The 71,135-nt window shown below is 40.3% G+C and overlaps 5 protein-coding genes across 15 annotated transcripts in view; 2 read left to right on the forward strand and 3 right to left on the reverse strand.

Annotated features, from left to right (window-relative positions):
- The first annotated feature begins 7,487 nt into the window (after positions 1 to 7,487).
- brpf3a (bromodomain and PHD finger containing, 3a) lies at positions 7,488 to 22,417 on the forward strand. Of its 5 annotated transcripts, none has more exons than XM_061939272.2 (13): positions 7,488 to 7,816; positions 10,484 to 12,003; positions 12,075 to 12,231; positions 12,312 to 12,443; positions 12,514 to 12,642; positions 12,718 to 13,030; positions 13,109 to 13,414; positions 16,651 to 17,160; positions 17,227 to 17,266; positions 17,343 to 17,431; positions 19,198 to 19,295; positions 19,358 to 19,500; positions 21,434 to 22,417. In XM_061939272.2, exons 2-13 carry the CDS (start codon positions 10,505 to 10,507, stop codon positions 21,615 to 21,617), a joined length of 3,600 nt encoding a protein of 1,199 aa, XP_061795256.2. In that variant the 5' UTR covers positions 7,488 to 7,816; positions 10,484 to 10,504; the 3' UTR covers positions 21,618 to 22,417. The 5 variants fall into 5 exon arrangements, with proteins under 5 accessions (XP_061795256.2, XP_061795288.2, XP_061795281.2 ...); XM_061939304.2 differs by having other exon boundaries at positions 16,651 to 17,151; XM_061939297.2 differs by having other exon boundaries at positions 12,315 to 12,443.
- A 3,691-nt stretch (positions 22,418 to 26,108) lies between these two features.
- Positions 26,109 to 43,479, reverse strand: mon1bb (MON1 secretory trafficking family member Bb). The gene is made up of 6 exons (XM_061939326.2): positions 43,341 to 43,479; positions 39,455 to 39,549; positions 38,812 to 39,381; positions 35,059 to 35,851; positions 32,591 to 32,738; positions 26,109 to 28,087 (listed from the first exon to the last, which is right to left on the reverse strand). The coding sequence occupies exons 2-6, from the start codon at positions 39,531 to 39,533 to the stop codon at positions 27,857 to 27,859; spliced, it is 1,821 nt and encodes a 606-aa protein (XP_061795310.1). The 5' UTR covers positions 39,534 to 39,549; positions 43,341 to 43,479; the 3' UTR covers positions 26,109 to 27,856.
- A 4,721-nt stretch (positions 43,480 to 48,200) lies between these two features.
- Positions 48,201 to 48,955, forward strand: tcta (T cell leukemia translocation altered). Of its 2 annotated transcripts, none has more exons than XM_061939372.2 (3): positions 48,201 to 48,574; positions 48,660 to 48,711; positions 48,768 to 48,955. In XM_061939372.2, the coding sequence occupies exons 1-3, from the start codon at positions 48,364 to 48,366 to the stop codon at positions 48,916 to 48,918; spliced, it is 414 nt and encodes a 137-aa protein (XP_061795356.2). In that variant the 5' UTR covers positions 48,201 to 48,363; the 3' UTR covers positions 48,919 to 48,955. The 2 variants fall into 2 exon arrangements, with proteins under 2 accessions (XP_061795356.2, XP_061795364.1); XM_061939380.2 differs by having other exon boundaries at positions 48,204 to 48,574; positions 48,787 to 48,955.
- Positions 48,956 to 54,303: 5,348 nt separating this feature from the next.
- On the reverse strand, positions 54,304 to 68,981 carry glyctk (glycerate kinase). 6 transcript variants are annotated; one of them, XM_061939361.2, is made up of 8 exons: positions 68,725 to 68,981; positions 65,517 to 65,588; positions 64,062 to 64,097; positions 63,909 to 63,983; positions 63,353 to 63,634; positions 61,039 to 61,190; positions 60,799 to 60,974; positions 54,304 to 55,381 (listed from the first exon to the last, which is right to left on the reverse strand). In XM_061939361.2, exons 5-8 carry the CDS (start codon positions 63,628 to 63,630, stop codon positions 54,530 to 54,532), a joined length of 1,458 nt encoding a protein of 485 aa, XP_061795345.1. In that variant the 5' UTR covers positions 63,631 to 63,634; positions 63,909 to 63,983; positions 64,062 to 64,097; positions 65,517 to 65,588; positions 68,725 to 68,981; the 3' UTR covers positions 54,304 to 54,529. The 6 variants fall into 6 exon arrangements, with proteins under 6 accessions (XP_061795345.1, XP_061795329.1, XP_061795338.1 ...); XM_061939345.2 differs by having other exon boundaries at positions 63,353 to 63,713; XM_061939354.2 differs by lacking the exon at positions 68,725 to 68,981 and adding an exon at positions 68,636 to 68,677 and having other exon boundaries at positions 63,353 to 63,713.
- An 834-nt stretch (positions 68,982 to 69,815) lies between these two features.
- LOC133576326 (PRELI domain containing protein 3B-like) overlaps positions 69,816 to 71,135 on the reverse strand; it is an 11,709-nt gene continuing 10,389 nt past the window's right edge. Inside the window, exon 6 of the mRNA XM_061929478.2 lies at positions 69,816 to 70,648. Within this exon, the coding sequence (XP_061785462.1) occupies positions 70,526 to 70,648 (123 nt within the window). The 3' untranslated portion in view covers positions 69,816 to 70,525. The remainder of the gene's footprint in view (positions 70,649 to 71,135) is intronic.

Here is a 71,135-nt window from a genome sequence, read left to right on the forward strand (position 1 = left end):
TCTAAAGACTTGCTCGCCATAACTACACAAAAGGGGCTTTTCAGATATTGTCGACTCCCTTTCGGGATCACATCAGCCCCTGCACTTTTCCAACGTGCCATGAATCAGATCCCACATGGCCTCCCTGGTGTACAGTGCTATTTGGACGATATTCTGTGCACAGGAAGTACGGACCAAGAACATCTGGACAATTTGGATGCTGCTCTTCAAAGGCTGAAAGAGTATGGGCTCAGGGTTCGCAAAAACAAGTGCAAATTTTTTCAACTGTCTGTTGAATATTTGGGACATGTAATTGATGCCCGAGGGTTGCACACTGCGCCGTCAAAGGTTCGAGCGATAGTGGATGCCCCGCCGCCAGAGAATGTTAGCCATTCTTGGGCTTACTGAATTATTATGGCCGTTTTATACCGAATTTGTCATCAAGGCTCAAGCTGCTGCATGACCTACTTTATCAAGGAAAGAAGTGGAATTGGAGTGATGCCTGTCAAGAGGTTTTTCAGAAAACAAAGGAGACATTAGTGACGTCAGGGGTACGACCCATTTCGATCCATCACTCCCCATTCAGTTGGCCTGCGATGCAACCCCGTATGGAGTGGGGGCGGTCATTTCACATTCAATGCCAAACTGGGTAGAGAGGCCTATCAATCAATCAATCAATGTTTATTTATATAGCCCTAAATCACAAGTGTCTCAAAGGGCTGCACAAGCCACAACGACATCCTCGGTACAAAGCCCACATAAGGGCAAGAAAAAACTCACCCCAGTGGGACGTCGATGTGAATGACTATGAGAAACCTTGGAGAGGACCGCATATGTGGGTAACCCCCCCCCTCTCGGGGAGACCGAATGCAATGGATGTCGAGTGGGTCTGACATAATATTGTGAGAGTCCAGTCCATAGTGGATCCAACATAATAATAAGAGTCCAGTCCATAGTGGGGCCAGCAGGACACCATCCCGAGCGGAGACGGGTCAGCAGCGCAGAGATGTTCCCAGCCGATGCACAGGCGAGCGGTCCACCCCGGGTCCCGACTCTGGACAGCCAGCACTTCATCCATGGCCACCGGACCTGTGCCCCCCCCCCCTCCACAAGGAAGAGGGGAGCAGAGGAGAAAAGAAAAGAAACGGCAGATCAACTGGTCTAAAAGGGGGGCTATTTAAAGGCTAGAGTATACAAATGAGTTTTAAGATGGGACTTAAATGCTTCTACTGAGGTAGCATCTCTAATTGTTACCGGGAGGGCATTCCATAGTACTGGAGCCCGAATAGAAAACGCTCTATAGCCCGCAGACTTTTTTTGGGCTCTGGGAATCACTAATAAGCCGGAGTTCTTTGAACGAAGATTTCTTGCCGGGACATATGGTACAATACAATCGACAAGATAGGACGGAGCTAGACCGTGTAGTATTTTATACGTAAGTAGTAAAACCTTAAAGTCACATCTTAAGTGCACAGGAAGCCAGTGCAGGTGAGCCAGTATAGGCGTAATATGATCAAACTTTCTTGTTCTTGTCAAAAGTCTAGCAGCCGCATTTTGTACCAATTGTAGTCTTTTAATGCTAGACATAGGGAGACCCGAAAATAATACGTTACAGTAGTCGAGACGAGACGTAACGAACGCATGAATAATGATCTCAGCGTCGCTAGTGGATAAAATAGAACGAATTTTAGCGATATTACGGAGATGAAAGAAGGCCGTTTTAGTAACACTCTTAATGTGTGATTCAAAGGAGAGAGTTGGGTCGAAGATAATACCCAGATTCTTTACTGATTCGCCTTGTGTAATTGTTTGGTTGTCAAATGTTAAGGTGGTATTATTAAATAAATGTCTGTGTTTAGCAGGACCGATAATCAGCATTTCCGTTTTCTTGGTGTTGAGTTGCAAGAAGTTAGCGGACATCCATTGTTTAATTTCATTAAGACACGCCTCCAGCTGACTACAATCCGGCGTGTTGGTCAGCTTTAGGGGCATGCAGAGTTGGGTGTCATCAGCATAACAATGAAAGCTAACACCGTATTTGCGTATGATGTCGCCTAGCGGCAGCATGTAAATACTAAAGAGTGCAGGGCCAAGAACCGAACACTGAGGAACTCCGCACGTTACCTTAACATAGTCCGAGGTCACATTATTATGGGAGACGCACTGCATCCTGTCAGTAAGATAAGAGTTAAACCACGACAAAGCTAAGTCTGACATACCAATACGTGTTTTGATACGCTCTAATAAAATATTATGATCGACGGTATCGAAAGCAGCGCTAAGATCAAGAAGCAGCAACATAGATGACGCATCAGAATCCATCGTTAGCAGTAGATCATTAGTCATTTTTGCGAGGGCTGTCTCCGTAGAGTGATTTGCCCTGAAACCGGATTGAAAAGGTTCACAGAGATTGTTAGACACTAAGTGTTCATTTAGCTGCTGTGCGACAATTTTTTCGAGGATTTTCGAAATAAAGGGAAGGTGGGACACCGGTCGGTAGTTTACCATGAGGTCAGGATCGAGGTTAGGTCTTTTGAGCAGAGGATGAATAACCGCTTTCTTGAATGTTAGGGGAACAGTGCCAGAGGAAAGTGATGTTTATAATATTTAGCACTGATGGACCTAATAATACAAAAAGCTCCTTGATAAGTTTCCCAGGAAGTGGGTCAAGTAAACATGTTTGTTTTATCCCACTTACACGCCGTAATAGTTCCTCTAATGTTATTTCATCAAAAAGAGAGAGACTATTTTGTATTGCAGTATCCGTCGTAGATACAGTTGTATCTGTGTTAATAGAACTCAGTTGTAGCTGGGATGCGTTGTCTTTAATCTCCTTTCTAATGAGTTCAATTTTCTTATTAAAGAAATTCTTTATAGTTATTTATAGTATTTATAGCATTTGCATCACGGACCTTGAACAAAGCAGAGACTAACTATGCTCAGATAGAGCGGGAGGCGTTGAGCATCGTCTATGGGGTTCGCAAGTTCCATCAGTACCTGTATGGGAGACAATTTACATTGCTGACAGACAGGCCCGGCCCTAACCAATCTGGCGCCCTAGGCAAGATTTTAGGTGGCGCCCCCCCACATCGGCAGTGAAGTGTATATACTCACAAGAAACCGAATAGCTTTGTCTTTGACCTTTTTTTTTTTTACTTACAACTACCGGTATACCTAATATATAAAGGTGTGGACAAGTGACTATTACCTGCAGGGCAAACATTAGCTAACCAGAAGGCAATAACAATGTAAACAAAAAACACCTGCTTAAAAGATCTAATACAAATGTCCCTGAGGAATGTAAGGTGAGTACTGTAATTACCTAACGTTACATTATTATTTTCCATAACAATTTAGCCCCCTCCACAATATTAACCCGACGTTAAAACAGAACTAGCTATTTATTGATTAGCAATTGCCGAATCATGTAACATTAGCTTAATGCTAAAAAGCCAGGTTACTATCACATTCTGTAACAGACAAATAATTTCATGTAGGCTAACGTTACCTACCTGCTAACTCTGTCTTTTCTCGTTTCTACTCCTCTTCTTTTCTCTTTTTTCTTCCCTGGGCACCTGACAGTTTTGGCCGTTTTGACATCTTGTGTTGATTTTTTGATGTGGTGACGTCCAAAAAGAGTCATGATACGGGAAGGGAGGGGGCGCACCGTGAGGGGGGAGAGGGAGGGGGGGAGGGGGGCGTAATGTTGTAACAAATAATATTTCTATTAAATAGGCTTTACTTTGCATTTTAATTAACGTGGGATTATTTTTTGTATTTAGAAATACCAACTTTTTTTCTCTTTTTTTTTTTCTCCAACATTTGTGGCACTGGCGTGGCGCCCCCTGATGGACGGCGCCCTTAGTATTTGCCTATACGGCCTATGCCACGGGCCGGCCCTGCTGACAGATCACCGACCCCTGACGACCATCCTGGGGTCGCACACTGGGTTACCCTCACTTGCCGCGAGTCGCATGCAGCGGTGGGCGTTGCTCTTGTCAGCACACTCGTATGACATCAAGTATCGCAAGGCTGACCTGCACGGCAACGCCGATGCCCTGTCCAGGTTGCCTCTTCCTATCACCAGGCCTGAGCCGCGGGCAGCAGAAATCTTTTATTTCAGTCAGGTGGATGGTGCGCCAGTTTCTGCTGCTCATGTGAGGAGGGCCTCTCGCACTGACCCTGTCCTGTCTGCGGTGATGGACATGGTGATGGGGGGTAGATCAGGTAGCGATGCCTCCAGTATTCAACCTTATCTCTCCAGGAGAGCAGAACTGTCGGTGCAATCTGGTTGCTTACTGTGGGGGAGGAGGGTGGTTATCCCGCCATCATTGCGTAAATCCGTTCTGCAACAGCTCCATGCAGGTCACAGTGGAATAGTTCGAATGAAGGACATAGCAAGGAGTTACTTCTGGTGGCCAGGAGTGGACAGAGAGATAGAGACTACCGCCAAATCCTGTTCCTCATGCCAAGAAGTTAGGAAGGCACCCCAACTAGCTCCTCTACATCCCTGGGAGTTTGCCGAAGAACCATGGCAACGGGTGCACATTGATTTTGCAGGACCTGTAGAGGGTTGTATGCTCCTTGTGTGTGTGGACGCCCACAGTAAGTGGCCGGAAGTGGCCATAATGAAAACCACTACCACTGCAAAGACTATTGAGAGGCTAGGGGAGATTTTCAGCCGGTTCGGTTCTCCTCTTCAGTTGGTCTCAGATAACGGGCCACAACTGGTGTCACAAGAAATGACTACCTTCCTTGAAGCAAATGGCGTACAACACATTCGATCCAAACCATTTCACCCTGCGACAAACGGTCTGGCTGAAAGGTTTGTGCAGACCATGAAGAAAGCTTTGAAGACATCTCAAGAGCAGGGATCATTTCACCAGAGATTGCATAGATTCCTGTTGAGCTATAGGAATACTCCCCATGCCACTACTAAAGTTTCCCCCGCTTCTCTGATGTTCAAAAGAAACCTTTGAACAAACTTTGACTTTCTGAAGCAGACAACGGTGAAGGATATTGTTCAGCATCAACAGAAGAAACAGATTCAACAAAGAATGCAGAAGGCTAAAGAAAGAGTCTTCTCTCCGGATGAGCCAGTGTTAGCAAGGAACTACAGTACTGGCCCCCGATGGGTTCCTGCAACCATAGTCAAGCGATCTGGTCCTGTCTCTTACACCGTTAGTACTGCTGCTGGACTGGTATGGAAAAGACACGTCGATCAACTTCTTCAGGCAACAGCATCGACCCCCAACCAGCCGTCGGTGGATACTCCGAACGAGTCAGAGTTCAGCGCACCCCATCTCCTGCTGCCACCACTCCAAAGAACAATGGAATATACTGGTGAGACTTCTGCTTCCGACTCTTCACTACGAGATCCTGTGATGGATGTTCCAACACGCACGGCTGTTTTTTCTAAGGGGGAAGGAGATGTTATGTTTTGGACATCGCAACTTGCCGTAGTTGTAAGCAATGCATGATGGGAATCCGGATGTTGTGTCGTTGTATTGAAGTGCCGGCTGAAATAAAGACACGCTAAGAAATAGCTCCGTGCCCGTCTACTTTATGAGTCGTAGACAAACTTACAAATAACGGAGACATACATAACACTAGACCAGGGGTCGGCAACCCACGGCTCTAGAGCCGCATGCGGCTCTTTAGCGCCGCCCTAGTGGCTCTCTGGAGCTTTTTCAAAAAATGTATAAAAAATGGAAAAAGATGAGGGGAAAAAAATATTTTTTTGTTTTAATATGGTTTTTGTAGGAGGACAAACATGACACAAACCTCCCTAATTGTTACCAAGCACACTGTTTGTATTAAACATGCTTCACTGATTCGAGTATTTGGCGAGCGCCGTTTTGTCCTACTAATTTTGGCGGTCCTTGAACTCACCGTAGTTTGTTTACATGTATAACTTTCTCCGACTTTCTAGGACGTGTTTTATGCCACTTCTTTTTCTGTCTCATTTTGTCCACCAAACTTTTAAGGTTGTGCATGAAAGGTGAGTTTTGTTGATGTTATTGACTTGTGTGGAGTGCTAATCAGACATATTTGGTCACTGCATGACTGCAAGCTAATCGATGCTAACAGGCTATTTAGGCTAGCTATATGTACATATTGCATCATTATGCCTCATTTGTAGCTATATTTGAGGTCATTTAGTTTCATTTAAGTCCTCTTAATTCCATGACACACTATCTGTATGTAATATGGCTTTTAATTTTTTGCGGCTCCAGACAGATTTGTTTTTGTATTTTTGGTCCATTATGGCTCTTTCAACATTTTGGGTTGCCGACCCCTGCACTAGACGTATAAGATTTCATCGGATTTAGCGATTAGGAGTGACAGATTGTTTGGTAAACGTATAGCATGTTCTATATATTGTAGTTATTTGAATGACTCTTACCATAATATGTTACGTTAACATACCAGGCACGTTCTCAGATGGTTATTTATGCGTCATATAACGTACACTTATTCAGCCTGTTGTTCACTATTCTTTATTTATTTTAAATTGCCTTTCAAATGTCTATTCTTGATGTTGGGTTTTATCAAATAAATTTCCCCAAAAAATGTGCGACTTATATATGTTTTTTTCCTTCTTTGTTATGCATTTTCGTCCGGTGTGACTTAAACTCCGTAGCGACTTATAGTCCGAAAAATACGGTAAGTCATTTGCAATTGTGATAAATTCCTTTTAGCTAATAGGATAATTTGTCAGCAAACACTAAAATCAAACACAAAGTCCTTCCATTTCGAATAATTGGATAAAGTGAAGCACTCTGGCAATAATTTAGAAATTTGAATACGTCGCATTAACTTCCATTTTCTACCACTTTTTCCTCTCGGGGTATCACATTAACTTATATGTAAGTAATACTATGTCTATGAAATACTTAAAAGCATTAGCGTATGTAAAGTATGATTCGGGAATACACCAAAATCATCGATTGGAGTTTCAATTGTATTTCCCGTTTGCAACCTCAATTCAGATTTACGGAATTTAATTAGCATTTGGCAGATATTAATTTATTTCAGGAATTTCGAACACGCTTGGTCATTAGTATGTATATTTTGTTTTTTTATATGCTTCAGTTATTAAAGTTAGTTTTTCAGCTCTCATTGATATTTTGGTCCATAATTAATACTCTTATATTCATACTGCAATCATAGTATTTATAAGCCCCAAATATTACACAGCACAGAATCAAAGCTATACATTGAATTATTTGAATACATTATTGGCTTATTTGTTTTATCTTACGATCACTTTTCCCTCAGAATAACAGGTGTTTCCAGAGTTTATTATAGAGTCTATAGAAGGCCAAAAGGCGCGCAAACACATTCCGTTGTTTTTCTCACCACTTCCCTGTTAGAAACTACACACCGAGTGCGATGAATCAGCTGTATCAAACCGGCCAATCGGATCGTGATGCGCTTGGCCCGCGATGCGAAGCCCCGCGCTCTGATTGGCTGCGGACGTTTTTTCCAAAAAGGGGCGTATTTTTCGAGCCATCTTGACCGAATATTTAGCCATATTCGAGGTACATTAATTCGATATCTTCGCGGTAAAGCTGCCGTTTGAGTATGCACTGGCACAGTTAGAAAGGTTTTTGTCCCGGCCATGTGAACGGTCGGCTTTGTCGAAACAACAACGGTTTACCGCAGCGTAGAGGATGACGCCGTCGCTCCCCAAAATGACCGGCTAAGCTAAGCTAAGCTAACGGGCTACCATGTCCGCCTCGGTTCGAGTCCGTCACTTTGCTTGACATTTTAGTGGTGTTTTTTTTAATTCCCTGCTGTTTGCCACTCGCACCGGTAAAGACCACTTCTCAAGGTAAAACAACACGTTCAGCGTTGTAAGTCTAATACGGCGACGAGCCATTTTGTTGTATTACTTGCGTTTGTGTGTGGTTGTTTGTGCCCTCCTATTATCACAGTAATAGATAGCCTTATTGGTGTCATCATGTTTTACCGCGAATGACTGCTGCTACAAACAGTAGATGCAGCAGTGTCCTGTAATTAAATGTATACATACATGTAAATACTGTATGTCAGCATGGTGCATTATGTGTTTTTGCTGCTGTTGGCATATATAATTGTGTCGCCGTGTGTTGTGCGCTCAAAATGGCTGACGGACGTAGATACTCGGCTTGGTATTTAGCGCTCCTCAACCAAACTATGCACAGCAACAAGAGAATAGGGAAATGTGATTGGACGTCGACAAACGTGACAGCTACTCTGACTCCTGATTGGACCAAAAAAGAGACACTGACGGAGGAGGCGTGTCAATACAGACATACACATGCCAGCCGTAACATTATGTACACACCTAAAGTGTCGAAATAGCACTGTATAAACCACTGTTTTTCAACCTTTTCTGAGCCAAGGCACATTTTTTTCATTGAAATCATCTCGAGGCACACCACCAGCAGAAAACATTTAAAATGAAACTCAGCAGCCGATATTGACAGTAAAAAGTCGTTCTCGCAATTGTTTGATATGAATTCAACCCATAACCAAGCGTGCATCACTATAGGTCTTATCTCAAAGTAGGTGTACTGTCACGACCTGTCACATCACGCAGTAACTTATTTGGAGTTTTTTTGGTGTTTTCCTGTGTGTAGTGTTTTAGTTCTTGTCTTGCGCTCCTATTTTGTTGTTGATTGTCATGTCATGTACGGATGTACTTTGTGGACGCCGTCTGCTGCTCCGCACGCTGTAAGCCCTTGCTGTCGTCCAGCATTCTTACTTTGCAGCCAATTCAGTTTTAGCTTCGTTTTGCATAGCCATCCTTAAGCTTCAATGCCTTTCCTTGTCTTTAAGCATTAGATACCTTTTTACCTGCACGCTGCCTCCCGCTGTCGTCTGCATATTGTTAAAAAAAAGTTAAAGTACCCATGATTGTCACACACACACTAGGTGTGGCGAAATTATTCTCTGCATTTGACCCATCACCCTTGATCACCCCCTGGGAGGTGAGGAGAGCAGTGAGCAGCAGCGGTGGCCGCCCCCGGGAATCATTTTTTGTGATTTAACCCCCAATTCTAACCCTTCATGCTGAGTGCCAAGCAATTTAAGTGGACCCCGACTTAAACAAGTTGAAAAACTTAATTTGGGTGTTACCATTTAGTGGTCAATTGTACGGAATATGTACTTCACTGTGCAATCTACTAATAAAAGTCTCAATCAATCAAAAAAGGGAGGTAATGGGTCCCATTTTTATAATCTTTGGTATGACTCGGCCGGGGTTTAAACTCACGACCTACCGATCTCAGGGCGGACACTCTGATCACGACAAACCATGTTCCCGACATCTACAAAGCAATTAGCTACCTGCCGCCACCTACTGATATGTAAGAGTATTACACTGTTACTCTGCAGATCTCTAGACAGCACAGACACTCAACAACGGCACATTTGCGGATTATAATTACTGGTTTGCAAAAAATATTTTAACCCAATTAGGTAAAATTTCATAATCTCCCACGGCACACCAGACAATATCTCGCGGTACACTAGTGTGCCGCGGCACACGGGTTGAAAAACACTGGTATAAACAACACGGTTGTATGAAGAGTATGCCTCTATAAAGATAAAAAAAAATTCCTATACTGTGCTTGCGTTATGTTCAAATTATTCAAATTTCCCTTGAGTTTAAACATGAATTGCAGCAATGTTGTTTATTATTATCCTGACAAGACAATGCAATTTCTGTTAAGCTGACATGTACAGAAAAGTGGGAAATTTTGGAATAAAAATGTGTTCAGTACAGATGTCTTTGATGAACTGAATAGAGCTGAATAGTTTAATGTTGGAATGAGTAGAATGAGTTTAGAAATGTGGAAGTAAAAAGACTCAAGTTCAACAGGAATGTTTGTTATGGAAACTGGGCCATTAAGGAAAGTTTGGAAAAATGGAAAACTGTTTTGACGATGGAATAGTTTGAATCGGTTGACAAGTGTGGAAACCAATTTCTCTGGGGATAAGCGGTAGAACATGGATGGATGGATGGATCATTAACATTTGTCTAAGTAGTAACAATTCTCAAGTTCAAAGAGAATTTATGCTATAAAAAATGTGGAATTACAGGAAAGTGGACATTTTTGGAACGCCGGAATATGAAATCAGAATGATGTGGCTAATTAGTGTATGGTATCTCTTATAATATCCATTTGAACAAGCTCCGACTGGAGGCAGAGCGGGTTGTCCAGTAACCACAGATTTTCAACCATCCCACTCACTGCTGTTATGTTTTTGGGTAGAACACTTCGCCTACATTGCCTTCCGGATCCCTCACACAGGGAAGCTTCACTGACCAAGATTCTGAACCACAACGGGCCAGATAGGGTTTCTAGGCACAACACGGTTGCTGGCCTGCTGCTCCTCAGGAACAATGGGTTAAATGCAGAGACCAAATTTTTCTGTACATTGTACACGTGATGATAAAGATCATCTTCTGCTTCTTAAAATTCCCAATTTCTTCTTCCTTTGCATCTGCAAGGTAGCTGGTGTCACCCCCCTGATGCAGAAGGAGAGAAAGTGGGAATGTAAGGCAGCTGGAAGAGGACTCAACATGGGTCGCGGACGAGGCAGAGGTCGGGGCCGGGGTCGAGGCTCAGCGGGCGGGTTGCGCTCATCGTCGCCCTACAGACTGCAGCTCTCTCCATCCAGGGAGACGCTGACGTACGCCCAGGCGCAGAAGATAGTGGAGGTGGACCTGGAAGGCAGGCTTCACCGAATCAACATCACAGATCTTCTGCCGGTGATCACGGAGGACGAGATGATGGCGCAGGACATCGCCGAGTGCAACAGCAACAAGGAGAACAGTGTCCAGACTCTGAGTAAAGTTCGCTTCTTCGGTAAACCCCCCAACAGCAAAGGAAGGAGGAGCGGTAAAAATGTGTCGCAGCAAAATAAACTATCTGGATCCCTGCAGCAAACTGGATCTACGAATTCCCTCCAGATTCAAAGTCCGCTCCCGGAGCCCACCTTTCGCGCGCTGGGTTCGGCTTCCCTTGCAGAGGCGCTTCCACTGCCTACATCCTACTACCGCTTTATCGAGAAATCCAGGGAGGAGCTGGAAAGCGTGGCCGAGTACGACATGGACGAAGAAGACCTAGCCTGGCTGGAGATGGTAAACCAAAAGAGAGTGTCCGACGGCCACGCCTCAGTGTCAGCAGACACTTTTGAGCTGTTGATTGACCGCCTGGAAAGGGAGTCCATCTTGGAGTCCCGCAGCCAGGCGTTGGCCCAGTGCGCCGTAGACGAGGACGCTTTCTGCTGTGTGTGCCTCGATGACGAATGTCTGAACAGCAATGTCATCCTCTTCTGCGACATCTGCAACTTGGCGGTGCACCAGGAGTGCTACGGAGTGCCGTACGTACCTGAGGGCCAGTGGCTGTGCCGCTGCTGCCTGCAGTCCCCCTCCCGCCCTGTAGACTGTGTGCTGTGTCCCAACCAAGGAGGTGCCTTCAAGCAGACCAGCGACGGACGCTGGGCCCACGTTGTGTGCGCCATTTGGATCCCGGAGGTGTGTTTTGCCAACACAGTGTTCCTGGAGCCCGTCGAAGGGGTCAAAAACATCCCTCCTGCTCGCTGGAAGCTCACCTGCTACCTGTGCAAACAGAAAGGCAGGGGCGCGTCCATCCAGTGCCACAAAGCCAACTGCTACCGGGCTTTTCATGTCACTTGCGCTCAGAAGGCTGGCCTGTACATGAAGATAGACCCAGTCCGGGAGACTGGCGTCAACGGTACCACATTCTCTGTAAAGAAGACCGCTTTCTGCGAGCATCACTCCCCAGTGGGGTCACGGCGGGATGGGTCCGGAGACGAGTCAGTAGAAGGGAGGCTGGTCGGGGGCAGAGGTAACAGGGGGCAGAGGTCGTATACTCAGAGCTCCCCCACACCGCCAGAAAAGAAAGGGTCCAAGGGTCAGAAGAAGAAGGCTACTAAGGGGAGCAGAGGGTCCACACGTCGCTCCAATGTGCCTGTGCTGCTTGTACCTCAAATACCATCGCACAGGTGAGACCACAACAAACATCCTCTTTGTATTTGCTCAAAGGAAATACGGACTGAATGCATCTTGTCTGCAGGCTGAACAAAATCTGCACAGGAGTGGAGGTCCAACGGAAAAATCAGTTCATGCAGCGGCTTCATAACTACTGGCTACTGAAACGTCAGTCGAGAAACGGGGTGCCTTTGATACGCCGACTTCACTCACACCTGCAGGCCCACAGGACGACAGAACAGGTATGTCATCCACCATTTTGCTGCATGTTTAAAGACAGCTTAGGTTTTAACTAAGTATTTGTGTGCTTTTTCATGTCCAGAAGGAGCCAGATGAGAAGCTAAGTGCCGCCAGAGAAGAACTGCGCTACTGGCAAAAGTTGAGGCAAGACCTGGAGAGAGCCAGACTTCTGGTGGAACTCATCCGCAAGAGAGAGCGGCTAAAGAGAGAACAGGTTTGTCGTGCATGACAAAGTCTTCCTAAAGTTAAGCTCTAAGGCCGATGGATTTCCTTCCACACCTCAGATGAAAATTCAACAGGCCGCTTTGGAGCTCAAGCTGACGCCGGCGTTGGTGCTCCTTCGATCCACCTTGGACCAGCTGCAGGAGAAGGACACAGCCAAAATCTTCTCTCAGCCTGTCAATTTATCAGAGGTTGGTTGAAACCTTTCAAGACTTTTTGTCCAATTCCAGGCAGCTGAAGTTGTCCTTTTTTAATGATCCACTGAGGTCCCAGACTACCTGGAGTTCATATCCCAGCCCATGGACCTGTCCACCATGCGGGCCAAGTTGGAGGGACATGCCTACTGCTCCATCGCGGACCTGGAGAAGGACTTTGACCTTATGATCTCCAACTGCCTCAAGTACAACTCGAAAGACACGATGTTTCATCAAACAGCCTTACAACTACGGGAAGTGGGCGGGGCTGTTCTCCGCCACGCTCTTAGGCAGTCTCACACCATCGGACTTGACCCGAGCACTGGCATGCACCTACCAGAGTCTCCAAACAAGCATGGCTTCTACCAGTGCACGTGGGATGACGGTAAGTGGGCATGGCTTGTTGTTGAACTCACAATTTGTTGGCATCACACGGTCAATCACATATTCTCTGTTTTTCTAGTCGACTCCCTCTTGGATCCTGACAACAGACTTCACCTGAGCACCGACGAGCAGCTCAAGGCCTTGCTGGAAAAACTGGATGTGGTGACGTCCATGCGGACTAGCGGGGGACGAACCAAGCGCATTCGATTACTGCGGCGAGAAATCAACGCTCTGAGACAGAAGGTGAACCCACCGCCACAGCAAAACCCTCAGACGGTTAACGCCAATGACAAGCAGGTTAAAGAGGAGGAGGAAGAGGAAGAAGCAGCCAAAGAAAAGAAAAAGGAAAACAAGAAAGCTGTGGATAAAGGAGTTGTCACAGCAGGTAATCTATGATTGTTTGCAAAAAGTACTAAACATTAACATGTCTTTTAATTCTCAGTGACTAGAATGTTTGTTAATGAAAAATAAAATCAGGAATATGCAGGGAGTGTGTAACTATAAAAGTGCATCATTTGGTGCCGATAAAAACAATTAATTATGTAAAATATTATATTATGATTTTTTTACGATATATAAACACTTCCTTGTTGTCTACATAACATGTAATGGTGGTTCTTTGGTCAAAATGTTGCATAGATTATGTTTCACAGACCATCTTCAAGCTGCTTTCTGACAGTCTATTCAGGATCCGCCGTTTTGTTTCCTATTTACGTGGCTCCACTTCGATCGCGTCTTCTTCTCGCAGGCCGTGTTGTAGTTTTTAGCGCATCCATATGGAGCCTAATTACATATATAAGTTAGAACTAGTGTGAGATGATTATGGCAAAAATAATAATCACAATTATTTTGATTGATATAGTAATCATGATTATTTACACGATTATTTATTAATTTGAAAACATGAGTATTTATTGTACCACCAAAAGTCAACTTTAAAAAATATGGTTTAAAAAACGGATATAAATTAGTAACGAATAAACCCAAACAGTCAAGTAGTACTAATAACAATACATTTAAATAACAATGGCAATATAAAAAAACAAAAATATAGTTTTTACGTTTTATTTTTAGTTCCATTATTTACATTTTACACTTATTTTAACACTATAGTGTGTGCTTTTTGTGTCAAAAATATTTTATAAAATTCTTGTTAATTAAATGCAAAATGTCTCACATTTATTGGTGCAATACATCTTTGGACAATTTTGACCAGTGTTTTAGGTTAAAGTATGATAATTGTGTAAATGTATCAATAAGTGATGCTTGTTAAAGGTGTTTTTGAAAAATGTAATTTGTTAGCGCAGTCAGAACGGATGTGGTGCACCGCGCTATTGTTGTGAAGGGGGGGGGGGGGGGGGGGTGCTGCTGTTCTCAGCTTGGCGTGTGGAGGTGACTTGAGGCTGTTTGAAAAAAAAAAAGAGAGAGCGCCTCTCAAGTTGCTCTTACATCGTTGATGTCATTCACAACAACACAAGCAGATAAAATATGTGGTGGGTGTATGGATTGTTCTGGCTAGTTTTAGCTTCGTAGTTTAGTCGCTGTTTCAAGTGAACACCTTGACATTGTTAAGGACGGGGGGGGTTGCGTGTTTAGGGGATGAATGAGTGGTCCCGGACACAATATTTTCACAAACAAATGGTCCTTTTTCTCACAATGACAGCATTTCACTTACATTTAAGTCAATTTCCGTGATATTCTGCTGATAAGTAGCAACAATTGTAAGAACCGAAACTTCTAGTAGACATGCTTTTTTTTCAATTATTCGCTTCTCATCTTTTCCACCTTTACAAGCTCTGGAATTTCTATGCACGTTGCGCAGCCCATAAGTCTTTTTTTCGATTATTAGATTTTCATGGTTGTGAGAAGCCATAATAAAAAAACAAAATTCCATTCATTGTCCAGCCCTAGTTAGGACTATACGCTACTTTTTATTAGAAATAGCAACAGCGTAGAGAAAGGGAAGGAACTTATTGACTACAGTGTCGGAGTACAATGGCGGACTCGGGCAAAGCTCTTTTAGTAAAACTTGACCATAAATGGAGCTATCCACTGACATCACCGATTGGAAAAACATCGCAAATTCCAAACAGCATGTTTGGAGGAAGTTTAAAGGAAAGCAAGATTATTTTATAAACATCGCCGGCATGTCTCCATGGTTTGATTTCCCATTTTCAGAACTTATGCAGGTGCCAAATACACAAAAATAAGTACCAATATGTAAGAAAAGTTGGTTTTGCATAATAGGTCCCCTTTAGGAAAATGTGCTGTGGGTTGTTATAAGGCTAGTAATCAGGTTAGTGCAAAGATGAGTGAGGAGACTCCAACTGGTGTGCTTGTTGAAAAATTTTACATAGAAAAAAACTGTCACCAGGTTTTGAGAAATTAAACTGAGCATTAAAGTAAAAGATTCAAAACATGTTTTCGAATGACATTTTGACAAGAAAATTGCATGTGTTAAATATCGGGGCTTTCTTTTAAAGTTAATTGAAATTACGCAAGCAAGAAATTTACTATGAATAATCAACATTAAGTGTTTAGTCTTATTTAAAATTATATTAACATTAATTAAATGGTAGAACCACTTCCTGAGTGTTGTGAACTCCTGTTTCCATGCCAGTTAAGTTGCGCTATAGCAGTGTGGATCCAAACCTTTGTTAAACCAAGATTATAATCTGTTTTAAAAGATTGAATCGTACAAAAACCAAAGCAATTTTTCTCAGAAGAAGTAACGTAAATCCAGTTAATCCATCCATTCCAGACACCCAAAAATATGAACATATTTCCATTCATTTTCTACCACTTCTCCCTTTTCAGAGTTGCAGGGGTGCTGGCGTCTATACCAGCTGCATAAATAAAAAAAGTTTTACATGTAAGAAACAATGTAAAATACATATAAATGAAGAATAAATGAACATTTAATATCACGGTCTTTTTGGCAAAGACGGTGATGAGTAGAGAGGGAAAATGAGAAGGTAGAGCCACACATACACTACGCCAACTTTTGTATGTTATTATGAGTTATTTCTTAAATGTAATAGTTTTTCTCACTTTCTTTATCAAAGTGCTTACACGCAAACATTTTTGCCCCATTGTGACTTAATTTGTAGTTGTACTCAATGAAAAAATGCGCATTGGCGGCGTCACCAACACGTGGGATTATTTGTTTGGGCCCTGGATTCTGTGGAATAATGTACGGGCAAACATGATATTTTTTTCTGGCCCTATGATAACTGATATACAAAAACTGGGGCAAACATTTGGCAAAAATTTTAGTCAAACTAAACATATAAAACGTGGGTCATAGCAAAACCGAGGTACCACTAACTGTGGAAGCAGATGAAATTTGGTGATCTGTCACGGCACAATGGTTGGGAATCACAGTGCTATTGTGTGAATAACCCTTCGATTCCTGAACCGCTGCAAACACGAAGGGTGCACGTTTGTAAAACCCCGCACCCCACTTTTACTTTTATTTTCCTCCTCTGCTTGGACATGAATAATTAATTCCCCAAAAATTAATTTATGTTTTTCACCATCAATAATTCTAATTAGCATTCAGGATTCTATCAATTGTCATTCTAGTTTATTAGTGAAGCTAAACATTCTTTCCTCATCTAGATGACTCACCACCTGTATTAGAACCCACGTGTCCAATGTCATCACCGCTGCCGGGCGACGCCCCACTCGAACCTCCCATCCTGGGGATTGCAACAGCTGGTCGGAGGTCACCGGGACGCTCCTACAAGCGTCATAGGCCGTCCCGCAGCGGCAGCAAAAGCCAGGGCGAGGAGGAAGCCGAACTCGGCGAGACGCCGTCGTCCCAACCGGAGGCTGTTCACGAGGTAACGCCGCTGGGAACGCCGCCGGCTCAGCCCGTGGTTGGGGTGGGCCGGCGTACGTCCATCCTGTTCAAGAAAGCCAAAAACGGGGTGAGAGTGGCAAAAAAGAAATCTCCGCCACGACAGAACGGCAAGGATCAAAGCAACGGTTTGGACGGCTTCACCACCTTGCCTCCATCTTCCAACGCTTCGCCGACTCCTCCCTCGCCCTTCTCGCACCACCTCAGGTCCAGAGGTCACACCTCTGAGATTGAAGGGGACAAACAGCCGGCGCCTTCTGGTGAGGAAGGTGAGCAGCAAACATCTTAAGATGAAACATGGACAAAAGCAAATGTATCCTTGTTATTCTCTTTAGAGCTGACAAATGGGAACTCCGAGGAGGAGCAACAAGTGAAGTGAGTGGAGCTCACTTACCTACTTGTCTGTGTTAGCATGGACGTACACCACACTCTCTGCTTTGTCACCTTGCAGCTGCACGCCATCGCCTCCCAAACGCAGTAGAGGTAAACCTGCTCTGGCCAAGGATCCCAACAATGACAACGCAGAACTCTCGGAATCTGGTTGGTATTCCTTTTTTAAAAGCTTTGTCATGCGGTGACCTTATGCCTTTCGTCCACTCGCAAATCTGGAGCTTGTGAAATTACTTTTTTTCAGCTTGTAGATTGACTGGAAGGGTTATTTATATATTCAGCGGCGTCGTATATTTGGATTAATATTGACTGTTTTTTTCTGTAATTAGTTCTTTGAAATTACATTCTTTCATCTTCTAGATCAGGGGTCGGCAACCCAAAATGTTGAAAGAGCCATATTGGACCAAAAATACAAAAAATAATCTGGAGCCGCAAAAAATTAAAAGCCATATTACATACAGATAGTGTGTCATGAGATATAAATTGAATTAAGAGGACTTAAAGGAAACTAAATGACCTCAAATATAGCTACAAATGAGGCATTATGATGCAATATGTACATATAGCTAGCCTAAATAGCATGTTAGCATCGATTAGCTTGCAGTCATGCAGTGACCAAATATGTCTGATTAGCACTCCACGCAAGTCAATAACATCAACAAAACTCACCTTTCATGCACAACCTTAAGTTTGGTGGACAAAATGAGACAGAAAAAGAAGTGGCATAAAACACGTCCTAGAAAGTTATACATGTAAACAAACTACGGTGAGTTCAAGGACCGCCAAAATTAGTAGGACAAAACGGCACTCGCCAAATACTCGAATCAGTGAAGCATGTTTAATATAAACAGTGTGCTTTATAACAATTAGGGAGGTTTGTGTCATGTTTGTTCTCCTACAGAAACCATATTAAAACAAAAAATAGATTGTTTTCCCCTCATCTTTTTCCATTTTTCATACATTTCTGAAAAAGCTCCAGAGAGCCACTAGGGCGGCGCTAAAGAGCCGCATCTAGAGTCGTGGGTTGCCGACCCCTGTTCTAGATTGACTGGAAGGGTCATATATTCAGTGTTGTCGTATATTTGGGTTAATATTGACTGTTTTTTTCTGTAATTAGTTTTTTGAGTTGACATTCTTTCATCTTCCAGTTCGGTTGGAAGGGTCTTGCATTCATTATTAGGGCTGTCAAACGATTAAAATATTTAACCGAGATTAATCGCATTGTTCATAGTTAACTCGAAATTGCCGCGATTAATCCCATATCTATATAATTTTTCATCATTAAGTGTACCATGAACAGATTTTTAAAGTTTTTAAAACTATGACTGAACAATTTGTATGCTTTAATGACATGTTTATTAAACATTATGCGTTTTGTAAACAGCTTAACACAAAATTGACATAAACACGCTTTTAATGACAATACAGAAATTAAGTGCAAGCAGGCACTAGCTCCAGTGATGACGGCTAACGGCGATCGTCAATGAAAATGGTCCTGTCTTGTCGGGAGAACGACTTGCCATGGATTTAGACCTGGGCTTTCCAATGATGTACCATTTTCTTTGTACATTGCTGCTTGCTATTTTTTTCCCGCGTGTGGCTGTGAACACAGATACATTTTACCACGATATGGAATGGACTTGGGGTCAGACAGGATGTGTGCATGTTAATCGCGCGTCAAAAAAATTAGCGCCGTTAAAGTCAATTAAAGTTACTGTGTTATCCTGTTAACTTTTACAATTCAATTATAATTGACAGTACGAGTACAAGTAGTCGTATTACCAGCACCATCAGTGCCTGCAAAGGTGTTTTTATGTGCACATAAATGACGTTGTCGTTTTACCAAAACAATAGATAGACAGAAAGCTATCTTGTTCCGTGTTTGAACGGTCTATGTTGGACTGTGTTGTTTACAGCGATGCCGACACTTCTGTGTTTGGATGCTGAGACAGAACTGGGGCCCTTGGACCTGGTTTGGGCCAAATGCAGAGGATACCCCTCATATCCAGCCATGGTAAGAAGGTAAAGGATAAGGGTTCAATGGATTCCAGCTGACATTTATTGACCTCGGTACAGATTGTCGACCCAGAGATGCCCCAGGAAGGACTCCTTCTCAATGGCATCCCCATCCCAGTGCCTCCTGTGGAAGTGCTCAAACTACGAACTGAGGTGGACGAAAAGCTCTTCCTGGTGCTCTTCTTTGACACCAAACGGACTTGGTAAGCTCTAGGGGCAGTATGTCCATGTTCATGTCATAAAAATTGACCCTTCTGTGAGGGAGATGATAGATTGTTGTCGCGTTTGGTGTCCATAAACACATTACTATATATATATATATATATACACATACATACATTTATATATACATATATATAGGTGTATATATATATATATACACAGACATATATATATATATATATATATATATATATATACATACATATATATATATATATACACAAATATTTATATATATAGAGACATACATATATAAATATATATATATATATATATATTTATATACACATACATATATATATATATGTGTGTGTGTGTGTATATATATGTATGTGTATACATATATGTATGTGTGTGTATAATATATATGTATATACACACACACACACACATATTAGGGATGTAACGGTGAACGATATAATGATAAACCGCGGTAAAATTCCGGACGTTTAGTAATGCTGTTTAATTTTTTAATTATCGAAAAAACGTCATTTATTAATGCATTTTAGGCGACATTGCTCACTTCCTGAAAACGCACCAGCAGCCGCGCCTCTGAAGAGGGCGCATGCGCACCAGCCCTGCTTGCGATGGCGGAAAACAACACACTGACTTCGCTCTTGAGATTTTTCCCACGTAGTAAACGGACAAAATCTAAAGTGTGGACATATTTTGTATTGTAAAGCACGCTGAAGGTAAAATAATTGAGGACAGTCAGCCGCTCACCAGAAAATGCAGGAAAAAAGTCCCTGCGAAGGGAGGCAACACTTCAAACATGATGAGCCAACTCCAGAACCAGCAGTCACGACTACACGTCGAGTACTAGGTAAGTCAACTTGTAGCTGAATGCATGATGGAAAGTGTTTGAATATGTCAGTGTTTGTCTGTCAAACGTTCTTATAGTCACACTTAATTGTTACATAAATGTACTTGTTATTGGGTGGTGAGAGAGAGTAGTGTGTGCACACGACACATACTGTAGAAGAGCAAAATTGACTTTTCGTGTTGTTAATGACCGCTGCTACTTAACATTACTTTTAAAACTTAGTGTTAAAAACAAATCCTAGCAGAAACACTGCAACGTTTTGTTTCTAGAAGAGGAACATTAGGGTGAGTGTGTCAGTCAGATGATTATTATAATAATTAGCATCTAATATAATAATACATTTGCTTTTCCCTTATTTGCAGAGTGGGCGTGCAGCAGGCTAGTTGGATGCCACAGCTACAGTACATCATCTACCAGCATCACACATACAATACCTGATGTCTTCCAGAAGCAGCTGCTTATGCTCCCTCCTCAAAAATGGCAAAATACTTTACTGCAGTGCGGTCATATTTCATTGCCAAACTTTCAAATAGTTGAGAGGTGTTCTCTGATATGTGTAAGACTACACCTCTCATATATGAACACTATTATTGTATAATAGGACAAAAAGTGCAGTTTCATTACATCTGATGGTCATCATGTGCCATCTTCAACATCTTTACATTTATTTTTGTTTATTTGTTATTTACTCTCTGCCGTATTACTTTGTTAATAATGCTTATGTTGCTTTCATGTGCACATTTAATTTATACTTGAGGTACACATACCAGTTATCTACTATAATGTTTCCTATACAGAGTACATAATTTTGAATATATTATTTGTTTTTTAAATAAAACCTAGTTAAAAAATTTCAGTATAAGTACTTTTTGAAGATATTTAAAAATACCGCTATAATAATAACCGTGATAATTTTGGTCATAATAACCGTGATAACAAATTTTCATACCGTGACATCCCTAATATATATACATATATATGTATGTGTGTGTGTGTGTGTGTGTGTGTGTGTGTGTGTGTGTGTGTGTGTGTGTGTGTGTGTATGTGTAAACTACTAGAACATCATTAAAAAGCTCATATTTGACTTCCAGGCAGTGGCTACCTCGGGACAAACTGCTGTCGATGGGGATGGATGACACGGTGGACAAGCTACGCCTGATGGAAGGGAAGAAGCCAAGTGTTCGCAAGTCTGTGCACATGGCTTACGACCGCGCCATGATGCATTTAAACCGCATCAGAGGCAACCTGAACTTCACTCCTTCCAACTTTATATGACTTTTTATTGGCAGGTACATGAATGGGAACCTCTCTAGTAAAATTACACGTTCAGTAGAAAAAATGAGCGGGAAAGTGGGTTTTTTTTGTACTGTGTTCATGTCAAACCGTTCTTATTTGACTTTTGGCCAAAGTCAAGGAAGCTGAAGGGTGTAAATGTGGATTGCTAAAGAGATCGTCTTGATCTAAAGTATTGGGATTACTCACTTCATCGCTGGACTCACTCAGTTTTTACTGAATATTGCTTTTGTTTAGTTTCATGTTGTGGTCCAGCCATGATGGGAGTGGGACTTGTAGTCTTGCTTTTCTTTTTTCCATATTGTGAAACAAAGTACTCTGATAGTGCAAGTGTCAAGCTGGTGTTTGTGCAAACAAAAGCTACTGCGTCTTTCTTTTGTTTTGTTTTGCAGCATCGACATCAAAAAGCACAAACGTTCACTGGCAGGAGTATGTTGAGAGAGCTCATCGTCGTTATAAAAAGGTGCATGTGTAAAGTTTTGTACATATGTAAATGTTTGTTTATACTGGCTAACAGGAAGTAATTTAAGGAATGCTAATTTAGAATCTTAATTTATAAAACAAAATGTGGCAGTTGAGTTATTTTAAATATATATATATATATATAATATGTTCGAAGCTTCGTAGCTATTTGTAACAGTGTCTTCTTTATAATTAAAAAGAAAATCAAGTCATGTGGCACAATACCTAAGCTGATCTTGTACGCAAGATCTAATAAAAATAATATCGGGCCAAGACGATATTTTCTCACGCAAGAATAAATGCTGTTTGAGACAACTGAATCTCTATGTCTGTTTTCTTGGTTGTGGTTATACAGTATATCTACATTAGTACATTTGAAGAAAGAAGTAAAGGAAAAACAATCATGATAGTGAAACATCTATCTGGGATATCAACCTGGAAAAAACTACCGTACATTAACTCATGACTGCATTTAAAAATCATATTATAAAAAAAATTTAATAAAAAAACAACTCCCTCATGATGAGACGAAAGAACATCTGATTTTCTGTTAAGTAGACAAACCACATTAAGATTGTACGTTTGTTTGGGAAAAGGGAGTGCATACAAGCACACGGAGGCCATAAAGCTGAACTATTTTAATCAGAAATTGTTCTGGGGCCACATTTTCAAAAAGCTAACTTCTACCTTCATTATTCTTATTTTCTATATAATATGTATTTACACACACATATAATGGTACCTCGGTTTATGTTATTAATCTGTTCCAAAGGGTCCGTTCAAAACCAAAACCATTTTTCTAATAATACATATTGTAATTCCAATTAATCCACCTTTAACTCAACAAAATATTTTATAGGGATAAAAATGTTTTACCTGCAGAAAACAATGCAAAATGCATATGAATAATGAATATACTGGATAAATGAACATTTAACATCACATTTACCTTTATCAGAGACTCTACTTGGGGAAGAGAAACAGCTGGTAAGCACCAAATGATCCTTGAACACAAACAGAACAGCTCAACACGAGCAACTGACCTGAGAGAGAAGATCATGAAATCCTGGGGGGACTTGGCAACCTCCTGTTTGCCATGGCTAAAGACAGAATTAGAGTACTATCACAAACCCTAATGGGCGATGTCAACACAGCATTGCCAAGTATGAGGTAATTAAGTTGGTCAACTTTGACATTCAACTTATACCCGGAGATGGCGAGAAAGACACGAAAAGACGTGTGTGTGCGCCCATCTTATTTTTTATTTCTTTTTTTTCCCTGCGTGAAGATTATTACTATTCATCTAAACAGGAAGATATGAACATCCCATTGAGAGCAGACATTGTCCAGTAAATGATTGTTTTATTATGTCCGTAGTTTGCATGTGTTGTTTAGCACGGTTTCTTAAACTAGTAGCTCATCCTCCATATATTCAGACTCAAAAATATAAGGTACTGGATCATCATTTGTCCCAAAGTAATAGTTGTGTTGTTGAAGGGAAAAGCCAAAGTTGTGATGCATCTGTGAAATTAATACTCCACTAATCAATGGATAAATCATATTGGCAGATTAGTCCGTGCTTTGTTTTGTTTGTCTGCCGCTTCTAAAGAGGGTTCACTCTGCATCGGTCTTAGCACCTTTTAGGCGCTTTTGATCTTTGAGTGAACCCTATTGTCAGTCATCCACTCTCTTCGGCTCTGCGGGAGGAGGCGTGGCCGTTAGCATACTCACACACACACACAAGCTTCGCCTTGTACCGTAAACGACCCCATAGGTCAATGCTAATCATGAATAGGCAGCTTGGAGGTCAGTAACAGCCAAATACCGACAGAGGGTGAGGCCCATCCTCAAGAATAGCAAAAATAAGATCCAGGCCATTAACACCTGTACCCCACCTGTAATCAGATAAACTGCTGGCATAGTACCGTGACCACTGACATCAATACAAGATAGCTGCTTACGGTGCATGTAGGGTTCCACCCCAATTCCAGCATCCTGAGGCTATACACACTATTCAGGAGGAATCAATAGGCCTCCAGGAACACAGGAAGAAGATGCCCCAGAGAGATGACCTGATAAGTGAATGCCTCAGGCTACAGAAGCCCAGTAAGGAGGAGGAGCCTCATGGAAAGACAAGACCCTGCATGGCATGTACCACCTACAATTTGAAGAAAAGTCTGGACTAAAAGATGGCACAGAGGCACAAATCGTGGCAGCACAAGAACAGGCTTTAAACACAAAATCAATAGAAGCTGTGTCCTATCACCACAGACAAGAAGCCCTAGAGACAGTGCAGGATGTAGGATGCTGGCAGGCATGGCATACAACAAAGTAGCAGGCATAGTGTACTGGAACATATGGACCAAATACGGACTGGAGGTCCCAGCTAAGTAAAGACGACAGGCACCACCCAAAAGTAGTTGAGAATAACCAGGCCGTGATCCCGTGGGACTGTCTGATCCATACTGACGAACTGGTGATGGCTAACCAGCCTGACATAGTGGTGGTGGTGGTAAATCAACATCAGAAAACAACAGCGATGATTGCTGTAGCGCAGAACCCTCAAGCTGCCAGGCCCAGCTTGAAAGATACACACTATATTGTCAAAAGTATTTGGCCACCTGCCTTGACTCACATATGAACTTGAAGTGCCATCCCATTCCTAACCCATAGGGTTCAATATGATGTCGGTCCACCTTTTGCAGCTATTACAGCTTCAACTCTTCTGGGAAGGCTGTCCACAAGGTTGCGGAGTGTGTTTATAGGAATTTTCGACCATTCTTCCAAAAGTGCATTGGTGAGGTCACACACTGATGTTGGTCGAGAAGGCCTGGCTCTCAGTCTCCGTTCTAATTCATCCCAAAGGTGTTCTATCGGGTTCAGGTCAGGACTCTGTGCAGGCCAGTCAAGTTCATCCACACCAGACTCGTCATCCATGTCTTTATGGACCTTGCTTTGTGCACTGGTGCACAGTCATGTTGGAAGAGGAAAGGGCCCGCTCCAAACTTTTCCCACAAGGTTGGGAGCGTGGAATTGTCCAAAATGTTTTGGTATCCTAGAGCATTCAAAGTTCCTTTCCCTGGAACTAAGTGGCCAAGCACAACTCCGGAAAAACAACCCCACACCATAATTCCTCCTCCACCAAATTTCACCCTCAGCACAATGCAGTCCGAAATGTAGCGTTCTCCTGGCAACCTCCAAACCCAGACTTGTCCATCAGCTTGCCAGATGGAAAAGCGTGATTCATCACTCCAGAGAATACGTCTCCACTGCTTTAGAGTCCAGTGGCGACGTGCTTTACACCACTACATCCGACGCTTTGCATTGGACTTGGTGATGTATGGCTTAGATGCAGCTACACGGCCATGGAAACCCATTCCATGAAGCTCTCTGCGTACTGTACGTGGGCTAATTGGAAGGTCATATAAAGTTTGGAGCTCTGTAGAAACTGACCGTGCAGAAAGTCGGCGACCTCTTTGCAGTATGCGCTTCAGCATCCGCTGACCCCTCTGTCAGTTTACGTGGTCTACCACTTGGTAGCTGAGTTGCTGTTGTTCCCAAAATCTTCCATTTTCTTATAGTAAGGCAGACAGTTGACTTTGGAATATTTAGGAGCGACGAAATTTCATGACTGGATTTGTTGCACAGGTGGCATCCTATGACAGTTCCACGCTGGAAATCACTGAGCTCCTGAGAGCGGCCCATTCTTTCACAAATGTTTGTAGAAACAGTATCCATGCCTAAGTGCTTGATTTTATACACCTGTGGCCGGGCCAAGTGATTAGGACACCTGATTCTGATCATTTTGATGGGTGGCCACTTAAGTATCCCCCAAGTAGAAAGCTCTGTCAGACCATGAAAACTCAAGTTGTAGGTTGACGCTAATCAAAGATCATCTGTATGACATGAACACACTGGTGTTTTAAAGACTTTGTGCAAAAAGAAGATTAGGAGTCCTTAACAATAGTAGCAAATGGAAAAAAAAAAGGTCATAACATTATACCTGTTGTACAAGAATAAGTGCATTCACGGAACAGTATTTGTGCATTTATTTCTTAATACTATTAGACATTTAATACTCTTTTAAGACTTTAAAGTGACAACCACAGACAGAATGAGCCTGCTGTCTTTCTTACAAAACCGGACTTAGAAAAGGATCCTGAATTCTCTACAGAAAGAAACAAACTATCGGTACAGTACAACGTTTTAAGACAGGGATTCAGTTGGCTTCCATACTTACCTACATTTAGTCATTTTGAGTGCATTCATACAACAACTACAGCAAATCTCAGGGCATTCAAATCGATCTCAACTGGACTGTTTGGTTTGTCTTAGAAGACCTTTCGCCTCTCATCCAAGTAGGCATCAGTCCAGTTGCGATCGATTGAATGCCCTGAGATTACAATGACCTGGATGAATGACAATATCCATAGACAAATACTTTCAGTACACAGTTGCTGCAGCCGTGGATCCTAACCGCCTTCAGTCAATGCCATTTTGGCTACGTAGCGAAAGGAGAAGGACCAACTCCAGTGTTTGCAATTCACCATTAAAAGGAGAGAATAACAATTTACGCATTTCTGGTAAGTGCACAACGTTAGTCATTTATTTAGGTCAGCATTACACTGTCAAAATTGCCGTCCTCTAAAACTAAGTATGCAGTGAGTGTACATACTTGTGCTTCATATACTGTATATTGAAGTGTAAGTAGGAAAGTGTGCCAATTGTAACACAGCCATGACGCCTTAATTCTGGAATTTTCTAAATTGTACACTTCCATACTTATTTCAATATGTAAGGTATACTGCATACTCTTGAGGGTGCCAATGTTGACAGTCTTCTGTTTCTTCGGTTCTTTTTAATGGTAAATTGAAATAACTCACATCAGCCCCCTTCCTTTTCCGCTACATGGCCAAAGTAACGTTGACTGGGGGCGGTTAGGTTAGTCTCCATCACTGCACACTCACTTTTGCCATACTACTCAGTATGAACGCAGGTATGCACTCAAAACGCTAAGAGCAAACATGGAAGTGGGCCGATTGATACACCGGCTGTGTTCCAAATCGCACACTTCAATATGTATCCTATGTAAAATGTGTACGTAGTTCCTGAGGGCGCCAATGTTGACAGTGTAGTGCTGTCCCGGATACATTACAGTGTTTGCGCACTTACCAGAAATGTTGTCGATATTTATCCCCTTTTTAATTGTGAATTTCAACCACTGGAGTTAGTCCCTCCACTTCCGCTACATAGTCAAGCGTGGTTAGTTCTATCGAGTTGAGTGCAACACCTTTATTCTGACGCCGCAGCTACAGTATGCACTCAAAATATTCAGTCCAAGTATGGAAGTGCGTGAATGGAAACAGCCTTGTGGAATGAGAACACTTAAAAATGGCGGCAGACAGTTGGGTTGTAACGGGAAAAGGTTTCCTATGTTTTTTTTACCTGTTGTTGCATTTATGGCTAAAAAAATACATTTGATGAATTATTACGACTGTTGCTGCTTTCGGCCTGCTCTTTTTCTCACCACATTAGGTTTGCATAATCGTGGTAAAGAAGTCTCACCTGATACATTCATAGTCCATGAGATGTCGAACAATAAAACCACGTAAAAACACTTAAATAGTTCTGTCATCACTTTCTAACAGCTCAAATTAAAACTCTCCTACCTCTGCTCGCTTTGCGTGGAAAGCGCTTCCTTTTCAATTAAATAGTGTGGGTAAAGGTAGTGTTTGATTCCCGCTGATCTCCCGACAGTCTCATAGGAGAGACAGGAAGCCGTTATTATCTGTAGAGTCCTGCTGGTCCGACTTGGCCGCCCGCGAGCTTTTGCTGGGATTGGGCGTGGTCGAATACTTGGGCGGGTACCTGATGAAGAGGCGGTCCTCCTCCTTCTTGATCCACCTGAGGAGCTTGGTGATGACCGTGATAGCGCAGGCCTTGGTCACTAGGGGACTGAAGCAGGTGTACAGCTCGAATTTGCTTGTCACCTGCAGGGCAGAAATGGGCAAGTGCATTTAAAGTACCCACACAGCTTTAAACCCCCCCGTGATGGATCATTGTCGTTTCCGTGGCAACCATCCGTCATCTACTTTAGTTGCCTGTAATGGCAGTCACCTCTTTAGTTAGTCACAGCACCAGTCAAAAGTTTGGGGACAGGTTTACGTCATTTACAGCTCCAAACTTTTGACTAGAGCTGTATGTTTTGGTTGTTTTCAAAGGAAGGTATGTTTGTTCTGCAAGTAAAGTTCACGATCACCTCACCAAACAAGTGGACAGACTGCTTGAGAAATGGGTCTGGGTTCACTTGCAAGTAAAAGGCTCCTAATTTTGCTGCTGACGTATTCGATTATATATTGCGTTATATTGTGCGTAAATTCAGTTGTGTTAGTTTGTCGAAACTATTATTAATCTACTTGCTAATTTACTGTTAATATCTAGTTACTTTTTGTTGTAACATGGCTCTATCTACACTACTGTTCAAATGTGATGAACATGGGAGACTTTACTGTTTGGATACTTTACATTTTGGGTGATACTACAAAATTTGGGTATCGATATAATACCAAGTAGCTACAGGGTCAGTATTGGTCATATTGTACCAATGCTGATACCGATATATACAATTTTCAAGCTCATTGAATGATTCCATTTTTGATCACAATTATAATCAGGCAAAAACACAGGATGTCAGTGTAACAATATCAATTAGGTATTTAAACTATTTCCTACAATTGTCTCTGATTTCAATAATGTGTTTTTGCCCTGAAAGTCCTTCTGTGTTCAGGGATTTATTTTCAAAATTTGTAAAAAACAAAAACAAAAAATTTGGTGATGATAAAAAATATCAATCTAATCAATGTAGTATTGATACTATACTATATTTGGTATCGTTACTATCGATATTTGTATTTCTATACCCAGCTTTGTTTGCATTTAATAGTTCTAACTTAGCGGTGGTTATAACATTATTATAGCATAATCATAGCATTATTATCAAATCAAATCAACTTTATTTACAAAGCACATTTAAGTTTTACCACAGGGGTAGCCAAAGTGCTGTACAATAGGCAGGTTAAAAGATAACACAAAAAAAACGAGCAAACACAACAAACAGAGCACGATAAAAAAAACAATAATAATAATAACAATGTATAAATAACAGTATGTTAAGTTTTTGCTTGCAAACACAATAAAATTTGATTTTTTTTTTATATTTAGTGATAGCCTATTAACAAGAATATATTATAGCTCGTTCTCGTCATTCAGTGATATACGATACTACCATTTTTTTAATTTTAATTTATTTATTCGCACAATGTAAACAGTACTAAAGGTAACATTGTGAAAATACATAGAGACAAGAAATGAGTACCGGTAATGAGAAATACGTAATAAGAAGTAAGTGCAGGTGAGAAAAGAAACCCAAAAAGTGCTTAGGCAAGGTTCTTATCTAAAGCAAACAAACAAAATGAAACATAGTTTATAAAAAATAAGACAACAACAAGTAGTCTACCTTGTGTGGATTTAGTCGAGGTGTGTGTGTGTGTGTGTGTGTGTGTGTGTGTGTGTGTGTGTGTGTGTGTGTGTGTGTGTGTGAGGAAGTACAAGGTAGGAACAAATGGAGAATGTTGATTCATCAGGCTTGCCCTTAATCTATGTTTGAAGTTACTGAGTGAAGATGAGGAGTTTGCAATACATAGGTGACTATTCCAGAGTAAAAACACCCCTGTGTTTAATGGAAAACTGGCTAAGAGTGATACGGCCAAAGATAGGACGGAGATTATCAGTTTGTCTGGTATTATGATCGTGACCTTGCGAATTGGTCTTAAAATAATATTTGAAAAGGTGTAGGAAGTGTATTAGGGAGGTGAGTACATTTATAGATAAAAGAAAAGGACTGAACTGTGTTGATATCATAAATAGATGGTGCATTTAGTTTCCTAAACAGAGGAGCAGATGGAGCCAAATAGTTAGAGGAGGTAGCTATTCTTACAAATGTATTTTGCATAATGAATAATGTGTGTAAATTTGATGGATATGTACTAGCCTAGACAATATTGCAATAGATAAGATATGGATAAATTAAACCTTCCGCCCGATTGTAGCTGGGATAGGCTCCAGCGCCCCCCCGCGACCCCGAAGGGAATAAGCGGTAGCAAATGGATGGATGGATAAACTGTAATAAAGAGTTAAGAGGCATGCCTGATGAACCAAACCCCTGATTCTTCTGATGATACCAAGCGATCTTGACACCTCGTTGGTTACTGAACCTATGTGTTCTGTCCATGACAATTTTTCATCGACAAGGATACCTAGAAATTTGGTACATGAAACTTGACTAATTTCGATTACTCCAATAGAAATCTTAGCACTCTGTTCACAGCATACTTGCCAACCCTCCGGATTTTCCGGGAGACTCCCGAAATTCAGCGATTCTCCCGAAAACCTCCCGGGACAAATTTTCTCCCGAAACGTGTCGACAGCCTGTTTTCACGTCCGCTTTCCCACAATATAAACAGCCTGCCTGCCCAATCACGTTATAACTGTAGAATGATCGAGGGCGAGTTCTTAGTTTCTTATGTGGGTTTATTGTTAGGCAGTTTCATTAACGTCCTCCCAGCGCGGCAACAACACACAACAACAGCAGTCACGTTTTCGTCTACCGTAAACAGCAATGTTGTGACACTCTTAAACAAGGCAATACTGCCATCTACTGTACATGCATATGCGACATTAACATCTAGGGCTTTTAGAGAGTGCAGTGCACAACTGCGCACACAACAAGGAGACGAAGCAGAATGCATCATCAGAGAGGGTGTTCAGCATGGTTAGAAAAATAGTGACAGAGAATAGAACAAGGATGGACAATTCAACCCTTAACTCAACAATGAGTGAATGAGTGTTATGTGTGTGTATTATTTATATATATATATATATATATATATATATATATATAGCTAGAATTCACTGTAAGTCAAGTATTTCATATATATATATATATATGATTGGTGAATTCTAGCTGTAAATATACTCCTCCCCTCTTAACCACGCCCCCCACCCCCCCCCACCTCCTGAAATCGGAGGTCTCAAGGTTGGCAAGTATGGTTCACAGTATGTTTAGTTTTTGCTTGCAAACACAATAAAATTTGATTTTTTTTATATTTCGTGATAGCCTATTAACAAGAAACCTTTCAGATAGCACGGCTCACCAAGAAGGTGAGGATTGCTGATTTAGAAGCAGCTTTGCACTGTGGATGGACATTAGCTGCTAGCTCCCTAGCCAGGGCGGTACATTGCGTTGAGGACACGATTTGCTTGCCGCTGCCAAGTATGCAAAACACAGCTAGAATGTGTTATCAACATGCATTATCATGATATATTGATATCATTAAAATCTCTATCCTCAGCCAAATGTGTATAATTTATATTGTCTACATCGCACAACTTTATGTGAAATATATATACAGTAAATGATGAATGAAATGGATTCATCAACATTTACCATCATCTTGTTGGCAAAGACGATGGTGAGTGTAGAGGGAGAAGATGAGGAGAGTACCACTCAGACGGCACCTTTGTACTTAGCTACAAGTTATTTTGTTTAACTCAATAGTGTTTCTCACCTTCTTTGTTAAAGTGCTCACACATTTTGCAGTCCTGATTTAAAGAAAGCTAATAAATGTATCCATTTCATTTGTCATTCCTATGTATTTTGCATCGTTTTCTTCATATAAAATGGTTATTATTCTGTACAGTATATGTATGTGTGTGTCAATATTTTTGGGTGTCTGGAAGAAATTAATTGGAGTTACATTATTTGTTCGGAAAAAAAGTTGTATTATTCGATGTTTTTTTTCTGACCTTTACAGTACCGGTAATAATTTTTAACACACTTTCTCATGTTCTTCAATGAGACGACATGTCTAAAGTAGTGCTGCAACAACTAATCGATTATAAAAATAGTTGGCGATTAATTTAGTCATCGATTCGTTGGATCTATGCTATGCGCATGCGCAGAGGCTACTTTTTTATTTTTATAAACCTTTATTTATAAACTGCAACATTTACAAACAGCTGAGAAACAATAATCAAAATAAGTATGGTGCCAGTATGCTGTTTTTTTTATCAATAAAATACTGGAAAGGATAGAAATGTAGTTTGTCTCTTTTATCCGATTATTAATCGATTAATCGAAGTAATAATCGACAGATTAATCGAGTAGCCTGCACTCCACGGAGCACTCACTGTTACTGAAGTTACAGTACAGTGTTTTGTGTTTTCATAGTGGTTAACTTCTTCACACCTATATGATGATTAAAATTTGTTTTTTTTTACACTTGTTGAACAATTGGACATTTTAAAATGTTTTTAAAACACTGCTTGCACACTTAAGAAAATGTTTTTACGACAGCTACAACTTGACCCGAGAGCAGATGAATTATTTTGCCCTTACATCCGCGGGAAATTGTGCCTGTTTCACAGATACGTACCCATGCTAGCAGAGTTTCCCTCTCGGCTACGTGGTAGATGAGCTTGAGGGGTCTCGAGGTGCTGTGGATGCGGCTGTGCATGTAACGATAAAGGTCCAGCAGTCTCATTTTCTCCTCCTCGCTGCTGTATGGGGCCTCCATCTCTGGGCTGACGACGTCAACAAAACATTCATTGTGAGAAGAAATGTAAATAAGCAGTGATTCCCAACCACTGTGTTGCATTGTTCCAGGTGTGCCAATGGGAATTGTCACTTAATTTGGGAGAAGATGATTATTGATTTACTAAAAATTGTGTATGCCAGTTATGTACAGTGACAGGCAGAACAATGGCATGTTCTTCCACTAGATGGCAGAAGGTAGATAATTAACCTGTGTATCCACCTGTTGCCATTCATACAGGAGAATAAGTCAGGGCACTCTTGTTGGTGTTTTACATTAGAGATCTACCCATATGTTTTTTTCAAGGCCGATACCAATAATTAGTAGTCAAGGAGACCGACAATCGATATTTGGAGTTCATATTCATTTGCAGTAAAAGTTATTTAAACATGAATAGTATACGTCAGTAAACAGCTTGACAAGGCTTTAATCATTTTTAGGAAAAGTCGGACCAGTAGCGACATGTTTTACGCGGCGCCAATGTTGTGGTTAATTTAGCACCAAAACACAGCAGGGGATTTCACAAACACTTTTATTACGTGTGTCTAAGAGGAGTATCTCCTGGGAAATTTGGTAAAAATATAGAATTTCTGTGCATCACAATAACTCTCCATCTACTCAATTTTATAGCAGTTTATGGATTTAACACATTGTAAGGTTTCCTCATTAGGAACCCTGAAATACTGTGCACATTTAAATTAAAACAATTCTGGGCTCTTTCACGTAGCTCATAGTTGAGACATTTTTCAAGCTGGCTGACATAATTTCTTCTTTTATGTTACAGAAAGTATGAGAATGTGTGAGCTGCTCCCTGCGCTTCTTTACAAGATATTTACACAACGTTTAGATTTTTGTCACAGATATCTTTTCTGTCATCTTCATGTCCATCTATCTATATCGCGTTATTTGATTGAATCACGGAACATGAAACTCTGCGCTCTCCTTTAATGAGATAGATAGAGGCTTGTCAAGCGACTCCATCTCTGCAGTAGCGAAAACAAACAAACGTCAAAAATGTTTGGTTTTGACAGGCAAGCCGAGGAGAAATACTGTAGGCGACCAGCACTGCAGGTGGGAGAGAAAGGGGGTGAGGTCGTGTGAGCTGTGCAGTGATAGCAGCTGAGCACACCGGAGAAGAATTCTGACAATAACTCAAATAAATGCCCTGGCAGATATGAAAACATATTTGGGGAGAATTATTGACAATTGGAGTCATTTTTCTTCTTAAGTGAATTTTTTTGTAAATATATATATATGTACCGTATATATATATATATATATATATATATATATATATATATATATATATATATATATATATATATATATATATATATATATAAACACACACACACACACACACACACACACACACACACACACACACACACACACACACACACACACACACACACACACACACACACACACACACACACACACACACACACACACACACACACACACACAGTAGATTGTCACTGAAGGCATCAAAACTATGAATGAACACATGTGTAGTTATGTACTTAACAAAAAAAGGTGAAATAACTGAAAACATGTTTTATATTCTAGTTTCTTCAAAATAGCCACCCTTTGCTCTGATTACTGCTTTGCACACTCTTGGCATTCTCTCGATAAGCTTCAAGCACACCTGTGAAGTGAAAACCATTTCAGGTGACTACCTCTTGAAGCTCATCGAGAGAATGCCAAGAGTGTGCAAAACAGTAATTGGAGCAAAGGGTGGCTATTTTGAAGAAACTAGAATACAAAACATGTTTTCAGTTATTTCACCTTTTTTTGTTAAGTACATAACTCCACATGTGTTCATTCATAGTTTTGATGCCTTCAGTGACAAGTAAATAGTCATGAAAATAAAGAAAACGCATTGAATGAGAAGGTGTGTCCTGTACTGTGTGTGTGTGTATGTGTATGTGTATATATATATATATATATATATATATTATATATATATATATATACACATATATGTATACATATATATATACACACACACATACATACATACATATATATATATATATTTTTTTTTTTTTGAATACTAAATACTCGTATCATATGTGTATATATTGTATCTGCTGATGAAATTTGGTTTAAAATGTTAAAAAATAAAAATATAAAAATGCAGATACCGATATATGTCAAAATGCCAAATATCGACGCTAGAAGCCGGTCTCTCTCTATTTTACATGAGATGTTTCTAATGTAAAACATCTGACTTGGCTCATTAAAAGTTTGGGAAAGACTGCTATAAAACCTTAACATAAGACTTTATGGACAAGAAGACAAACCTGGTGAACTGTGTGAGCTGGCGGTGGTTGTCGGGAACGTCGAAGGGCTTGTACATGAAATGCCTGAGGTCAGAGACGCCCACCTGGCTAACGCTGTACGACTGCGCCTTGGCGATGAGGCTGAGCGAGTTCTGAGCCACCATGGCCTCCTCGATCTTCCTCTTGCACTCAGCCACAGCGTAGAAGGCCTCCTTGTCCGTGGAGAGCAGCAGCAAGCACACAGTGCACTCGGGGGGGTCCAGGTAGGAGATGTACGCGTAGAAATAACAGTCAGGGTTGAAGAGCGGCAGGCAGATGGGAGTCCAGATCTCGCCGGCCTGGAAGGCGGACGAGGCACCGATGAGGTTGAGCAGCAGATGGACGTCGGCAGGCTCCAAGCGGGCATCCTCGATGACGGTCTTCTCTTGCACGATGGTGAGCAGCTGGTTCTTGGCGATGAGAATGGAGAAGACCAGGTTGGGGGTGATGGCCTTCTGCAGGATCTGACTGAGCGAATCCCTGAGAGAGGAGGCAAGGGGCAGGCAGTGCACGGCTGCCAAGAGGAAGCTGGGGTCCGAGTCCACCAAGTTGAGGAGGCCATCCAGGATCTTCTCTGAGCCCGCAAGCAACCGCCGCAGGTCGTAGTTCTTCTTGTGCTCGAAGATGCGCGAGATGCTGGCCTGCGTGAGCATGCTGATGATCTGGTAGTAGACGTAGAGTAGCTCGCCGCGCAGCTGCTGCTCTGACTGGCGGCTGCTGGAGACGCAAACCAGCACCAGAGGGCCTTTCTGGAGGAACACCACGGTGTTCTCCTCTGAGGAAGACACCACCAAGGACAAACATGAACAACAGCATCAAATATGATGCTCGGTTTTGATTGACACAAAAACTGAGTGCACCGTCACATTTTAGCAAGCCTCATTATTACAGTATCTTATGTCAAAGGACAATACAATAAAAAAATAAACGTGGATATTAGGGGTGTAACGGTACGTGTATTTGTATTGAACCGTTTCGGTACGGGATTTTCGGTTCGGTTCGAAGGTGTACCGAACGAGTACACGTGCGAGTAGCAAACGGGCTAGGACAACATGCCAGAGCTGGAAGACCCTCCTGCATCGTTAAGATCTCCCGTTTGGGAACACTTTGGATGCGCGATACAACAATGGAGGACGGAGGTTTCACCTTTCACTCTACCCGGCAGTGGGTCTCCCCAGCTCCGGACTCCAGGGTAAATTACGAGTCCGGCGATTAGTTGCAAATCGTGGCTTTATTGAGGTCTTGCACACAGCCAATCCAACAAAACACTAGCCACTCCCCGCACTCACGCTACCACTCACTCACCTCGCTCGCCCACACACTCACCTCACATGCTGTCACATATTAAAGGGCCAAACACACACACACACGCTACTCTCATGACACATGCTAACCCATTTGAAACATCACCACCGCATTCAAGCAGCCTCTCCTCAGGCAGGGCTAAAGCAATAAATGTTTTTATAGCAGCAGATTTAAGTCCATATTGCATTAAAAACTAGATTTTGACCCACTTTTATGGTGGAAGAACAATAAGCCCATATATCCTCTTACTGCCAAGTTAGCCAGGCTGGGGGGGGGAGAAAAGTTAATCTGAGGCCAGTGACGTGCAGTCACTAGAGGCAGGTGAGGCGGGGCCTCACCTGCCATCATGGTAAGAAAAAAAATGTAAAAAGAAGAAAAAAAATTTAAATTGTTATATGTATCCAGTGATTATACTATAAAGTTATTTTCCATTTAACTTCACCAGTTTTAGATTATTTTTATTCAAAATCGCTGAATTTTCACATTTTCCGTTCAAATACTGAGAAGAGACGGTGCGGTGAACAGCAGCCAGTTGAGGCACGTCACTTAGTGCCGCAACATGGATTGCGCAATGACTCGGCTAACTGCTGGCCTGCTGTGCAGTGAGACTGTATTGCTATATGAACTATATTATACATTTCCATAGTTTAGTTAGCTGAGGTATATAATGTACAGTGTATTTTGTCAACAACTGTATGTGTGAAAAGTATTTATTGTGCTGAGCAATCATAAAACGGCTGCAAAAGACGCACTGGCTGAGGCTGGCGTCCTGCACCCCCGCCGTAGAATTGTTATATCAACTAAAGCCCACACTTAAACTTTCCACGTGCAAGATTGAATCTATTTTAAAAAATTATTTCATAAGAAGCCAAAAAGTGCAAAAACAATAATGTTGGTGTTGGAGGAGTTGTGAATGACTGCAGGGCCACAACATTAAGTACACCTGCAGACGGCAGGTGTATCGAATTCACAACTCCTCCAACACGAACATTATTGTTTTTGCACTTTTTGGCTTCTTATTAAATAACTTTTGTAACCTATTTTCATGGGCTTTCCTCTTTGTGATGTTAAGTTCATGTTATGCGCTGTTATACAGTATATGCCTTGAGCTCTTATTTTGAAGGCGCTAAGAGCGGAAGTGATGTCACGTTGCGGAGGTTTTTGAAAGAAGGTAAATAAAGTGGTCCTCGTGTAAACTGGAGCCTCCGTGTTTGTTATTTTGTAGTTTCATACAGTATAGGCGACATTTATAAACCCTCGGTTACACTTTTTTAAATAGATTCAATCTTGCACGTGGAAAGTTTAAGTGAGGGCTTTAGTTGCGGCGCATGGACTTAATTTCTAAGTAAAGGTAAGACCATAACGTTTTTTTATTAAATGTGCTTTTTTGTGTGCTACAGTTTGTATGTGTAAAGTTAAAGTTAAGTTAAAGTACCAATGATTGTCACACACGCACTAGGTGTAATGAAATTTGTCCTCTGCATTTGACCCATCCCCTTGATCACCCCCTGGGAGGTGAGGGGAGCAGTGGGCAGCAGCGGCGCCGCGCCTGGGAATCATTTTTGGTGATTTAACCCCCAATTCCAACCCTTGATGCTGAGTGCCAAGCAGGGAAGAATGCTGGTATGAGCTTTTAAACATAACCCGTTAACTGCTGCCAATCAAATGGTGAATAAGATACTCTTTAGGCTTCATATGTTTGTAAATCTGACTGTGATGAAGTCAGTGCCTCACCAGCCATCAACCTCACCGCACGTCACTGTCTGAGGCTGAGTTGACTTGAAACTGTTTAATGTTACACTTTTTATATGTAGAAGAAAAGTTTTGTCATTTTATTTAATCTGAGCAACAACTTGAGGCGGTTTAATGTTAATTAACGTGGACCCCGACTTAAACAAGTTGAACAACTTATTGGGGTGTTACCATTTAGTGGTCAATTGTACAGAATATGTACTGTAATGTACAATCTACTAATAAAAGTCTCAATCAATCAATCAATCAAAAAAAGCACTTTATATGTAGAAAGGTTTTGTTAAGAAACCATTTTGAGCCTTATCTTATTTAGTTTTTATTTTATATATGTTGACCACATTAACCCTGGCAATGGACCCTGTGTGTACCGGTATATGTATGTTATGACATTGTTTACAAATTTGGTAAATAAATAACCCAAAAGTTTATATTTTGTTGTTTTCTTACTGTACCGAAAATGAACCGAACCGAGACCTCTAAACCGAGGTACGTACCGAACCGAAATTTTTGTGTACCGTTACACCCCTAGTGGATATATATACACTCATACCTTAGAGTGGTCAGTAGGATTGGGCAACATGGACAAAAAATCTTGCGATATTATATTGTAGCCTTCTGGGATTACAATACATATCACAATATAATAATAATAGAATAAAGTGTGAGGAGTGTACTCACCTGAATAGACTGAGCGTATGATATTATCTCCACTTTGAACAAAGGACACCAGCGCCATCATGACCCCCATCGTAGACGACAGAGCCTCTTCGCTGCCGTATCGAGAATAGATGGGCTTGCCCGCCTCACTCAGCACAAACACATGCTTCCTGTGCTGCCGCCAGCTGTCGGCCGTCACGTCCTCATCACGGTGGGACACGTAGGCCGGAGACTCCTGAGTGCCCACCTCTATCAATGGAGACGACCGTCCCTTGACGCCCAAACCCTGCTCTTCCAGCTTGGCCTTGGCCAGCATGGTGACGACAAACTCTCCTGAGTCGCTCTGGTCGTTTTGAGCGCCATCGGTGGTTATTCCATCCACTTCCAAAGTGGAGACGTCGCTCTGAGACCCCTCGTTTTCTAAATTTGTCGCCAGATTAGGAAGAGACGAGTCCAGAGCGGGTTCTTCTGCTGGAACATCTGACAAGAGCGAATCTGTGGGCTCCTCTTTTTTCACAGCATTTCTTGCCATGAGGTCAGGAAACATGTGATTCCCCAAAAGTGAAAGTGAGGTCGCTAGCGTGTCGGCCGCTAAAATAAAAAAAAGATTCATGTGATGAGCAAAAAAATATGAAATTATAGCTTTTATTAACATTCATCTTACCTTGTATGTTGACTTCTAAGTGTGGATGACATATCTTAACTCCTTCTTTCTCTCCTTCATGATGATTGTCTCTATCCATGATATCATCCCAGTAACTAAAAGGCAAAATAACAACTTACAAGACAGACTCTTGACAGCTGAGTAGTTATCTGACTGTAAGGCATAGTCACACTAAACATCCCAAGACTCTTAATAAATGAATAGCAGCAATTCTACTAGTGTGGCGTCACATGATGACATGGAAAAGCTGCTGGAGAGGAATTACTACATGGAGCAGGCTGGAATTGCTCTCACTACAGGTATGCACTCTAGATCACTGTTTTTCAACCACTGTGCCGCGGCACACTGGTGTACCGTGAGATATTGTCTGGTCTGCCCTGGGAGATTATGTAATTTCACCTAATTGGGTTAAAAAAATAGTTTTGCAAACCAGTAATTATAATCCGCAAATGTGCCGTTGTTGAGTGCCTGTGCTGTCGAGAGATCGGCAGAGTAACCGTGTAATACTCTTCCATATCAGTAGGTGGCAGCAGTTAGCTAATTGCTTTGTAGATGTCGGGAACGGCGTCAATGGTTTGCAGGTAAAAAGGTTTCTAACGCTTAAACCAAAAATAAACAAAAGGCGAGTACCGCTAAGAAAAGGCATTGAAGCTTAGGGATGGCTAAACAAAACGAAGCTAAAACTGAACTGGCTGCGAAGTAAACAAAAACAGAATGCTGGACGACAGCAAAGACTTACAGCATGTGGAGCAGACGGCGTCCACAAAGTACATCCGTAAATGACATGACAATGAACACCAAAATAGGAGCGCAAGACAAGAACTAAAACACTACACACAGGAAAACACCAAAAAACTCAAAATAAGTCACGGCGTGATGTGACAGGTGGTGACAGTACACCTACTTTGAGACAAGAGCTATAGTGATGCATGCTTGGTTATGGTTATGGTTTTTTTAATGTTTTCTGCTGGTGATGTGCCTCCGGATTTTTTCAATGCAAAAAATGTGCCTTGGCTCAGAAAAGGTTGAAAAACACTGCTCTAGATCAGTGTTTGTCAACCACTGTGCCACGGCACATTAGTGTGCCGTGGGAGATTATGTCCATCCATCCATCCATTTTCTACCGCTTGTCCCTCTCGGGGTCGTGGAGGGTCGCTGGCGCCTATCTCAGCTTCATTCGGGCAGAAGGTGGGGTACACCCTGGACAAGTCTCCACCTCATCGCAAGGCCAACACAGATAGACAGACAACATTCACATCCACACACTAGGGCCAATTTAGTGTTGCCAATCAACCTATCCCCAGGTGCATGTCTTTGGAGGTGGGAGGAAGCCAGAGTACCCGGAGGGAACCCACGCTGTCACGGGGAGAACATGCAAACTCCACACAGAAAGATCCCAAGAGCAGGATCGAACCCAGGACCTTCATATTGTGTTTCACTTAATTGGGTTAAAGATATTTTTTGCAAACCAGTAGTTATAATCCGCAAATGTGCCGTTGTTGAGTGTCTGTGCTGTCTAGAGCTTGGCAGAGTAACCGTGTAATAACTTTCCATATCAGTAGGTGGCAGCAGGTAGCTAATTGCTTTGTAGATGTTTGTGGTGATGGGCAGCACAGTGGTAGAGGGGTTAGTGCATCTGCCTCACAATACAATGGTCATGAGTTCAATACCGGGCTCAGGATCTTTCTGTGTGGAGTTTGCATGCTCTCCCCGTGACTGTGTGGGTTCCTACAGGGTACTCAGGGTTCTTCCCACCTCCAAAGACATGCACCTGGGGATAGGTTGATTGGCAACACTAAATTGGCCCTAGTGTGTGAATGTGAGTGTGAATGTTGTCTGTCTATATGTGTTGGCCTTGTGATGAGGTGACGACTTGACCAGGGTGTACCCCGCCTACCGCCCGAATGCAGCTGAGATAGGCTCCAGCGACCCCCCGCGACCCCAAAAGGGACAAGCGGTAGAAAATGGATGGATGGATGGATGGATGTTTGTGGTGATCACAATATGCAGACCACAACGGGAGGCAGTGTGCAGGTAAAAGAGTATCTTATGCTTAAAGATCATTATTCATAAGTTCGTTACGTCTCGTCTCGTTTACTGTAACGTATTATTTTCGGGTCTCCCTATGTCTAGCATTAAAAGATTACAATTGGTACAAAATGCGGCTGCTAGACTTTTGACAAGAACAAGAAAGTTTGATCATATTACGCCTATACTGGCTCACCTGCACTGGCTTCCTGTGTACTTAAGATGCGACTTTAAGGTTTTACTACTTACGTATAAAATATGACACGGTCTAGCTCCATCCTATCTTGCCGATTGTATTGTACCATATGTCCCGGCAAGAAATCTGCATTCAAAGAACTCCGGCGTATTAGTGATTCCCAGAGCCCAAATAAAGTCTGCGGGCTATAGAGCGTTTTCTATTCGGGCTCCAGTACTATGGAATGCCCTCCCGGTAACAGTTACAGATGCTACCTCAGTAGAAGCATTTAAGTCCCATCTTAAAACTCATTTGTATACTCTAGCCTTTGAATAGCCCCAACTTTTTTTTTTTACACTAGTTGATCTGCCGTTTCTTTTCTTTTCTCCTCTGCTCCCCCCTATCCCTGTGGGGGAGACACACAGGTCCGGTGGCCATGGATGGGGTGCTGGCTGTCCGGGGTCGGGACCCGGGGTGGACCGCTCGCCTGTGTATCGGTTGGGAACATCTCTGCGCTGCTGACCCGTCTCCGCTCGGGATGGTTTCCTGCTGACCCCACTGTGGACTGGACTCTTACTGTTATGCTGGATCCACCATGGACTGTACTCTCACAATATTATGTTAGACCCACTCGACACCCATTGCATTCGGTCTCCCCTAGAGGGGGGGGGGGTTTACCCACATATGCGGTCCTCTCCAAGGTTTCTCATAGTCATTCACATCGACGTCACACTGGGGTGAGTTTTTCCTTGCCCTTATGCGGGCTCTTTACCGAGGATGTCGTTGTGGCTTGTGCAGCCCTTTGAGACACTTGTGATTTAGGGCTATATTACTAAACATTGATTGATTGATTGATTAAACCAAAAAATAAACAAAAGGTGAGTGCCGCTAAGAAAAGGCATTGAAGCTTAGGGAAGGCTATGCAGAACAAAACTAAAACTGAACTGGCTGCAAAGTAAACAAAAACAGAATGCTGGACGGCGTCCACAAAGTACATCCGAACATGACATGACAATCAACAATGTCCCCACAAAGAGGGATAGCAACAACTTATATAGTCTTGATTGCTCAAATCAAAGCAGGTGTGGGGAATAGCGCTCAAAGGAAGACATGAAACTGCTACAGGAAAAGCCACCAAAATAGGAGCGCAAGACAAGAACTAAAACACTACACACAGGAAAACACCAAAAAACTCAAAATAAGTCATGGCGTGATGTGACAGGTGGTGACAGTGCACCTACTTTGAGACAAGAGCTATAGTGATGCATGCTTGGTTAAAGTCATATCCAACACTTGCCAGAACGACTTTTTATTGTCAATATCGGCTGCTGAGTTTAATTTTTCAATGATTTCTGCTGGTGGTGAGCCTCCGCATTTTTTCAATGAATAAAACGTGCCTTGGCTCAGAAAAGGTTGAAAAACATTGCTGTAGATAATACCACCAAAAATACCACGGCGTTTAAAACTGTTAGCCAAGAGGCTAACATGTCCTTAATAATTATCTTATTTCCGACTTTGAACATAAATGACTGTTTATCTTAATTCGGCGCATGTTGACAACACCAGCTAGCATTACATACAGCTAGCAAGCGACACACAGTTCAATTTAATGCTGCGGCTTAAACAGGAGTCTCAAGTGAGCCGCTGCACATTTACAACGACATGATAAAAGGTATAGCTTACGATTGTGTTCAGCTGAAAAGGTTGGGACACCTTAACTGCTACATGGACTCTCGCTGGTGCTGGTCGGACTTGCAAAACGAGCCGTCGGTAATCTAAGAAAACAAACGTTCTTCTTACCGCAGTCGACATCCGGATTCAGTGACGTCACCAGTGGGTTGGCCAATCAGGCTATTCGCTACTGCGAGTGGCCCCTCCCCCAAACAGAAAGCATATATATATATATATATATATATATATATATATATATATATATATATATATATATAATATTATGTTTCACATTTGGGAAATTAAGTAAGTCACCCTTGAACAGTATTTATGTTGTGTACAAAGTGTATTTATAATATGTTGTGAAAAGGAAATGTCATAATTTTTGGAAGCTCATCTTGTATTTGACTTTGTTTATAGGGTTAGGCCAGGCAGGGGCGCCGAAAAGGGGGGGTAAAGGAGACGGATTCTAGGGGCCCATGATGGAGGGGGGCCCAGAGAGGCCCATAATGATCATGAAATTATAATACAGAAAAAATAATGACACTGTGTTGGGGGCCCTGTAAAGATTATTTTCATGGGGCCCAAAATCCCTAGCGGCGCCCCTGAGGCCAGGGGTCGGCAACCCGCGGCTCTAGAGCCGCATGCGGCTCTTTAGCGCCGCCCTAGTGGCTCTCTGGAGCTTTTTCAAAAATGTATGAAAAATGGAAAAAGATGAGGGGAAAAAATATATTTTTTGTTTTAATATGGTTTCTGTAGGAGGACAAAGATGACACAAACCTCCCTAATTGTTATAAAGCACATGTTTATGTTTATATTAAACATGCGTCACTGATTTCGAGTATTTGGCAAGCGCCGTTTTGTCCTACTAATTATGGCGGTCCTTCAACTCACCGTAGTTTGTTTACATGTATAACTTTCTTCGACTTTCTAGGACGTGTTTTATGCCACTTCTTTTTCTGTCTCATTTTGTCCACCAAACTTTTAAGGTTGTGCATGAATGCACAAAGGTGAGTTTTGTTGATGTTATTGACTTGTGTGGAGTGCTAATCAGACATATTTGGTCACTGCAAGACTGCAAGCTAATCGATGCTAACATGCTATTTAGGCTAGCTATATGTACATATTGCATCATTATGCCTCGTTTGTAGGAATATTTGAGGTAATTTAGTTTCTTTTAAGTCCTTAATTCAATTTATATCTCATGACACACTATCTCTATGTAATATGGCTTTTAATTTTTTGCGGCTCCAGACAGATTTGTTTTTGTATTTTTGGTCCAATATGGCTCTTTCAACATTTTGGGTTGCCGACCCCTGGGTTAGGCGCAATAAGTGTTCAACTTCAGCCTAAACCCTTTCGGCCTGCACCATTTTCAATTTATGAATGTACGACTGTTTGTTTATGTAAAACTGTTTGTTTATTTTGTTGACCATTGACCAAAGAAATAATAATAAACTAATAAACATTGTAGCCACCAGAATGTGCTTCTACAATTACAGTCTTATCTTGATTTGCAGGCTATTCTTGTTGTTTTTCAGTCCGGTTTTAAAGCTTTTCATAGCACCGAATCTGCACTTTTAAGGGTTTTTAACGACCTTTTAATATCCACTGATTCTGGCGATCCTGCCATTTTAATTATTTTAGATCTAACTGCTGCATTCGACACAGTGGATCACACAACTCTCATTAGTCGCTTAAATGATAAATAGATGGGTTATACTTGTGTAGCGCTTTTCTACCTTTAAGGCAAGGGTGCCCATTACGTCGATTGCGGAGGGTGCGTCAGTCGATCGCCAGCCAGGCATTTAAAAAATAGACTTAAAAATTAGTGATCACCAATCTTCACCAAGACGTCACTTGATTGACATTCACGGCACCCAAGGGTCTTGTGAGATGACGCTGGCTGCTGTGAGATCATTATTAAGAAAAAATGATCGACAGGAAGGCGAGAAACACTTTTTATTTCAACAGACTCTAGCGCCGTACCTTCTGTCAAAACTCTAAAGACCGACTGCACATTTCATTTCCTATCTTCACAATAAAAGCGCTGCTTCATGCTGCCTGCGCTAACAAAATAAGAGTCTCAGAAAGCTGGGCTGCACAAGCGAGCAAGCTACGGAGTTTGCCGCCAATGTTTTTCTTGTAAAGTGTATGGAAGCCGGACAAATAAGACGCCAAAAATCCACCACTTTCATGTGGTATTGGATAGAAAGGAGAACTTTTTTTCTCCTCCATTCAGAAATGTGGACGTTATCATCACTACTGTCTCGTTCCAATCAATGCAAGTCATCAGAATCAGGTAATACACCAACTTATATTCTTGTCTTCATGAAAGAAAGGAATCTATATGTGTTAAACATGCTTGTATTATCATTAAACACCTTTAACTTGTTAACAAAAACGTCTCTTTCACAAATAAATAAATATAAATGATATATATGAATGAGGTAGATCCCCTCGACTTGGTCAATTGAAAAGTAGCTCGCCTGCAGAAAAAGTGTGGGCACCCCTGCTTTAAGGAACTCAAAGCGCTTTGACACTATTTCCACATTCACCCATTCACACACACATTCACACACTGATGGCGGGAGCTGCCATGCAAGGCGCGAACCGGGACCCATCAGGAGCAAGGGGGAAGTGTCTTGCTCAAAGACACAACGGACGTGACTAGGATGGTAGAAGGTGGGGATTGAACCAGGAACTCTCAGGTTGCTGGCACGGCCACGCTCCCAACCGCGCTTAGTACAATGTGTGGGTTTCAAAAGGCACACCCTTGAAATGGTTCAGGTCATATCTGACAAAAAGAACTTTTAAGATCCAAATTGATGATTTGGCTTCGGCCTATGCTCCCTTGTCCTGTGGTGTCCCTCAGGGTTCAATCCTAGGACCATTCCTGTTTTCAGTGTGCATTCAACACAATTAAAAAAATAATAATATATCATATCATCTTTATGCGGATGATACGCAAATCTATGTCCCTTTTAAAAAAGAAAAGTCGCACAAGTTTAAAATCAGTTTTAAATTGTCTTGAGGACATAAAAGCATGGTCGGCAGTAAACTTTCTAAACTTGAATGAGAACAAGATGGAAAATATTTTATTTGACTCAAAAGTAAAACAGACTGCTCACCCCAGTGACCTGGACCCCATGATGTCTTATTTGAAACCCACAGTCACAAATCTTGGATTTAAGTCTGACAAAGATCTTAAATTGGAGCAGCAGGTAACTCCGTTGTACGATCTAGTTTTTATCATCTAAGACTTTTAGCAATAATTAAATCAGTTTCGTCTTTTAATGACTTTGAGCGGGTAATCCATGCTTTTATTTCATCACGTTTGGACTACTGCAACTCCCTCTACGTTGGAATGAACCAGGTCTTAATCGCTCGAATGCAGTTTGTCCAAAACGCTGCTGCTTGCCTTTTAAGCGGCACTAAAAAACATGAACACATAATTACCCCCATTTTAGTATCCCTTCACTGGCTCCCAGTTCATTTTAGAATTCATTTCAAAATATTGTTTGCTATTAAATCTCTTAATGGATTATAGCGCCACAATATATGTCAGACCTTTTAAAAATGTACAACCCCGCGAGGTCTCTGAGGTCAGCTGATCAGTTTCTTCTTGTCGTCCCAAAAACCTGTTTAAAAATCCAGAGGTGATCGTGCATTTTCTGCTGTGGCTCCAAAACTTTTGAACAATATCCCTCTTGCTATTCAAACGGCTCCCTCTTTAATGAGTTTTAAATCACGTCTTAAAACACATTTTTACTCTTTGGCTTTTAAACCAGCATGAGAGTTAAGAGAAGAACAAGCTAGTCAGATTACTTCCAGACCTCCACCCCAGATCACACCTCACTCCTACCCACTTCTCCAAAGTGGGCTGGCTCAGGGTGGAGGACAGAGTAAAACAACTTGCACTGAGCCTAGTCTATAAAATTCGCTACACCTCCCTGATACCGAAGTACATGTCAAACTACTTCCTTAACGTAAATGACCGCCATAACCACAAACACCAGGGGGAGCTCCACTAACCACGTTAAACCCAGATTCCATCTAACAAAGGTCTTAACTCATTCTCTTTCTATGCCACATCAATAAGGAATGCACTCCCAACAGGTGTAAAAGAAAGGGCATCTCTATCCTCCTTCAAAACCGCACTAAAAGAACACCTCCAGGCAACTTCAACCCTAAACTAACACCCTCCCCCTTCCACATCCTACCTCCCCGGATTGTAAATAATCAAATGTAAATAATCAAATGTAGATACTTATTCTTATGCTTTCTGATCTCTCTCTCTCTCTCTCTCTCTCTCTCTATGTCCACTACTTGCTGTACATATCCTACCAAGTCAGTCCTACACTGTTTCAATGTCCATTTCTCTGATGATGCAATTGTTGATGACTGAAGTGTTGATATCAACCAAACCTAACCCCCCCCCCCCTCCACACCCCACACCCCGAATTGTAAATAATGTAAATAATTGAATGTATATACTCTGATGATTAACTTGTGTGATGTCTGTATTTTGATGATAGTATATATCTGTATCATGGATCAATTTAAGTGGACCTCGACTTAAAAAAGTTGAAAAACTTATTCGGGTGTTACCATTTAGAGGTCAATTGTACGGAATATGTACTGTACTAATAAAAGTGTCAATCAATCAATCAATCAGTTGTGTGATTTTAGTCTATTTTATTTTCTCTGATGTATTTTATGTTTACTCTTTTATAGTTAAATGTTTTATATTACTGACTCTTCTAGTATGTTTGTCTTAACTTCTGTGCAGCACTTTGTGAAACTTCTATTGTTTTTTGAAATGTGCTACGTCAATAAAGTGGATTGGATTGGAAGTGTTACGTAACTTTATATTCCTCAACCCCTACGGCCGTAACTAACGTAAGAAGGTAGAGAAAAATGGCTACCTAGTGTTTGTTGTGCTAGCAAGCGAGGGATGTTTTATCACATTTTGAACATACACAGGGCTTTACCCCCTTTTTTTTCGACAAAAGCTTGACATTTACCGTTTATTATGGAGGAATCTTGGGATTTTGAGTTTCTGTCCCGTATCGCCGACAGCTGCTTGTCATTTATGTCTGAATTCGTCGAGGACTGGCTGGCAAACGACCTGAGAGTGTCCATATTTAAAATCCTTCTCGGCTGGTTGATTTTAAGCCTTGTAGCAATTCACTTCGCCTGGAAGGTGTACGGGAACACAGTGAACGACATGTATTACAGACAGGGTGAGTATTTCCAGAACATTCGATGACAAAACGCGCTGGCTGGCTAATGGTTAGCTTACTTGCTATCTTATTGGTGACGTTCAAGGGAGTGGACAAAACGGAAGTACACCTGACACAACAGCTGGTTTAGGACGATGGTAGGTGTTTTGCACACCACTAAGTGTTTTCAAACAATATAATAATCTTATAACAGTTTTCTGTCATTTTTGCAGGGGTGCTGCCGCGGGAGAACCTTTCAAGACTCACGGAGATTGACCGGAAAGTATTGTGAAACAAAAAAAAATCCCAGGCACCTCGAATGCACCGTAGAAGGTGACATCATTCAAGCTTTACAAATCCAATGACTGGAAAACACTTGTAAATACACAATTTAATTTAAAATCATGTGTCTGTAATCATTTAACGGAAGTGTCCCTTGAGTTTTCGACGTATTAAAATTCCCCTAGTGGTCTGCGTCCATAAGAGTTTAAACTAAAATTGTGGTTTGATGTAAATAAATTATCTTTAAACTTGGAAAATACTAAATTTATGGTATTCAGTAATAAAAGAAAGACAGAAGTTAGTTTATCCATAAACAATGTGAAAATTGAGAAGGTGTCTGAAATCAGATTTCTTGGGGTCATCTTAGATGAAAAGTTGACATGGAAAGCTCATATATTGCATGTGGAAAAATAAGGTATATAAAAGCTTATTTATTTTGAACAAGGTTAAATACATTTTCCCGTATAATACAATGAGAATGTTATGTTGCTCAATTATTCTACCTTACTTCAATTATTGTGCAGAAATATGGGGAAATACATATCACAGCAACATAATGCCTTTATTTCTTTCACAGAAAAGAGCAATTCGTATCATTTTTACAGTAGGATATAGAGACCACACAAATCCACTCTTTATTAGGTCAGGATTATTAAAACTAAAAGACATCGTGATAGAATTGCATACTCTATTAGTGATGTTCAAAGCTAGAAGTTCTTCCGAAGGACTTACAAAAGTTATTTGTGTTCACGTCTGAAGATGAGAACCACAGAAGGCCGTATGACTTTAAACATCCAAGAGTGCGAACAAATTTGAAGAAAATGTGCTTGTCTGTTGCTGGTGTGAAAGCATGGAATTCTCGAGACAAAGACTTAAAAAGTTGCAAGAATCCATCCATCCATTTTCTACCGCTTATTCCCTTTGGGGTCGCGGGGGGCGCTGGAGCCTATCTCAGCTACAATCGGGCGGAAGGCAGCGTACACCCTGGACAAGTCGCTATCTCATCATATCTTTGAATTTAAAAAGAGTTACAAAAAGAGACAACTGGAATTATATCAAACTGATTTTTGATTTTGATTGGACGTGTCATTTTGTAAATGCTTAAACGAAAATTAAAAGTATGTTGGTGTTGGTGGAGGGAACAGTGATAAAGTCATCTAAAATAATTTGTGTTAAAAAGGGGGCAGATAAATATAAGAATAGTATTCTTCCATCTGCTCCTTTCTGATCATGGAATGAAAGTGTCAACTGTATATGGCTTGTATATATGTATGCATTTTCATGAAAGGAATAAAAAGAAATGATGATGATAAGAGTAAATGAGCCCAACAATGTCAAATTTGGACTCAAAAGACCTGGGTTGACCTGTGTTGCACATGACGTCACGTCCTGTTGCTGTCGCCTCGGACTCGAGTGGGCAAACAAGCTATTCCTAGCATTTTTTTAAATTTTTTAATTGAACAACAAACATACATTTATAATACACGTGTACAGTTCTGCTAATGGGTACATTCGCACCCACCTGCACAAATGTACTTCAAAATGTAACAATCAAAATAAATATGACTTTTTGTTTTGTTTACTAGGGCATGCATATATAAAATGCATTAGTTTGACCATTTAAAATCAACGATAATAAAAAGGAGATGCTTGGAAATAGCATAAAAATGCCCCAAAAACTTGGAAAAACGATTCATAGCGTTACTTTTTGGTGTAACCATCATGAGCGTTCTGTTCAGGTATATTTCTTTTATATTTTGATAAATCATCATATTTATGTATTACTAAATTTAAATAGGTATTGATCAATCTTTAAGCTTTGTGTATTTGATTTCAGTTTGCTTTTGACATCTTATTTAGAATTGTAGTTTAAACTTTTACAACCTTGTGTTGCGCTCATGATGGCGTAACCAAAGTAGATTTCATTTAATGATCTTATTTTGAATATTTATTCCCTTTTTTACATTTAGTATATTTAAATATTCATTTATAAACATTGAATACATTTCAAATATCAATAAAATGCAATTGCCTTCATCTTTTTTCGGGTAATGTTTCGTTACACCAAGTCATGAGCGTAACACTAAGCTTCATCACTTTGACTTGTAATAGCTCTAAATCTGGTTTTGTTTTATGCTTTTTTCTTTTTGGAACATGTACTATACATATAATACAATAAAGTCCCATATAAAATTATGTTTCTAGCAATACTTTAATTCTGCCTTTGAAAGTAACACTCCAATGTCCATTAGTGGAGCTGTACACACACACACACAAAAGTCAAGGCACTTTCAACATCAAGGAAATAAAACAAAAGCAAATGCAGAGAGTAAAAATACTAAAAAATATCTGAAAAAAAAAGGCTACCTAAATCACTTAAAATGTTTTTTAACAAGGATATCAATTTAGGGGCTTTTGTACTCTTAATCATTCTCCAAGATTTATTGATAATTGTAACCCATTAAGCCAATTAGAAAATGTAGGCCTTACTTTCATAAATGGACATTTATATAGAACATTTTTTGCCTGGAGCATAATAATGTTGACAGACATTTCTATGTCACAGTCGTTTACAAAAATACCAAATTTGATCTCTTCTATAGAGAATGGGGACATCTCCACACCCTTGTCTCTCAGCCAATCTGATATCCTCCCAAAACACATGTACACTCTCACATTCCACAAACAAGTGATTGACATCCTCTACAGTTCCACAGATACAACAGCCATCAACCTCCATGTTAAATTTAAGTTTCAAAAAAATCCTTTGAAGGGTATATTCCATTAATAATTTTAAATTGTATTTCTTTAATTTTGGGAAGAATTGGGTATGTAATATATCTAAAAGCTGAGAAAATACCACACAGTATATGCTCTGTTCTTGTGGTTCTAATAGAGATGTTGGTATAAGTAACATTTCATGTTACAAACAAAATGTTGAGAATATGAAATGAGTTATGTGAAAAGTAGCTTTTCTTAAAGGGAAACTGCCCTGTTTCTGTAATGTGAGAAAAGCATGCGCGCTTTTCTTTTTTACGCATCCTAACTCGTACATAAATGCTAGCAAAGGTCAGCTAACAATGGAGGGAAAAATAGATTTGCTTCATTCAGCCTATAAAGCCTCTAAAAACCTCCATCACGGTTTTATATACATACTGTAAGTGTGTGTGTATGTACTGTAGTAATAGGCACAATCATAATAAAGTTAAGTTAAAGTGCCAATGATTGTCACACACACACTTGGTTTGGCGAAATTATTCTCTGCATTTGACCCATCACCCTTGATCACCCCCTGGGAGGTGAGGGGAGCAGTGAGCAGCAGCGGTGGCCGCACCCGGGAATCATTTTTGGTGATTTAACCCCAATTCCAACCCTTGATGCTGAGTGGCAAGCAGGGAGGTTATGGGTCCCATTTTTATAGTCTTTGGTATGACATATATAAGTTGGTGTATTACCTGATTCTGATGACTTGCATTGACTGGAATCAGACAGTAGGGCTGATAATGTCCACATTTTCAAATGGAGGAGAAAAAAAGTATTCCTTTCTGTCCAATTCCACATGAAAGTGGTTGGTTTTTGGCATCTTATTTGTCCAGCTTCCATACTCCTTTTTATGCACTTTACAAGAAATACATTGGCGGCAAACTCTGTAGCTTGCTAGCTCTCTGAGACTCTTATTTTTTGTTAGCGCAAGCAGGATGAAGCAGCGCTTTTATTGTGAAGACAGGAACTGTGTAGTCGGTCTTTAGAGTTTTGACGGAGAGTGTTGAAATAAAAAGTGTTTCTCGCCTTCCTGTCGGTCATTTTTCTTAATAATGATCTCGCAGCAGCCAGCGTCATCTCAGAAGACCCTCGGGTGCCGTGAATGTCAATAAAGTGACGAAAGTGACGTCTTGATGAAGATTGATGATCACTAATTTTTAGGTGTATTTTTTTAATGACTGGCTGGCAATCGACTGACACGCCCTCCGCGATCGACCGGTAGCTCGCCATCGATGTAATGGGCACCTTTGGTCTACACCTTTAAAATACGCTCACATCTGCATAGTTGCTGCTAACTGAACAGGAGCCATAATACATGTTCGTCCTTCAAGAAACAGAGTGTCTACTCTATAAAATAGTGTAAAGACATTTTAGAATATTAAAATAAATTAGTCGTGACTTCACAATCATTGGCAACACTAAATTGGCCCTTGTCTATCTGTGATGAGGTGGCCACTTGTCCTGGGTTTACCCCGCCTTCTGCCCGAGTGCAGCTGCCTTCCACGCATACTTGCCAACCCTCCCGAATTTTCCGTGAGACTCCCGAATTTCAGTGCCTCTCCCGAAAATCTCCCGGGACAACCATTCTTCCGAATTTCTCCCGATTTCCAGCCGGACTTAAGGCACGCCCCCTCCAGGTCCGTGCGGACCTGAGTGAGGACAGCCTGTCGTCACGTCCGCTTTTTCTCCATATAAACAGCGTGCCGGACCAGTCACGTCATAACATCTACGGCCTTTGGAGAGTGCACAACTGCACACACAACAAGGAGACGAAGAAGAGACAGTCATGGCGACGACGAGTGACAGAGAATAGAACGAGGATGGACAATTCAACCCTAAACACACTCCTATCCTGCAAATTAAATTTCACAGATGCTGCCCATACCTATGCTCCTTCAAAGGCTGTGCTACTGGCTGCAAAGCATTGCACTTTCAAATACAACAATGAGTAGAGGAGTGTTACGTATATGTGTAAATAAATGAACACTGAAATTCAAGGATTTATTTTATTTATATATATATATATATATATATATATATATATATACATTAGAGATGTCCGATAATGGCTTTTTTTCTGATATTCCGATATTGTCCAACTCTTAATTACCGATACAGTCGTGGAATTAACACATTAGTGTGCCTAATTTGGATAACCAGGTATGGTGAAGATAAGGTCCTTTTAAAAAAAAATTAATAAGATAAATAAATTAAAAACATTTTCTTGAATAAAACAGAAAGTAAAACAATATAAAAACAGTTACATAGAAACTAGTAATTAATGAAAAATTAGTAAAATTAACTGTTAAAGGTTAGTCCTAATAGTGGACCAGCAGCACGCACAATCATGTGTGCTTACGGACTGTATCCCTTGCAGACTGTATTGATATATATTGATATATAATGTAGGAACCAGAATATTAATAACAGAAAGAAACAAATGAGTGTAAATGGGGGAGGGAGGTTTTTTGGGTTGGTGCACTAATTGTAAGTGTATCTTGTGTTTATGTTGATTTAATAAAAATAAAAAATAAAACAAAAAAAAAAACGATACCGATAATAAAAAAAACTATACCAATAATTTCCGATATTACATTTTAAAGCATTTATCGCCCTGCCGATATTATCGGACATCTCTAATATAAATATATATATATATATATAGCTATAAATATACTCCTCCCCCCTTAACCCAGCCCCCCGCCCCGCCCACCTCAAAACCCCCCCCTCAATCTCCTGAATTCGGAGGTCTCAAGGTTGGCAAGTATGCTTCTACGACCCCGAAAGGATGGATGGACTCCACAATCACTGCCAAAAATATGAAAGTGAAAAAGCATATCTCATTTTCACTTGAATTTAAAAGTGTTTTGTTTCAGTACTGAATGATAAGTTACATAGTTCAACAGACGTTTTTGTGCAGTTAAATGAATGTCAGTGTGGAATAATCAGGACGTGCACGTCCATGACGTTGGTGCAGGTTAGCCCCGGTCGCAGTAAGTTGTGCCCCCCAGAGAGGCGTTTAAAAAAAGTGAAGGAATCGTTGTTGTTGAGGAAGTTGGAGATGTCCAGGCCTTGTCTCTCGGCCTCTTCATGCAACCCTCCATCAGTAACGGCCCCCGCCGCCTCAGTGGGTCCATCCTGACCGTCGGTTCCGCCGCTCAGGAAGACGGGACCCTGAAAACCTCTCAGCTCCAGCCCCACTCTCATTGCCAGCTCCTGGTTCCGACCTCCACGGCCTTTACCCGACAGCTGCACGGTGGGCTCGCCCCCCGCCAACACGCATGTGGCGCCCCCCGCCTGTGAACGGAGCCGCTCCAAGCTCTCCATGGTACGGCGCAGGTCCCCGCTGTCCACGCCCACCTCGGGTCCTAGCTTCAGCAAATTGGCTAGGATCTCAGACGAAGGTTCCTGGTGAGGGCAGGCGAAGCGAGCCAAGAGGCCGTACAGATGGCACACCGACCGCACATCGCCACACACACCCGGCGAAAGCACCACCGGATTAAAACCCAATTCCTGCGCACAATGGGCCGCACGCTGGAGGGCGACGCTATTGGAGCCGATCACAGCATTGAGGACATGCCCCGCCTCCTCCCCTTTAACTTCCTGTCGCGGAGGCAGTCTCCCCAGCACGTCCTTCACCGAGGCGGGTGCGGAGTCCAGCAGCTTGTAGCGCTCAAGAACAGCCAGCACATCCTCGCGACACACCTGACCCCCCACAGTGGGGCCGCTAGCTATCAGGTCCAGTGGGTCGCCTATCACGTCAGACAGTATCAACCCGAGCACCTATGAAAAGAGCATTTCATTAAAACACTCTTTAGGTAAACGTCTACCATTTATGGAGATACACTATATTGCCAAACGTATTTGGCCACCCATCCAAATGATGAGAATCAGGTGTCCTAATCACTTGGCCCTGTGTAATAAATCAAGCACTTAGGCATGGAGACTGTTTCTACAAACATTTGTGAAAGAATGGGCCGCTCTCAGTTATTTCCAGCGTGGAACTGTCATAAGATGCCACCTGTGCAACAAATCCAGTCGTGAAATTCCCTCGCTCCTAAATATTCTAAAGTCAACTTTATTATAAGAAAATGGAAGAGTTTGGGAACAACAGCAAGTCAGCCACCAAGTGGTAGGCCACGTAAACTGACAGAGAGGGGTCAGCGGATGCTGAAGCGAATTGCGCAAAGACTTTCTGCACAGTCAGTTGCTACAGAGCTCCAAACTTCATGTGACCTTCCAATTAAACCCACGTCCAGTACGCAGAGAGCTTCATGGAATGCGTTTCCATGGCCGAGCAACTGCATCTAAGCCATACATCACCAAGTCCAATGCAAAGCGTGGGGTGCAGTGGTGTAAAGTACGTCGCCACTGGACTCTAGAGCAGTGGAGACGCATTCTCTGGAGTGATGAATCACACTTTTCTATCTGGCAATCTGATGGACCAGTCTGGGTTTGGAGGTTGCCAGGAGAACGCCACATTTCGGAATGCATTGTGCCGAGTGTGAAATTTGGTGGAGGAGGAATTATGGTGTGGGGTTGTTTTTTCAGGAGTTGGGCTTGGCCCCTTAGTTCCAGTGAAAGGAACTTTGAATGCTCCAGGATACCAAAACTTTTTGGACAATTCCATGGGATGGCACTTCAAGTTCATATGTGAGTAAAGGCAGGTGCCCAAATACTTTTGGCAATATAGTGTATCTGTGGACGCAGCTAAGGCCAAATACGTCACTAAAGTCTCATATTCAGGAATGTGAGCACCCTTTGAAGAAAAAAAGAGGAAAATTGTTAAAAACATTTCTATCAGCTTAAATTATAATATAATATAATCTTAGAGAGCATATTTATTTAAAACATTTGTACGCACGTACAACACTTAAGACCTTCAGTATATCAGTATGTGGAATTAAATTATGGAATGGATTAAGCAAAGAAATCAAACAATGTACTATTTTAATCCACTTCAAAAAACTCTTCAAACTTAAAGTGTTTACAAAGTACAAAGCAGAAGAACCATGATAAACATTCTGAATTTATTTCATCAATCCATTAATTTTCTATATAATCTTATTTATCTCACCATATGAAATATAACTTACTTCATTAATTATTATTTATTTATATATTTATTTTTAATGTTATTAGTTGTGGAGTATATTGTGAATAAATTGAAAACAGGAAGTGAACAGAAGTTTTTGCAACTGCTATGTAAAGGAAAAGGGGTAGGATTAAATAAGCTCTGCTTCTTCCTACTCCTTTTTGAACATGTTGAATAGAGAAACTGGAAATTGTGATGTATCATGTTGGATGCATGCATGTTCCAAATAAACTCAAACTCAAACTCAAAAGTGTTGCCACGCAAACCCCAAAATAAAATTGAGGAAATCAAGACTGCATTTCCTGCAATTGGGTGCATTTCTACACTATATTTTACCTTTAGATTTATTCTCATCTACCAACCTCTTTTTGACACTTACATGTCCCTATGTAATGTACCACATCATTTTTGACACTTACATATCCCTATGTAATATACCACATCATTTTTGACACTTACATATCCCTATGTAATATACCACATCATTTTTGACACTTACATGTCCCTATGTAATGTACCACATCATTTTTTTTAGTAGATAACTTACTAATATTATCATCATTGAAAATGTTATGTAAAATTCTATAACATGCACGCAAATAACTCAGAAAACGGTTCCCATTTGGCACACCCCCTCTGGTAATATACTTCCAGTGTTGTGACCTCTGTTTACATCCTTCATGTTAAAAATATGCCTTTTAGCTGTCTACTAATAAATACCCTAGGACCTAGGTGTCAAAGTCAAGGCCCGCGGGCCACATCCAGCCCGTGAATGAATTATCTAATCCCAGAGGTGGGTAGTAACGCGCTACATTTACGCCGTTACATCTACTTGAGTAACTTTTGGGATAAATTGTACTTCTAAGAGTAGTTTTAATGCAACATACTTTTACTTTTACTTAAGTATATTTATAGAGAAGGAACGCTACTTTTACTCCGCTACTTTTATCTACATTCAGCTCGCTACTCGCTACTAATTTTTATCGATCTGTTAATGCACGCTTTGTTTGTTTTGGTCTGTCAGACAGACCTTCAAAGTGCCTGCCTTACTGGTGACGTTTCACTTCGTTCCACCAATCAGATGCAGTCACTGGTGACGTTGGACCAATCAAACAGAGCCAGGTGGTCACATGACCTGACTTAAACAAGTTGAAAAACTTATTGGGGTGTTACCATTTAGTGGTCTATTGTACAGAATGTGTACTGTACTGTGCAATCTAATAATAAAAGTTCCAATCAATCAATCAAAAGTGTGAAGGAAAAAAGATACTTTTTTATTTTAACCGTACATCCCGTCAAAAGCCTAAAGACTGACCGCACATGAGGACGTTCCTGTCTTCACAATAAAAGTGCCGCTCCATCGCGCCTGCGCTTTCAAAACAAGAGTCTCCGAAAGCCAGCGCAAACAAGCTAGCAAGCTACGGAGTTTGACGCCAATATATTTCTTGTAAAGTGTATAAAAACGAATATGGAAGCTGGACAAACAAGATGCCAAAAACCCACCACTTTCATGTGGTATTAGACAGAAAGGAGGAACTTTTCTTCTCCTCCATTTGAAAACGTGGACATTATCATCACAACTGTCTGATTACAATCAACGCAAGTCATCAGAATCAGGTAATACACCAACTTATATTCTTGTCTTCATGAAAGAAAGGAATCTATATGTTAAACATGCATGTATATTCATTAAAACCCCTTTAACATGTTAACAAAAACAGCTAAATAAATACATATAAATTATATACTGTATATATCAATGTATATGTATGTATGTATGTATGTATATATATATATATATATATATATGAGTGTGTATGTTACTCATCAGTTACTCAGTACTTGAGTAGTTTTTTCACAACATACTTTTTACTTTTACTCAAGTAAATATTTGGGTGACTACTCCTTACTTTTACTTGAGTAATAAATCTCTAAAGTAACAGTACTCTTACTTGAGTACAATTTCTGGCTACTCTACCCACCTCTGTCTAATCCTCCCGGGATGATATTTGATTAGTATTAGAACCGGCCCGCCTGCTGCTGTTTTGCACACACCAATACTCCATCAGTGTTGGTGCTAGGAATTTTCAAAATGGGGTCCCAGGGACGCCACCTAGTCATAAAAATGGGGTCCCACAGTACATTTTTGGGGTCCCACTTTTTTATAAGCTTTTTGAAAACAAATGATAAATGTATGGATTATCCTGTTATACCTCACATTCTATATTGTGTTTTGTTTGTGTTGTGTTGTGTTTGTTTTTGGAAAAAGGTTGTCATAAACGTTACTTAATTCTTTAAAAAAACAAATTAAAAAAAAATAATTTTATGCATATGTAAATGTATTCAGTTATAAACATTCATTCACTTTCTTCTTTCCTTCATGGATTTAAACTTTACCGTTGCCGGTATTTTTTTCTATATTTTTATTGTAATATTTTTAGAATGTGTTTGTTCTATTTTTGGCCAAAATAAGACAAAGAAAACAATCTGAAGTTGTCTTTATTTTGTAGTTTTAATGCCATGATTTTAATAGTCCGGCCTGCGTGTGCACAGATTTTTCTCCATGCGGCCTCTGAGCTAAAATGAGTTTGACACCCCTGCCCTAGGACTACAACTGGTTTGGAACTAATTGTAATAATCTAAATATGATTAGCAGCAAAGTGGACAGATTTCAACGTTGTGGCTCGGAGAAGCGAACGCAAGTGACAACAAGTAAGCGAGCAAGTTGATGCTAACTATGCTAACTAACGAGCTTGTTTCGGTGCTCCTGATTGTTTCCCCGTCCTGCAACTCAGTGAGGCGTTTAGGCAAGAAGAACAGCAAGACGAGTGTTCAACAAATTTTGTTTAGATCGTATATTTATTGATAATACATTTAAAAAACGGGGAAGTTATATTTTGATGTGAAAATTACTGTTTAAAAGCGCAGATTTACGTGTTTCCACGCACATTTTACAAGTTCCAAACAGCTTATGAGGAGCAAGTTTGGAAGAAGGCAAGATTGCTTTAAAAATCTCTTCGCTAAGCCTCCATGGTTTCACTTCACATTTTCGAGATTTATGGGGATCCCCAATACACAAATTGGTACAGTAAGAAAAATTGGTTTTGCATAATTTTCAGTCTCAGATTTTTTTTTTATCCAAAATAATTACAAAAATCAAATTTTGAGTTTTTTTTTTTTCTTTAAAGTAAAAGTATATATCTCCATTTTTGAGATTTTCTGTTATGCATTAAAAAAAATTAAATTATTTTTAGTAAGTACATATTTCCATTTTTGGTGAGTTGTTCTTTTTACCCAAAATGAAAAAAAAAAATCTATATATATATATAAATGATGTATCTAAAATAGTTTGGAAATATTTGTTTTCCTTTTAAAAGTTAAAGTTAAAGTACCCATGATTGTCACACACACACTAGGTGTGGCGAAAATATTCTCTGCATTTGCCTTGACCCATCACCCTTGATCACCCCCTGGGCGGTGAGGGGAGCAGTGAGCAGCAGCGGTGGCCGCGCCCGGGAATCATTTTGGTGATTTAACCCCCAATTCCAACCCTTGATGCTGAGTGCCAAGCAGGGAGGTAACGGGTCCCATTTTTATAGTCTTTGGTATGACTCGGCCAGCGTTTGAACTCATGACATACCGATCTCAGGGCGGACATTCTAACCACTAGGCCACTGAGCAGGTTTTTTTTCCTTTTTTTTCCCTTCCTTTATATAAAAAGATCCTGTATTAACAAAAATTAAAATCACAACCGTATATGTAATTATACGAAAGAAAAGCAGACTAAGATTAAAAGCAGTGTTTTATCCCCACACAAAATAGTTTTCTCCATTAAAAAATTCCCAAAATTTGTGTATCCAATAAAAAAAAACTTAAATAAAAAATATCTTAAATCTCTAAATTAATCTTGAATAAAATCCCAAATAAATAAAAAATATTTTCATAAAAAGATGGAAATTGCAAAACAACTAAAATCAATTTCTAAACAAAGAAAAAAAATTAAATTTTGTGATACATGCTTTTGATTGGACATACCGTAGGTTTTCAAGTACAGTAATATGTTAACAGATGTACAAAAGTACATGGTAAGGAGTATAAAATGTACCTGAGCAGGATGAGCACACCGTGCAAGTCCTCCGCCTTTTAAGGTGGAAAATGCGCGTCGCACCGTGTTCAGCTCTTGAATGGTGGCGCCGGCGGCCGCCAGTTTGCGAGTGACGTCCAACTTCTCCTGCAGCGTTATTGGAGGGATGGGTGCAGGTAACAGTGCAGAACCTCCACCTGGGCAGTTTCATCCATTGTGAGTACATATGTTGTGTACACCTCAGAAATTAAAGACGTGTACCTGAGATAAGAACGAGCAGCAGGTCTTTGTCTGTGAGTTCACTCGCCAACTTGGTGATGCACTCGGACGCCTTCATGGAGTCAGAGTCAGGCAGGTTGTGTCGAGCGCCCTCCATGACTCTGATGCGACTACTTCCTGTTACCAGCAGGTGACTGCCAGGACAACAAGACTCTTTACTGCCTCTACACTCCTGTCAAGCCTTCACACTTGTATTCTTTAAAAATATCTGTTACCCTTCAAACAACACAGCCATTTCTTTAAATTATATAATTTATTCTAATACAAAAAAAAAAACGACCGCAAACTATATTCTTCTAAAAGTACTGCTTTTAAAAATAATTCAATTAATATAAATAAAACTCACTTTTTTTGTATAACCATACAATTTTATTTTTGTTTAGTAAGATTACGTTTTTTTCATTATAATTTAATGACTAGATATTTGTAAAATTCCAACATTTTCCCTCAATGTTATGATTTAATTTTTCATAATCTGATGACTTTTATTGCGTGTAGTTGTAACTTTTTTTTTTTTAATAATTTTCCCCCTCATAATCCTACGATTGTATTCTTCTGAAATTATGAGTTTTTATTGTAATATTTCCATTTTCTTCTTGTAAAAGTAATTTCCTTGTATAATTGACTTAATAATATTCTAAAAAAAATAGCAACTTTTCTTACAAGTTTGTTCTTCTGAAATTCCAACTTTATTGTATTATATTACGTCTTTACTCATTAAAAAAAAGATACCTTTTCCTCATAATACCCCAACGTTATTCTTTCAAAACAGCGTCTAATAACATCAGGTTATATTTGTAGAATTGAAACCTTTTCATCATAAAAATTGGACTATATTTTTTCATAATCTTATGACTTTCTCATAAATGTGACAATTTTGTCTTGTCATAAAATTATCGACTTTATTTTTGTGAAGTTATGACATTTTCGTCCTAATCTTAGGACTTTATCCTAGTGGTATTACAACTTTAATTTCCGTGATTTTACACATTTTTTACTCATAATCTTACAACTTTATTTTCGTGATCTAACGACCTTTTTCCTCATAATTTTACAACTTTTTCCCTTATTATCTTACGATTTACGTTGCAGGATTTTAGGAGTTTTTTCTTCATAATCTTATGATTTTATTCTGCTAAAGCTAAGACTTTCTATTGTAATCGACTTTCTTCTCGTTAATTTACACCTTTCTTTCCACAATTTGCTTGTAATATTCCAACTTTATTCCTGTGAAAATCAAGATTTATTTCTTGTAATATAATTTATTTTTCCTTAAATAGTGCCCTTTTTTCCTTACGATGTTAGGGATTTACAGTTGAATTATGCCATTCTGATAATATTCCAACTTTATTCTTGTAATAATCCACATTTCTGTCTTTTAATTGGACTTAATTCTCATAAAAATTGTAATATTTTTACTCATGATCTTGCAACTTCATTTTTAAAAACTTTATTGAAGACTTTTTTGTAAATATTACAGCTTTGCTTCTGTAAAAAAAAATGTTCCTTCTAATATCCTAACGTGATTTTTTTTTTTCAAACGATTACCAGCAAATGGAAACTTCTTTATAGCAAAATTTTGAGTACATTTTTCCATAATTTTTCAACTTTATTCTTGTAATATTATGACTTCTTTGTTATGTTATAAATGTATCCTTGTTGAATGACTTTTTTTCTTGCAAATGTTTGACATTATTCTCTTACAATGACTGAGTATAAGTCGCACCCCCGGCCAAACTATGAACAAAACTGCGACTTATAGTCCGAAAAATACGGTAGTGCCCTTTTTTCCTTACGATGTTAGGGACTAACAGTTGAATTATGACATTCTGATAATATTCCAACTTTATTCTTGTAATAATCCAGATTTCTGTCTTTTAATTGGATTTTATTCTCATACAAATATGACTATGTTTCCTCATGATCTTGCAACTTCATTTTTCAAAACTTTATTAAAGACTTTTTTGTAAATATTACAGCTTTGCTTCTGTAAAAATTTATTTTTCTCCTGATAATATCCTAACGTGATTTTCTTCAAAACGACCTATATTAGCAGCAAATTTAAACTTATTTTAAGTAACATTTTTCCATAATTTTTTCACTTTATTCGTGTAATATTACGACATCTTTGTTATGTTAGAAATGTATTCTGGTTGAATTACTTTTTTTCTTGCAAATGTTTGACTTTATTCTCTCACAATGACTCTTTTTTTCCCCCCCGAAATATTGGAATTTTATTCTCATAAAACGATGACTGGTATTTTGTTGTAATTTGTTTTCTGAAGTTTTTGCTTACTTTTTACCGTGTTGCCTCAAGGTCTGCTGAATGCCGTGTGGCACGCTGATGACTCCGCCCACAAGGTGATCTTCCACAATCCTCTCCACCTCGGCGGCCATGCCCAGCACGGCTTTGCCAAAGCCCACCATGTGCACGTTGTTTTGGAGGGGGAATTCGTGTCCTCCGACGAAGACCGAGTCGTTTTTACGCTGCAAGCCCTGACGGACCACAACGTCCGGCTGCACAGACTCCACCGCCGCGACGAACACCTGCCGTGCTCCATAGTCCAGTGACATGTTCCTGTTCCCAAGCAGAGTCACAAATGGTTGGGGCCGGAACAGAGAAAGAAGACGTGCCATTGTTGCCTTAATGGAATTGCCTGGGAAGGAAATAACAGTTTTTGCTGCAGTTTTTGTACTAATGTTAATTGTCAATGACACTGATAAGGTGAACTCAAAAGTGTTGCACATTTACAACTCTGCAGAAAACAATCATACAAAACCCCCTACAAGCCTAAATAAGAACATTGTCAAAATGAAATAACTAAAAAAATAGTCTTTCTGAAGCGTCCTACCTGTGAAAGATGCAATTAGGATTCAAAAACAATGGCCGCCTGCTCTTTGTGCCACCTTAGCAGCCTTTCCAAAGTCTGCCAAAGACAAAAAAGTTGTGTACTTTGTGTGTAATGATTGACTTGGACTTACCACATCGCCAGCGTCGCACTGACCTTCCCCTTCCTTTCATTCGTCCCATTGTATCGCTGCTGCACGACACAAAAAGAAGACACAAAGTTGTCGGTTTGTCTGTGATGAGACTCAAGCAGGATGTGAAAGTAAAACTTTAATGATGACATAATGTGTGGCTTAGCAAAAAGAGGCAATTTGCCTAAATCCACTTCAGTGCTTCTCAAGTAGTGCATCCGGAAAGTATTCACAGCGCTTCACATTTTCCACATTTTGTTATTATTCCAAAATGGAATACATTCATTTTTATCCTCAAAATTCTATCCACAACACCCCATAATGACAAAGTATGGAGGTTAATTTGTGTCTTTATGAAAAATTCTTTTTTTTGTTTGTACACTGAATTTGTGAATAGATTTTTTTATTTTTACATCAAATTATGATGACAGTTTCATTGAAAAGAAGTTTGTGAGCAAAATGAGTGTGTTTTAAAAAATGTGCTTAAAATTCGGTATATAATTATGTATGTTTTTGATGGGCATAATACAACAAATTTCACCACACCTAGTATGTGTGTGACAATCATTGGTACTTTAACTTTAACTTTAATAAAGATTGCAATGAGGCCCGCTTGATGTTTCCAAACTATATAAATTATTTCAATGGTTAGATTCTGCATGTTTGAGTGACACACGGGTTACTACGGTAACAATAGGAAGTCGTCACAGAAGCTCCATGCAGACCAGGCAGGAAGCAGAGTGGGCAGGGTTTCTTTACACAGCAACAAGCCTGAGACTGGAGTGTCAGACAGAGGCAGATTTCTACAACAAAGTTATGCAGAAAAGTGATACTATATTGAATAATTTTACCCTTTGCATTTTTTTCGCCGTGTTTGTTGCATCATTGTTGCTCGTGTTCAATGATAAAATATGTCGATCAAAGAGGTGGTCTGCAGTAGAAGAGCAACGTTCATATATTCTCAATATTCAGTGTTTTATTGTTCCTCGTAGGGTTGTACGGTATGCCGGTACTACTATAGTGTGGCTGTTTCAAGATGCACAATAAGGAGGCACTTGAAGAAAAATGGGCTGCATGGTCGAGTCGCCAGAAGAAAGCCATTTCTGCACAAATGTCAGAAACGATCCCGCTTACATTACGCCAAACAGCACAGAGACAAGCCTCAAAACTTCTGGAACAAAGTAATTTGGAGTGATGGCTTTCTTCTGGCGACTCGACCATGCAGCCCATTTTTCATATTGTGCATCTTGAAACAGCCACACCACAATTTTTCAGAGTCCTGTATTTCAGCTGAAGTTATTTGTGGATTTTTCTTTGCATCTCGAACAATTTTCCTGGCAGTTGTGGCTGAAATCTTTGCTGGTCTACCTGAATCCCTCATTTTCCACTTCTTTAATCAGCGTTTGAACACTGCTGATTGGCATTCTCAATTCCTTGGATATCTTTTTATACCCCTTTCCTGTTTTATGCAGTTCAATTACCTTTTCTCGCAGATCCTTTGACAATTATTTTGCCTTCCCCATGACTCAGAATCCAGAAACATCTGTGCAGCACTGGATGAAAGATGCAATGGTCTGTCAGAAGCCCAGAAACTCACTGACCTTTTATACACACACATTCATTACAAACAAACATGTCACAGGTGAGGATTGGAACCTTGATTAGCCATTCAAACCTGTTTGTGTCAACTTTTGTGCATGTTATCAGATCAAAGTCACTGGGGTATGTAAACTTTTGATCAGGGTCATTTGGGTACTTTCTTTTGTCATTTTGATTTTAAAAAACGTAAACACAGTTGTTTGCCAATAAATAGCTTCACACAACCATTAAAGGGGAACATTATCACAATTTCAGAAGGGTTAAAACCATTAAAAATCAGTTCCCAGTGGCTTATTTTATTTTTCCAAGTTTTTTTCAAAATTTTACCCATCACGCAATATCCCTAAAAAAAGCTTCAAAGTGCCTGATTTTAACCATCGTTAAAATCCACCGTCCATTTTCCTGTGACGTCACATAGTGATGCCAACACAAACAAACATGGCGCATAGAACAGCAAGCTATAGCGACATTAGCTCGGATTCAGACTCGGATTTCAGCGGCTTAAGCGATTCAACAGATTACGAATGTATTGAAACGGATGGTTGTAGTGTGGAGGCAGGTAGCAAAAACGAAATTGAAGAAGAAACTGAAGCTATTGAGCCATATCGGTTTGAACCGTATGCAAGTGAAATCGACGAAAACGACACGACAGCCAGCGACACGGGAGAAAGCGAGGACGAATTCGTCGATCGCCTTCTAACCAACGATTGGTATGTGTTTGTTTGGCATTAAAGGAAACTAACAACTATGAACTAGGTTTACAGCATATGAAATACATTTGGCAACAACATGCACTTTGAGAGTGCAGACAGCCCAATTTTCATCAATTAATATATTCTGTAGACATACCCTCATGTCAGCAGGCCAGGGAAGCTAGGGTCGATATTCTTCTCTTGATCATCTTCGGTGGCATAAGGGACGGTGTGAGCCAAGACATCCAGGGGGTTTAGCTCGCTCGTCTGCGGGAACAAACTGCCGCCATTGCTTGCCGTGCTACCGAGGTCCTTTGTCCCTGAATTGCTCACACACTCCGGCAGATTCAATGGGGGTCTGGCGGCAGATTTCTTTGACTTTATCGTTGGAAATGCATCTGCTTTGAGTGTCGCAGGATATCCACACATTCTTGCCATCTCTGTCGTAGCATAGCTTTCGTCGGTAAAGTGTGCGGAACAAACGTCCAATTTCTTGCCACTTCGCATCTTTGGGCCACTGGTGCAACTTGAATCCGTCCCTGTTCGTGTTGTTACACCCTCCGACAACACACCGACGAGGCATGATGTCTCCAAGGTACGGAAAACAGTCGAAAAAACGGAAAATAACAGAGCTGATTTGACTCGGTGTTTGAGAAAATGGCGGATTGCTCCCAGAGCGAATACTAGAAAGGCCAAAATTCGCCAAAATTCACCCATTTAGAGTTCGGAAATCGGTTAAAAAAATATATGGTCTTTTTTCTGCAACATCAAGGTATATATTGACGCTTACATAGGTCTGGTGATAATGTTCCCCTTTAAGCATGAGTGGAAGAAAGGTTTTTGTGTTTTCATTCATATTCTCTGAAGAATGGCCAAAAAATCATAAATTCTCCTAGGGTATGTAAACTTATGAGCACGACTGTATATAAGTATTATTAGTTTTTATACAAAATTATAATTAAGGAAAAAAGGCAACATTTTACAAAAATATTTCTAAATGTTTTCTCATCCTATAATGTTTGTCTTGAACACATAACTGTACCACTACTGCTGTGAAATTATATATTATATCATATTATATAATAATTATTAGTTTTTATACATAATTGCGTTCGTTACATCTTGTTATAGAGCGTTTTCTATTCGGGCTCCAGTACTATGGAATGCCCTCCCGGTAACAGTTAGAGATGCATTTAAGTCCCATCTTAAAACTCATTTGTATACTCTAGCCTTTAAATAGACCCCCTTTTTCGACCAGTTGATCTGCCGATTCTTTTCCTTTCTCCTCTGCTCCCCCTATCCCTTGTGGAGGGGGAGTTACACAGGTCCGGTGGCCATGGATGAAGTGCTGGCTGTCCAGAGTCGGGACCCGGGGTGGACCGCTCGCCTGTGTATCGGTTGGGAACATCTCTGCGCTGCTGACCCGTCTCCGCTCGGGATGGTTTCCTGCTGACCCCACTATGGACTGGACTCTTACTATTATGTTGGATCCACTATGGACTGTACTCTCACAATATTATGTCAGACCCACTCGACATCCATTGCATTCGGTCTCCCGTAGAGGGGGGGGGGGGTTACCCACATATGCGGTCCTCTCCAAGGTTTCTCATAGTCATTCACATCGACGTCCCACTGGGGTGAGTTTTTCCTTGCCCTTATGTGGGCTCTGTACCGAGGATGTCGTTGGGGCTTGTGCAGCCCTTTGAGACACTTGTGATTTAGGGCTATATAAATAAACATTGATTGATTGAATTATAATTAAGGAATAAAGGCAACATTTTACAAAAATATTTCTAAATGTTTTCTCATCCTATAATGTTTGTATTGAACACATAACTGTACCACTACTACTGTGAAATTATATATTATATTATATATTTATTATTAGTTTTTATACATAATTATAATTAAGGAAAAAAGGCAACATTTTACAAAAATATTTCTAAATGTTTTCTCATCCTATAATGTTTGTCTTGAACACATAACTGTACCTTACTACTGTGAAATTATATATATAATTATTATTAGTTTTTATACATGATTATCAACATTTAAAGATTGTATTGCAAAATGTAATTTAAGGTTTGAGGTGTTTTTTTTCCACCTCGGAAATATGTATTTGTTTTTTTAGCGTAACATTTTATCTTGGAATATGTCTTTTATTTTGGCAGGATTTCTCAGTTTGTCATTCGCGCTGTACTGTCCCCGTGATTTGTAACGGACGAGCCGTTTGGCTTATTTGAGCAAACGACAAACATATTTACACATACGTCATACTGGTTGTTTTCTATTCAACGTGGGGGGCTTACGTGACATGTATGTATGGCTAAGAAGCTGAACAGAAACACAAAATAACACCAAATTGAGAAGAAGCCATGTTTGCCCTACTTTTACTTACCGCCTCACGTTGTGGTGCGTTAGAGTACAAATAGAAAGTTGGAATTTTGCGGGCTGCTCCAAATCGTCGATGTATTGAAGCCTACTCTCGACGTTATTTCGTTAAAATGTACAAGAACTATGAACAAAAAGTACAATTCTTACTTGCACAGTGCTCTAAATTACAACCAACGCAGTTGTGGCGGTAATATGACATGTTTTTGTTTCTTTTCAGCGCAATCCTTTAATCCTCCCAGTATCCTTGATTGCAACATTCTGCTTGCTTCCCCGTCTGCTATATTTTGTTTATTGTGGACTTTCAAAAGAGCATAGAAGCACATTACTGCCATCTGCTGTCGGGGGCGTGACATTATATCGCTGTGTGGTCCTTCTGACTGTACTGTTGCTGGTTGTGCTGAGACTTTGGTACTTTTTAAAAGTGTGCCCCCTTTTCACTAGTATTAAATCACTTTTTTTTTTTGTAATTTTACACAAGTACAACGACAAGTAAGTATTTTTGAAACAAAACATTTTCAAAAAAAGGTCATATTTTCTTGCAAAAAAAAGTTGGAATTTTAGGAGTAAGGTAATTTTTTTTAAAGTTAAAATTTTACGAGAATAAAGCCCTTTTTTGGGCAGGAATTTTGGGAGAATAATTTGGATTCTCCAGAAATAGTTTTGAAATATTGTAAGAGTGTTCTGGGGGGAAATAAGTCTTAGCTTTACAACAATATATTTACATTTTTCAAGACAAATAGCTAATTAAGCTATGTTCTTCTAAAATAAAAATAAAAAGTCTGAACATAGGGTGAAGTGGAATTGTTTTCAAGAAAAAAAGAAGTCTTCATTAAAATAAAAAAAATCTTCCATAAATAAAGTCATGTTTTTAAAACTTTAACAACACGAGAACAGCTGTAAGTAATACTTTTGGCAGAATTCTAATATTTGCATTATTTTTGTTGTCGTAAGTCACGTCGTAGGTAAAGTACATTTGCCAGCTGAAATAATCCTGCTAATAAAAATATATTCAACTACTCAGTAAAAACAAAGATCTGACAAAGAAGTTCTACAAACAAAAGTCATCTGAATTTATTACATTTTCACATTCTGGAGTTATTGTGACCATTTATTTTTTTTGCAGAAACCTTGCAAGTTACAATTTCCAGTATGTGTTTGGAATAAATATCCTTGTTTACATTCAAAGAAATACACCAAAAAAAATAAAGTAGTCCCCTATCACAGTATGAAAATCTCCACATTCCATCGGCTCCTTCTGAATGTGCATAACTGCGCTGTTTGGAAGTGCAAATAAAAGAGAAGACTGCAGCAACCCCTACATTACTGTACATTTTGCTATGTAACCATTTTACCTTCTAAACACGTCATCAACATAATGATCCCTTCATACCACTATTTATTCTATAACAGCTACAATAAATTATACTTCAAGCTTATCTACTGATGCCCTGTACAGAATGTTCAAAATGAGGTCTCAAAAAAGTGTGGAAAATGTGATTCCAACACCAGAAAAAATAATAGAAAAACCCCTAAAGTAAAATATGCTGTGATGAACCATTCTTTTAGGAAATCACTTCCATGTTAGGAACAACTTCTATTGATGAATGTCATATTTGGAAGCATGCCCATATATGGCAGTGACCAAGACAATGTGGTCCATCCGTCAAATGAAGTCCTGTTGCTGGCTGTGGTGAGACCTTGGCACCCTTTTCTTGGGTTTGTCCACAGATAGCTCTGCTACGTGTCCCTGCCTCCTGAGAGCACCAGATCAGCGTCTTTGGCGGACAAATAGGAGACAGCATGTGTCATTGGTCAGAAATGGCGGCGGCCGCCATGGGGGTGCTGCGTATCGTCCCACGCGCCGTCGCCGCCAGCTCTTCGATTTCGGTGTTAAGTCGCCTGATCACCCACTCCATGGCTTCACGGCCCTAAAAAGACACATTTAGAAAGAGCGTTACCAGGTGCATAATCTTGGTCTGTTATGAAAGGCAATATTATTCTAGTGTCAATAACATTCTAATCCACAAAGTTAACAAAAACATTTTTTTTTAAAATAGGTGAAAATATTACAAAAATAAAGCCATATTTATAAAAAAAATAAAAAAATGTTTTTAATCTTCCAGGAATTAAGTCGCATTTTTCCAAAAATAAAGCCATATTTAAAAAAAAAAAAAAAAAAGATGTAATCTACAGAAATTAGGTTGCATTTTTCAGAAAATAGTCATATTTAAAAAATAATAAAAAGATGCAATCTTACAGGAATTAAGTCGCATTTTTTCAGAAAATAAAACGATATAAAAAAAAAGATGGAATCTTACAGGAATTAAATAGCATTTTTCAGAAAATAAAGCCATATTTAAAAAAAAAAAAAAAGATGTAATCCTAGATAAATTAAGTTGCATTTTTCAGAAAATA

The sequence above is a fragment of the Nerophis lumbriciformis genome, linkage group LG03, assembly GCF_033978685.3.
Source record: "Nerophis lumbriciformis linkage group LG03, RoL_Nlum_v2.1, whole genome shotgun sequence".
Lineage (NCBI taxonomy): Eukaryota > Metazoa > Chordata > Actinopteri > Syngnathiformes > Syngnathidae > Nerophis > Nerophis lumbriciformis.

What these genes read in the sequence shown, in the direction of transcription:
- glyctk (XM_061939337.2), bottom strand. Translation starts at nt 63,804, where the DNA reads ATGTGCAACACTTTTGAGTTCACCTTATCAGTGTCATTGACAATTAAC. An exon ending in GCTGCTCGTTCTTATCTCAG is followed by an intron (nt 60,975 to 61,038) that starts GTACACGTCTTT and finishes GAAACTGCCCAG; the next exon opens with GTGGAGGTTCTGCACTGTTA. An exon ending in GGTGTGCTCATCCTGCTCAG is followed by an intron (nt 55,382 to 60,798) that starts GTACATTTTATA and finishes CTCTTTTCATAG; the next exon opens with GTGCTCGGGTTGATACTGTC.
- brpf3a (XM_061939272.2), top strand. Translation starts at nt 10,505, where the DNA reads ATGCAGAAGGAGAGAAAGTGGGAATGTAAGGCAGCTGGAAGAGGACTC. An exon ending in CCCACAGGACGACAGAACAG is followed by an intron (nt 12,232 to 12,311) that starts GTATGTCATCCA and finishes TTTCATGTCCAG; the next exon opens with AAGGAGCCAGATGAGAAGCT. An exon ending in AGCCTGTCAATTTATCAGAG is followed by an intron (nt 12,643 to 12,717) that starts GTTGGTTGAAAC and finishes TGATCCACTGAG; the next exon opens with GTCCCAGACTACCTGGAGTT.
- tcta (XM_061939372.2), top strand. Translation starts at nt 48,364, where the DNA reads ATGGAGGAATCTTGGGATTTTGAGTTTCTGTCCCGTATCGCCGACAGC. An exon ending in CGACATGTATTACAGACAGG is followed by an intron (nt 48,575 to 48,659) that starts GTGAGTATTTCC and finishes GTGACGTTCAAG; the next exon opens with GGAGTGGACAAAACGGAAGT. An exon ending in ACAGCTGGTTTAGGACGATG is followed by an intron (nt 48,712 to 48,767) that starts GTAGGTGTTTTG and finishes ATCTTATAACAG; the next exon opens with TTTTCTGTCATTTTTGCAGG.
- mon1bb (XM_061939326.2), bottom strand. Translation starts at nt 39,533, where the DNA reads ATGGATAGAGACAATCATCATGAAGGAGAGAAAGAAGGAGTTAAGATA. An exon ending in CTTAGAAGTCAACATACAAG is followed by an intron (nt 39,382 to 39,454) that starts GTAAGATGAATG and finishes TTTTTATTTTAG; the next exon opens with CGGCCGACACGCTAGCGACC. An exon ending in GGGAAACTCTGCTAGCATGG is followed by an intron (nt 28,088 to 32,590) that starts GTACGTATCTGT and finishes TCTGCCCTGCAG; the next exon opens with GTGACAAGCAAATTCGAGCT.